Source organism: Miscanthus floridulus, chromosome 3, assembly GCF_019320115.1.
Source record: "Miscanthus floridulus cultivar M001 chromosome 3, ASM1932011v1, whole genome shotgun sequence".
NCBI classification, from domain to species: Eukaryota; Viridiplantae; Streptophyta; class Magnoliopsida; order Poales; family Poaceae; genus Miscanthus; species Miscanthus floridulus.
In genome coordinates, this window is record NC_089582.1 from 124,418,795 (window position 1) to 124,474,323 (window position 55,529).

The 55,529-nt window shown below is 43.5% G+C and overlaps 3 protein-coding genes and 1 long non-coding RNA gene across 6 annotated transcripts; 3 read left to right on the forward strand and 1 right to left on the reverse strand.

Moving 5' to 3' along the window:
- Positions 1 to 12,763: 12,763 nt before the first annotated feature.
- LOC136542328 (peptidyl-prolyl cis-trans isomerase FKBP20-2, chloroplastic-like) lies at positions 12,764 to 18,051 on the forward strand. Of its 2 annotated transcripts, XM_066534711.1 has the most exons (7): positions 12,764 to 13,434; positions 13,566 to 13,635; positions 13,898 to 14,121; positions 14,970 to 15,079; positions 16,105 to 16,210; positions 16,392 to 16,471; positions 17,737 to 18,051. In XM_066534711.1, the coding sequence occupies exons 1-7, from the start codon at positions 12,828 to 12,830 to the stop codon at positions 17,854 to 17,856; spliced, it is 1,317 nt and encodes a 438-aa protein (XP_066390808.1). In that variant the 5' UTR covers positions 12,764 to 12,827; the 3' UTR covers positions 17,857 to 18,051. The 2 variants fall into 2 exon arrangements, 1 of the variants encoding a protein (XP_066390808.1); XR_010780645.1 differs by lacking the exon at positions 17,737 to 18,051 and having other exon boundaries at positions 14,970 to 15,099.
- Positions 18,052 to 19,700: 1,649 nt separating this feature from the next.
- Positions 19,701 to 22,052, forward strand: LOC136546786 (uncharacterized). The gene is made up of 4 exons (XR_010781429.1): positions 19,701 to 20,655; positions 20,914 to 21,014; positions 21,466 to 21,563; positions 21,832 to 22,052. It is a non-coding gene; the product is annotated as an uncharacterized lncRNA (long non-coding RNA).
- A 1,629-nt stretch (positions 22,053 to 23,681) lies between these two features.
- On the forward strand, positions 23,682 to 29,175 carry LOC136542329 (nucleobase-ascorbate transporter 11-like). Its single transcript, XM_066534712.1, has 10 exons — positions 23,682 to 24,619; positions 25,733 to 25,830; positions 25,914 to 26,084; positions 26,944 to 27,044; positions 27,136 to 27,271; positions 27,442 to 27,492; positions 27,573 to 27,860; positions 27,975 to 28,209; positions 28,298 to 28,578; positions 28,663 to 29,175. Exons 1-10 carry the CDS (start codon positions 23,821 to 23,823, stop codon positions 28,882 to 28,884), a joined length of 2,382 nt encoding a protein of 793 aa, XP_066390809.1. The 5' UTR covers positions 23,682 to 23,820; the 3' UTR covers positions 28,885 to 29,175.
- A 102-nt stretch (positions 29,176 to 29,277) lies between these two features.
- Positions 29,278 to 32,810, reverse strand: LOC136542330 (ranBP2-type zinc finger protein At1g67325-like). Of its 2 annotated transcripts, none has more exons than XM_066534714.1 (8): positions 32,666 to 32,810; positions 32,492 to 32,552; positions 31,620 to 31,738; positions 31,029 to 31,242; positions 30,812 to 30,879; positions 30,659 to 30,731; positions 29,986 to 30,098; positions 29,278 to 29,674 (listed from the first exon to the last, which is right to left on the reverse strand). In XM_066534714.1, the coding sequence occupies exons 1-8, from the start codon at positions 32,678 to 32,680 to the stop codon at positions 29,516 to 29,518; spliced, it is 822 nt and encodes a 273-aa protein (XP_066390811.1). In that variant the 5' UTR covers positions 32,681 to 32,810; the 3' UTR covers positions 29,278 to 29,515. The 2 variants fall into 2 exon arrangements, with proteins under 2 accessions (XP_066390811.1, XP_066390812.1); XM_066534715.1 differs by having other exon boundaries at positions 32,492 to 32,534; positions 32,666 to 32,777.
- Between the last annotated feature and the right edge of the window lie 22,719 nt (positions 32,811 to 55,529).

Sequence of the window (55,529 nt, forward strand, 5' to 3'; positions counted from 1 at the left end):
TTCGCATCTATTAGACATATGGTATTTATTTGTATATCCATCTATTCTATCGTGCAGTGAGTCGGTTCCGTTGTGTTTCGTCTGGCAGTTGGCAGTCAACTCGGAGCCAAGCTCGCGAGTAAGGATCGAGGCCAAGCCTCGAAAGCGGCAGTTTGACAGTTGATCTTCATCAGCGTCAGTTCACCATCTTGTCAGTTCAGATGACTTGCACCAAGAATGTTGGTGGTGGCCCAGGTGATGATGATAGGAGGCCCCCGCCTCGCCAGCCAGCCAGATCTAAAGGCAAGTCAACCAAGCAGGTAACATCTAAGAAGCGGAAGTACCCCGACGCAGAGACAGCGAGAGCAGCAGCTGTTGCAGAGGCCACAGAGCGTGCCGAGAGAGGTGGCACCCGCAGCGAAGTTGTCATTGCAGATCAGCCAGTTTCACCCACAGTCAGAGCTGCGATTGAGGAGGTTGAGCGTCGTCATGGTAGTCCAGCTGGGACTGCCATGCTTGCAGGATGACGGGTTGCCATTGAGGAGGGTCCGTTAGCATAGCAGCAGCCCCCACTAGCAGAGCCTCAGCCAGCCTAGGAGACTCAAGAGAGTCAGGAGACCGAGCCGGCACCTCAGCTATGCCGCTCGAGTCGTACCAGTGCTGCAGTTCCACCGAGGCCAGTGACACAGCGCAGGGGCTCACGCCCTCCGCCCAGACCATAGGGTCCGCCTCCAGTGGTTCACCTTGACTTGAGGGCCGCTACAGCCAGGCAGGTTCAGCAGCTGCGGTTTGTTGAGTTTGAGGTTTGGTTTCCTCCGAGGAGGGATGAGAGAGCAGCTGAGGGGTTCTACACGCCACTGCAGAAGGATTTCTACAATGCATATCTTAACAGTGGGGCAGTGTTCAGATCACAGAGGGTCTGTCAGATAGAGTCCATTGTGGCAGCAGCCGGAGAGGGCATTCGGCAATACTTGTCATATTTGCCAGGACTGTCAGATCTGATTGGACGGACAGGGATATATGTACCTTCTTGGGTCCGTCAGTTTTATGCCTCGCTCTACATCAATCCTCATTACAGATTCATTCACTTTGCCTTCAATGGCAAAGACTACAGAGTGACTAGTGGCAGAGCTAGGGAGATACTGAGACTACAGGAGCAGCTTGTAAAGATGCATGAGGTTTGCTATGGACAGCAGGGGCCTCCCAGGCGTCCTCATGGAGGGCAGGTGCCCCCTACAGATTTAGTGCGGCATTGCTTCAAGGAGCCTTTTGGTGAGGGGTCGAGCAGGAATCCCAGTGACTTGACTCCTACAGCGAGGATACTAGAGGCCATCATCAGGAGGACACTGCTTCCCAGGTTGGGATATAGGGAGGGCCTGACTCGCTTACAGCTCTGGCTTCTCAATGCCATCTGCAGATGATAGTGTTTGACATCTGGGACCTCCTTCTTTCAGAGATGGAGGATACTATAGCTGAGGGATTCAAGGGTCGCAGGCAGCTTTCCTATGCTCACTGGGTCATGTTCCTCATCCATAGAGTTGTGATTGATAAGCCCCCTAGCATGATGGATGAGTATACAGGTGCCACTATAGAGTTCCCAGCTTATAACCTGTCACAGAGGATCAGACACGCCACTCCTCCGGCACCCAGATAGCCTAGCCATCGTCCCGACGTGCCAGAGTCCGCAGCTCAGCAGAATGAGATCATCAGAGGGATTGCAGCCACTGAGGAGGAGGAGCTAGAGGCACAGCAGGAGGTGAGTGAGTACAGTGACAGCTCCGACGACGACTACCAGCCTATACCTCAGATGCCTCCACGCAGACACGATGCAGAGGCAGGTAGCTCTAGTTCTGCTCCACCTGCTCCATAGACAGATCCCGCTCTCATTGCTATTCTTGAGCAGATGCAGCAGGATCAGACACGACAGGCACAGGAGACAGCTACAAACTTCGCACAGTTTCAGGCTCGACAGGACGAATTTCAGCGGCAGCAGTAGCTCCTTCAGCACCAGCAGTTACTTATGCAGCAGCAGCTCATGGGATTCATGCAGCATGTAGTGACAGCCATTGGGATCCCACTGCCACAGACTTCGCCCCAGCTTGCACAGCCTCCTACCACTTCGACGACTCCAGCAGTACAGCCCATCGGGCTTCAGAGTCAGGGACAGCCTCCAGCTCAATTTCCGTCACCTCCTGTACAGGTGTCCCAGTGGTTAGCCTCACCTGGTGTAGCCCCACAGTTCACTCCTTATCACACGGGTTTCTCACCAGAGCAGACTTCCTCACTATTCGTGCCTGAGTCGTCAGTCTCTAGGAGTCTTGGAGCATCATTCAGCGAGTTGACCGGCATGCCTACTCCGCCTCACATGCATACTGCCGGTCCGTCTTCAGCAGCTCCAGCTATCATGACTACTCAGAGGCTCCCCTCGTCTGTCGCCTCGTCAGATCCTACGACAGACATACTTGCAGCTTCACAGGCAGCACCAGCCCCAGCTCAGACCCAGACCGCTTCAGCGACACTTCCTACTTCAGAGGGCCAGTCAGTTCAGAGCTCAGGGTCAGATGATGATGGCGCCCAGTTCCATCTTGCTCCACGTACTTCAGCGCCCGACTCGTCCGCTGCAGCCTCGCCGTCCGACCCCTAGGTTTTGGTGTTTGACGCCAAAGGGGGAGAGGGTTTGAGTATGTAGACTTAGGGGGAGCGAGTTTTAGGGGGAGCTAGTTATCTAGTATTAGCTTATTATATACATTTGCATTTGGAGTTTTATTTGTGTGATACACTATTACTTATGCATTCGTGTGTTTACTTTCATGCATACTATTATATATATGTGATAGTGCTATCTATGTGATTGTGATATTTGACATGTGTGATTTCTACTTTGCTTTATCTATATGTCATATCACCTGTGGAATGCTCATTTGCTTTTGCTTCCATGTTTATACTTTGAAGCAAATGAGCTCTGTTATTAGTACTCATGCTTAATTCATATTCTTTGAGTACATTGTGTTGGCTTGGGTCATATAAGCGTGACTAACTCTTTTGTTCTTATTGACAAAAGCTTATATGAACCAAGCCCGTCAAAAACCTCACTCCATAACATACTCGAGGTGGTATTGTCATCAATCACCAAAAAGGGAGAGATTGAAAGCATCTAGGCCCCTAGTTGGATTTTGGTGATTAATGTCAATACAAGATTACTATGACTAACGTGTGTTTTGCAGAGACAATTAAGTTAGGTCATGGTAATGGAGATCGATTGGGCAATCAAGGTTGTCATGCCCTACGATGGAAATTGTTTCGGTTTTCAAAGGATGGACGACAAGGTTAAGGATAACTAGTTCTAAGTGTCAATTGGAGTTGGAGAGACACCTAGAGTAGTTTAGGACTTTGTTTTTTCCTTTGGCCGTACTATGAAGGGGGGTATGAACGGGTAGCTTGACCTAGTTAAGTCTAGTGAGTTAGGTGTGGTGCACACTTGTTAAAACTACCTCTAGGTAGCTCCTATGAATGCCTAAGATCTTTAGGAGTAAACTTCATTCACATATGTTCGGAAGATGGAAGTGAATGGAGGGTCAAACACTGACCGGACGCTGGCTCCGGTGCGACCGGACGCTGGCCGCAGGGTCCGGTCAGTTCATTTGACCAAGGGGATCAAGTCTGGTGTGACCGGACGCTGAGAGGTCATGTGACCGGACGCTGAGGGCCAGTGTCCGGTCGACTCCAGTAAGGGTCCAGACTTGGGAAAGAGTGACCGGACGCGTCCGGTCAGTGTGATCGGACCCTGAGTATCCAGCGTCCGGTCGTTTACAGTAAGCATCCAAGAGCGACCGGACGCGTCCGGTCGGTACTGACCGGACCCTGACAGCGTCCGGTCATCACTTGAAAACTGGTTCGCAGGTTGAACTGACCAGAGCGTCCGGTCATCACGACCGGAGCGTCCGGTCATCCCGCAGAGGCTCATAACGGTTCGTTTTTCAGGCTGGCTTATAAATAGAAGCTCCACTCATGAGTGGAGCATCTTTTGCTCATTCCAACAGCTGAGAAACACGTTTGTGAGTGCCAAGAAGAGCAAGGTCTTAGTGAGGTGTTTGTGATTTGAGAATCCAAGAGAGTAGCCTCACTAGCAAATCAAGAGTAGCAAAGTGTGCATCCATCTTCTCATTAGGCTTCGCGTGGTCAAGTGAGAGTTCGTGCTTGTTACTCTTGGTGATCGCCATCACCTAGACGGCTTGGTGGTGATTGGGAGTTTGGTGTTCACCTGGCGGAGCTTGTGGGTGACCCAACTCAAGTTGTGAGCGGCTTTGGGTGATTCGCCGCGATGGAGTGTCGAAGAATCAACCCGTAGAGAGCACTTGATCCTTGCGCGGATCAAGGGGGAGCTACACCCTTGCGCGGGTGCTCCAACGAGGACTAGTGGGGAGTGGCGACTCTCCGATACCTCGGCAAAACATCGCCGCGTTCCTTTCTCTCTCTATTTACTTTGAGCACTTACTTTGAGCATTTACTTTGAGCAATTCAATACTTGTTTTTACATCCATAAGAATTGCTTGCTAGAGTAAGTTTGGAACTTAGGTTGAGAGGTTGTTGTGCATTAGTTTGATATAAACATCTTTCTAGGCACAAGGGGTTAATTGGGCTATCCGTAGGATTTGATTATTGCAAGAGAATTTAGAATTAGCCCAATTCACCCCCCCCCTCTTGGGCATCTTGATCCTTTCAATGGCGGCAGGGTCCATACGGCTCGACGATGTGCTGCTTGGCCAATTCCTTAGGCTCCTTCAAATGTTCTGCTCCGGCCTTTTCAAAATGCCCCTACTCAGCTATATTCCTTTGCGCAAGTTCCCACCTCTTCACAAAATATTCATTGCACTTATGAAAGGAGAACTCAATAATTCCAGACACATACAACGATCGAACTCTGGTGAATACACGGTTGAAGGACTCCGAGGAGTTAGTGGTCATGATGCCATACCTGAAACCCCCCTCATCATATGCTAACACCCACTGAGCCTCCTGTTCCATCTACGCCTCTAACCAGGCCTTTCCCGCTTTATTTACCATCTTGTCTAATTCTCTCTTTGTCTCCTTGAACTGGTGCTCTGTACGTACACAACATAGAGCCTTTACCTTGTCACAAATCTCCCGCTTCCTCTAACGCCACCAGAAATTAGCGACAAAGTGTCTCATGCACCATCTATGCACTAGAGGCGGAAACCCATCTATATGCTCAGCTGTAGCATTAAGAAGCCCTGGGTGACGGTTCGAGATCAAACATATAGTCCGAGATGGGCCTAGCACTTGTACACGTAGAAGCCGCATGAACTATGACCATGATTTATTGTTCTCTCCCTCTGCCAAAGCAAATGTCATGGGTACTATCTGGTCCTCATGATCAACAGCAGAAGCCATCATCAAGGTGCCCCTGTACTTTTCTGTCAGAAAAGTGCCATCAACAAGTACGACTGGCTGACAAAATTGGAATGCATGTTCTGTTTGCACGAACGATCAGAACACACGATATAGGACATGCCTCACCGGGTCCCGAAAACACATCCCTCCGGTGTCCACAAACCATTTCAAGCCAGGGTTGTAGTAATACATTGCACATAAGATGCGGGGTACCCTGTTGTACGCTTACTCCCAATTACCCCATCGAATCGCCAAGACAATTTGCTTAGCACGCCAAGACAATTTGCTTAGCACGCCAAGCCTTTCCGTACTTCACATCGTACTTAACGAATCAAGATATGGACTGTTGTAAAGAAGACACCGAAATGTCGTTATTGTCATCAACGAGCCCCAATATATGATGGATAAGGTAACGTGCAGTGAGCTGCTGATGATTTTCCTTCCCCCTATTTGTTAGGCAAGTGTGGGGTTCGACAACTTTATTTATCCTCCACTTGCCATCACTCTGTCTCTTTCGTGTATTTAACCTCTATATACAACCATTTTTGCATATCACATGGTACCTCAACTCCTAGTGCGAATGAGTGACGATGTACGGCCTATGATGATACACAACATAGTCCTAAAGGAAGAGCTTCATCTCTGACATTGTATTGAATATCATCCCCTTTCTAATGGTTTTTTTCTCATGGTCATACAATGATTTTCTACACATCTAGAGACCGGTATCACATACTACCATATTCGTCATGCTGACATCCCTATAGTTTGGAACACCCCTAAAAGGTACGTTCATCGATCTTAGTTGCTCAAGCTCAGTCGCAGTGTAAGGTGGTGGTGGAACATACTACTGCGCTTCGCTAATTCTAGCAAATGAATCATAAGGGGTATCATCTGATGCCAAATCTATGACTAGTCTACCCTGAGCCTGGATACCATGCAAAACCTCAGTTGGTACTAGTAATGGCATAGTATAAACCGGTACTGGCATGGCATCAACCGATATTGGCATAGCATCTGTACCTCCTTGGTCATCATCAGAATCGTCTGAATCACTGCTAACTACATTGCCTATCCTATCCTCCTCCTCCTACTTCTCTTCCAGTTCGAACTCGTTCACATCAAAGTTATTGCTTATACAGCCTACTGCAGTTGAATAAAACTGCTCCTGCGTCAACTGACCATCTAAATCCATGTTACCCTGAGTTGCTTTCCCTTCGACCCCTAATTCTTATTCATTGCCTCCAACACCGTCAATGGATGGGTCATCCTGGACACCCTGCATCCTGTACTCATTCTCCACCACCACCTCAGCCATGGGCACATTGAAACCTTGGAGCACCCTAGTGTAGCGGGACCAGTGAGCAGGGTCGCGCAAGGGCATGAGGACATAGTGTGCCCTAGTCTTCTCAGTATCAAACCTCCTCTTCAGTATGAAATCATCGTCAAATTTTTGCATTCAAACAGACACAAAGGTCGTTGAAGGTAGGAGGTTTATCAAACCATTCCAATTCTTCTTCCATATCCTCAAACATTCTTCTCTCCTAACACTTCCTCCGTATAAAACTCTAACACAACAATTCATCTACAAAAGCATTTCAAAAAACTTCATCAATTCGTCGAAATTGTCGTACGTAATGTCCATAGTAATATTAATACATATTCTAACTATAACTATACTAACTAATCTAATATTAACGTCTATACAAGGCTAACTACAACAACTAATGTATAACTAGACTCACTAGGGGAGTACCTCACGGCAGCGGCGCTCGTCATCGCGGCGGTGGCAGTCGCGGGCGCTGCAGTGAGGGCGGTGGCCGGAGGCCGCGGCGGGCAGCCGCCGTGCGTGGCCGGAGGGGGTGGCGCGCCGACGTGCGGGCGCGGCGGGAGCGGCGGGCGGCGTGCGGCCGCGGCCGGCGGCAGGAGTGGCGGGCAGGCGCGACGGGCGCCAAGGCACGGCGAGCAGGCGGCTGGAAGTGGCGGGCGCGGTAGGCGGGACTGGGCCGCGGACCTTTTATCCGGCAGCCCCTGCCACGTCAGCTGTCAACATCGCCCGATCTTCGCCACGTCACCCTCCCGCCGCGCCACCACGCATCGCCGCGTCATGATAATAGACGCGGCCAAAAGTATTAGTTTTGAAAGAAAAAAATAATGTAAGATTTAAAATTAGTTTACCAGAAGTGTTAAAAATAAAAAAAAATTCCACGCAGACACCGCTAAGTTTTCTCTCTCGTGGCTCTTGTTCGCTGAACGTGCAGGCTGTGCATCATGGTCTGCACTGAGAGAGCCCGGAGAATCTACTACATTGTTCATCTGAGAAGAAACCTGACCGGCCAGAGTCAGAGTCATTCCGTGTCGGTACAGCAGAGCCAACGGTTCGTGTGTCATCTGCTGAATTGCGCAGGATGGCCATGCGACTGTCTTTGTAAACTACTTGTGTTGTACCGTACTCACCTGTAACAGCATCGGGAGAGCACTTGACTTGGACATCCTTCCAGTGTGCAGTGCTCGTCCTAATTCAGATGCACCTGATTGTTCAGCTGGAGGAGTTTCTTTGTGACGAATAAATTTGAATAACTGTCAGATCTGACAGCATCCGAATATTGGACTATTTTGTGTATATAACGGGTTTTGGATCTTGTTTTGGTACTGAACCTTGTTATGCCAATCTGACAGATTTTTTTTTTGTAATGATCTGTCAGTTTTTCCTGACCTATGTGTCATCTTTTAATTTGTCTAAATTTGACATATTTGTTGCTGCTAAATCAGTCGACAGATATATAGACACCATATTTATAATATCAAATAAGTATTATTAGATGTCATGACATATATTTTCATAGCATATATATTTGGTCCTATAAACATTAATCTTATATATTTTTTATATTTGATTAAACTTTAGACACGTTAACTAAAAAATACATTTAGAATTTTAATATTTCTTATTTATATATTTAGTTAAACTTTAGACACGTTAAACTTCTTTCTTCGACATGTGCTCCTAAGATGACAACGATCTTGCATAGGGTTCACATCATGCGGTTGTCGCCATTCATGTCAGCATCGTAAGCACTAGAATTTTTTTTATAGTATAGATGTAGTATGACTCGTAATAGAAAGTACTCCGGGAAAAAAAAGTACCAGGTGACACTTTCAAATAAAGGTGACTGCATCTGCATTCTTCCCCAAACCACCCAGCTATGACTTCCAAGCAATAGTACATATTTAGACAATGCATTTGTATGGTTACTTCTCTATCACTTCCCATTGGCACGATGTCCAGAGTCCAAATCAGCCAAAGGAAAAAGATTACCATAAAAAAGAGACAAAAATGCTCCATTCAAGTGGGTGGCCTACTAGAGCAAATACTAGTAAGATTAACAAAATAAACTTCCTATCTAGAACCAAGTATATCCATCAAAAGGGTTTGAATCGTGAGGACCCCAGAATAAACTGCTGGAAGAAGCCTGTTATTTGTATTGCTGAGAGAATGATAGATATCCACTGATCCTGCTGTTTTCAAATCTTCATATGAAATGTGGATGTACCAAGGCAGTTCATCGCACAGGCTTCTTTGGGCTGGGACTGGGAGTTGCCGGCAGCAGGGTTGTGAATTTGAAGTTTCCAGAGAACATAGAATCTTTGTCTGTAGTTAGAATATATACCAGACAAGAAGTATCTAGTGAGTTCAACTTATTCAAGAAGAAAATGTTTTAAGAGTTGCAGAAATCTAACCAGTCAATGATAGACAAGTTGCCTCCCTTCGTGTGTATCTTGCCAATGCCTGAAAATTAACAGAACAAGTAGCTTTTAGGTTGTGAAAGCTGAAAGATGACTCCATGTTTTGATAGGTTAGTTGTCTCCATCATGAAAAGGAGTTTACCTGGACAGCAGGGGCAGCAGCCGCATCCATAGCCTCTGAACCTTCCTCAGCATAAATATTTCTAGCATTCAATACATGTACCCATCACACATTAATGCCAGAAGACTTCTATTGTGAAAGAAAGACAGCAACACATCTATCACATTCTCGATCAGTTTCAAATTATAGTGCACTGTAGCTTTGTCCCAGGTCAAATTATAGTGTACATTCAGATAAGTTTCATTAAATTCTCCGTAAAATTTGTCATGATAGTGCATTGATTTGAACTTATAGATAGATGTTAATATATTGTTCTCAAAACTTGGTCAAAGTTAGAGAAGTTTGACACAAAGGACAAAGCTAAGTGAACTATAATTTGGAAGGAGCGATAACTACCATGGTGGGTCTAACAGCATAACAGCAAAGAAATTGATTTTCTACTTTTTAAAAGAAAGTCACTACATTCACAAATTCAATCAAATTCATTAAGAATGCAAAGCAAAGAAATTTCACATTTGACTAGTCTCCTTGTATAAGTTGCTTAGCATAGAATCTGTAAAACTGTTGGAATGATCAACAGAAGCACCAAAACAGTTTGCTATTTCATTCACTTAGTAGGGACAATATATGGAGCGAACTCCATGAAGCAGGGCAGTTTGGAAGTACTTGTCCACACAGCCTGATACGTACAGCATCAGTGTCACCAACAGAGTCAATGATATATACATGTGTGGAACAAAACTGAAGGAAATCAGCTCGAATTGCAAGGTATGTCCAGGCAAAACATTCCTTCTGTATTGAACCTAGCCCTTGAAGTAATTTTTTACTTGGGTTGTTAGGTAGAAGCTTGGCATAGTTACCTCCAGATGACATTTACAAGATCATCTTGACGAGCCTCTGGGCTTATCGCAGCATCATACTTCACAATGTTTCCATAGAATATTTTCTCTAGCTCCTTCATCCATTTTATCAGGAGCAAGTTAACCTAGAATGCATTAGCATGTTATATAAACCAGTTTTCGCTAGAGGTAGAACACATAAAAAGTAAGAATCCTCTGATCATTCAAGAGGAACTGAAGATATGATTGAATACCACTCCCTCCATTTTTAAATATACGATGTTTAGGATTACTTATTTTTGAACTAATTTGCTCGTTCTAAATGTCATATCACCCTTGATCAGAAGGGAACAGGCAGTGCTAAAACATACGAGAAGTTCTGCACTTCAGCTCTTGGTTTTGCACATGAAAATCATTTACATGATGCAGGACTAATGTTAACAAGTTGCTCATTTGAGGAATGAGCGTAACCTGTAGGTGATTACTGTCCCGGTCTCCCAATGTGATAGTATCCCAATGCAAAATCGAGGGCAGCATACATTGAAATCAGAAAAAGAACTGCAGGACTACTTCACAGTACAACATAAAAAATATGGTGTCCAACTGTATGAACACTACTGATGTGACACAAACCAATATTCAAGAAAGCTTCAAAATTGCAATAACAAGTTACGTCAGCGGTGTAGGATGGTAAAGCATATTACCAATCAACAGATAGTTCTTAAAGGCAAACAATGAGGATTACCTCCACGAATCAAGATGATAGCAATGCATATAGTAACCATATACAAATTTATATAAAACAGGCAAACAGCTTACCCCAGCTTTTGAAACTCTGAGCTCTACATCGTGGTTGTACATTTCGTAGATGTACTGTCCGAACTTAACACCATCCTTCCCTTCTTCCTTCAAGCGGCGTAGAACAAGCCACATATGGAGAACAAGCAATGAAAATGTTGTCTTAAATGTTTTCTCCAACTGAAAAACTGCAAAGGTACATGTAACTATGTAAGATATTTCTGTCTCAATATATCATGATCATAAAAAGATAAAAGATAAAAGTTCAAATAAATCATTTAACAAAAACTCAATCATCCTACCATGATACTGATTTCTGCCTGAACAAAAATCACTCAATCCTTTGGTTTTGCACAACAAGCTACGAATTAATTCTTCACTACACCTAACAGCAACTTGTAGCACATACAGCGCAGTAGGGATAAACATTCCCTATGAGAAAATAAAACGTGTACCAGTAGCAATTACATATCTTTGGCAGGTGCCCTCCACTGAAGCTACTAGTTTTACAGGGGGGCAGCCAGTAAACTTATGCCATACAAGCTCAGAATGAGCAATATGCATCAGCATATCAGGAATTTATCATCAAGCTCTTGTTGCTAAAACTAATGTATATCAACTATTTAGATATTGATGGCCACCACCAACATATTCTTCTTAACAAACTGTTAACCAACTATGCAACTTATAAAAAAAAATGACTGCATATTTTAGCATTAGAACAGAGCAAAATGAAAGACTGGCAAACAAACATCAAATGAAAAAAAAATCAAACAGATCCTGTAATAAGCAGGAAGTTTACCATCATAAATAGCAGGTGCATCAACTTGAGAAGTGATTCGATCATAAACAACATTTGCTCCTCTGATGGACTTGCTTTGCTTACTGTAGAACAACAACAGCGTGAGCAGGAATCGCTTGATGCCTTCATATTGTGGATCCACTGCTCTATGAGGGGAGTCAGGTGGCAATGCTAATGAACAGGGCTTCGATAAGAACATAGAATTCAGTCTGATCTGTGAAATAGAAAAGCAATCTGTTAAGCTGCAAGTATAGGAGTTAAAAATAAATCATGGCTAAATGGTAATCAAAGCATCAGATCCTTGTCAAAATGTGAGATACTCAGATCCACAGAAAGTGAAGCATTGAGCAGCATTGATCAGCATTGACAAATGACAAATGCAATGATGTACAAAGGAGAAATAACTTGTTTGACTCCATATCCTCTTATTGCATCTCCAAGCAAATACACATCTTGTAAGCCATAAGCTTAAAAAATGTGTCACCTGTCTACACCTATTTCATTATGTCATACAATAATCTAATGGTGGCAAGGTGGAAATGTGGAATACGGTCGCAAAAATATATAAACAACCAGAGCCACAACAATGCAGAACCAAAGTATTTGCCATTTTGTGCAATTACTAATTTGACCCGGTAAATAGATCACAAGCAACAACAAGGAGGCCTGAAGGATGTAAAATTTGAATGCCACACAGTCCTCTGGATAAACAGAACACAGCTAATTTGAGCTACTAATACTAACCAAGTTCCACAAAAACAAGCACAAGTCGCATATTAACACTGGAGGAATTTGCACAATCTGAGGCAGAGCAGACTACTCCTACATGCATGAAAAAACCAACCTTTCCCACATGAGCAGCCCTATAGGTGATCCGGTTGCTACTAACGTGGATACGCAACAACTGCGGCCTAAAATGCGCGATCTCAAATGACTTCCATCGCCAAATCCCAGTAGCTACTCAGAACAACCACTCAACCAGCTCACCCTAACAATCGAGATCACACGGTGCAAACAGAGAACCCAAGTGGCGTGCGCGAGTTGGAAGAGCGGCGGTACCTCGGGCCTCGGTCCGGCGGACGGGGAGGAGGCGCCAGGGCCGGGCGACGTGGCCGTGGCGGCGGCGGACATGGCGAAGGTTCTCGAGAGGGTTTGGAGAGGAAGCGGAAGCGGCGAGGGAGCCTTCGCCAAGGCCCTTGAGAGGACGCGGGCCTCCGCCGCAGAGTTGCGGGAGGCGACGGCGGCGGCGGCGGAGATGCTGGACGCGGCGGCGCGCCACCGTGACATGGTCTCCTCCCGCTCGCGCTTCGCGTCTCGGCGGCTGCGGGAGGAACGGAGGAGATGCCTATGGCTCCCCGCCCTGGACCTGGAGAGCGTGATCACGAGGCGCGGGGTCCACCAGCAGATGCGACGCGGCGCGCTTGGCTCACTGACGCGTAGGCCCTCCCGGCATCTCGTCCGCAGCCTCAGCCTGCGGCTGGGCGCGGTCCACCTCGGCCCGTGCGCCGAGCGCCCGCAGTCGGAACGGAACGGAACGGACTGGATGCCGTCCAGTTCGCTCTTCGCAATGGAAGCGAACCCAAAACCCAAAATCCAAACCCGCCGATCAGCTTATCCCCTTCGCAGGAACTGCGTGCACAGGCAAGAGGAGACACAGAGGCGAGGCGCGCCATTTGGGGGAGGAGAGGAAATGGAGCTGACGCCCTCCTCCCGCTCCGTGCTCTCCTCCTGCAATCGTGAGGCCTCCTCCTCCTCCTTGCTGGCGAGATTGCTTGCCTAGACGCGCAGGGTCGTGTTCGTTCCTCAGTTTTCTCGCACCGCCCCAATTTTGATTGTGGGGTCCTGCTTGTGCTTGCGACTATTGCAGGGCTGGCCGCTCGAGCTCTGTGCATGACGGCATCCGCTGGTGCAAGGAGGAAGGAGAAGGGAGTAGTATGGTAAGCCCTTGTTCAGCCATTGGAAATGCTTGCTAACGCCATTTGTGTCGCTGTTGCGCAGTTATTTCGTTGATAGTACTTGATAGTCTTCTTGTTTGGTGAAGTGTTGTTCTTGGCACACGCCATCGTAGAGTGCTCATTTTTTACATTTTCAGAGACTTGCACTGCACACTCCTGTCTTTTTTTTATATCAATAATTACAGTGCTGTTAGTGCATACAATGGTATCGTGAATAGAGACTCCTGCTGTGCAAAAACTGCAGTATCTTGAGCGGCAGTGAGGAGGAAGACGTGGTAAGGAGAAGGATCCGGAGGCGAGCTGCCTTTTCTTTGCTGCTGGCTTCGCCGGCGCTGTCAGTGGCGTTCTCTGCCTATGGGAAGAGTAAAACCATGAACCCTTACGACGAAAGGCGGCTGCTTCAGCAGAATAAGAAGATTCAGGAAGCCAACCGTGCCCCTGAGGATTTCCCGAACTTCATCAGAGAAGGTGAATAATCATATTACTGATCTTGTCTTACACGTTATGGGCCATAGAATATGTCATATTCTTCATAATCTGTTGTTATCATCTCAGTTTCTATCAGATGTCATTTACAACTCACTTTTCTTGATTGAATGTGATTATATATTTTCTAGATAGATTGGGTGTAATTCTAGGGAAAACTAAAAGTATGCAAACAAATAAGCATCATATTGTCTATTACCAAAACAAAGTTTGCAATCATTTGGTGTAGAAGTTATTTCTCATACATGTGACGTCTTGGATGTTGCTTATATCAATTTATGAGTCCCAAGGGAATTTGGGAATACCGGATTGCCCAAGATTATATGGTTTTGTAATTTACGGTGTCACTGTCACCTTTGATATTCCCTAGTTTTATCTTTCAGTTTATGAACAATGTGGAAAATGACACGGACATAGTATCTGTACCACTGTAAATTGACAAGAGTGCTATATTGCTGTCTGAATATTGAAAGAAAAAATAAAAGTACAACTATTTTTGTCGAGGGCAACACTGCAACATAGTTTTTGTTAGCAAGTGCATTGTTCTTTGAAAAAAAATAAAGAATTGTAAGTACAGATCAAATTTTCTGTAGCAGCACAGGACATTTGATTCTGGAAAACTTTATGAGTGTATTATTTTCTCTCTTAAGTACCACATAATGTTTGCTTGAAGGAATGGTAGTGCAATACAGTGCCTTTAGTGACTTAGTTGATACATTTATTTGTCTGAGAGTAACCTTCATCAATGAGATCTCCTGGGAACAATTCCTTCTAGCTTCAAACTTGCTAGAACTGTAAAGTTTAACCATGCGGCATTTAATGCATTTCAGGTTTCCAGGTCAAAGTAGTGACAACGGACAACTACATTACACGGGACTCTGGACTAATGTATGAGGACATTAAAGTTGGTACAGGTGACTCTCCAAAGGATGGTCAGCAGGTTCTTCCTCCAAAGCAACGGTTTTATTTTCTTCTGCTCATTTACTATTTATTCATGTGTACCTGATCAATACAATCTTGGTGGTATTGGATATGAATAAAATCATTTATTTGTCTATTATCTAATATGGTTTGTTTGAAGATGTGTGTCAAAAAGATCGATTTGGTCCACTTTCACCGTCATTAGTTACTACTTGTTATGTTTGGCCTAGTTGGCTATTTATCTAGTGTGTTGCTTAAGGATGGTCTAAGTATCCTGTTTGGTGTTTGCTTTTTTTTTCGAAAACTTGGCAGGAGCTCTGCCTCTCAATTAAGGAAGGAAATAAGTTATATGTACAGGAAAGCCCAGAAGTCCGGCTAGCCCCACCGGGCACACACAGAAAAATAGGAAACACCCAGCTCCTACTCCCCTTGGGGGGTTACACAGTGGAGGCTAAGTCGAGTTGTTAAGCACCCTAAAGCGTGTCCTCCTTGGCTTTCAAGGCCACTTGTCGAGCATCCATGGCCACGTCTTGGAAAATCCTTCTGTTTCTTTCCTTCCAAATGTTCCACATCGTGTATATCACCACCCCGTTGAAGTGTCATCGTCGTTCCCTTGGGACTTTGTTTGCCGCTTGTTCCCACCATGTTCTTATCTCTGTTGGTTGGGTCTGATGCCGGATTAAATCCGTGTCAAAGTGCTCCCATGCCAACACAATACACCAAACCTCTTTAGCTACAGGGCATAGCGGGCACAGGTGAAGGCCGGTTTCCAATGGCCCATTGCACATTTTTCTCGAACACGCAGGAGAATGGCCCATTGCACATGACACAGTGATCCTGATGAGGCCAATTCCTTAGTTGCAAATTATCCACCGTGAGGATTTTGTTCTGGATAAGGATCCATGTAAAGAACTCGGTTTTAGAACTAAGAAATCGGTCTACATTGCTGCAAAATATGTTTCTGATATGTTTCAGTTCTTTCCGGTTATGTTTGTAGCATGCTTACTTTTTGCATGATACTGACTTTCTTCAGTTCATCTACAGATTATATTCCATTATGTGGGCTACAATGAAGCAGGACGAAGAATAGATAGCACCTATATTCAGGGTTCCCCTGCAAAAATTCGGTTAGGGAATGGAACTCTAGTTCCAGGAAAGTATTCACTGTCTCAATAGTTTTTTTCCTGGGCCCCTGATGCAACTACCAGTATTCTTAGTGCTTGCTGGAGCTGCTTTTGTAAATCCAACTTGAAAATTGAAATGTTCCTCTTATGAATTTGGTTTGATGTGAAGTTGTAATAGATCACATCTCATTTTAGACATTGATACTTCAGGTTTTGAAGAAGGCATACGGGACATGAAACCAGGTGGTAAGAGAAGAATTATAATACCTCCAGAGCTTGGTCCTCCTGTAAGTTACTGTCTTCTTTTGCGTAGTAGACTTGAACTTATGTACTCCTTCCGATCCCAACTATAAGTCCGTTAAAACATCAACGCGGTCTCCAATATCACACTTTGACTAACAATATCTCCAAAATATATAGTTCAAATAAAAAGAGGTACATATCATGAAAGCATGCTTCATGATGCATCTAGTAACTTCCACACGATGTTGTCAATTTATGTGATTTTTTAGTAATTGATGGTCAAGTCTAGGTAGGTTTGACTTAGGACAAAGCTAAATTGACTTATATTTATGGGATCAGAGGTAGTACTTCCTTAGTACAAGTGTAGCTACTTTTTCCATTCCTCCATGTACTTTATATTGCGATAAAAGTAAGATGCACCAGCAGTCCTTAAACTTGTCGAGTGGTGTCATCTAGGTCTCTGAACTATTAAAATGCACACCTAGGCCCATAAACTAAGTATATCACATGAGGTCTATATCACCCTAATTAACAATTAACTATGTATGTGGCACTCTTGCATGGAGTACGAGATGTCCTGTGCTCTACTACATGCTCATGACCATCACTGCTATCATGTATAGTGCATACTACGTGCTGTGTTTGTGTGCGACTAAGCTTTTACTGATCAGACTGATTTGTATCTCAAGTGGCACACTTAACAAGTTGGGGGACCTAGATGACACCACAGAACAAATTTATGGAGTGCTTGTGTATTTTGCTCTTGCAATAATAGTCTATCCTTTTCCTGACATAATATCCATTTAACAATACATAAAAATTCATGTGTGATAAGATCTGAGGCCTTAACTTCTTATGTAGAGACCAGAAACAAGAGGGATTTTGTTCATGAATAAATACATGAGTTTCCTGCATGCATGGATCGTTTTGGCATTTTTCTAGTCTTACTGTTTTTTTTTCCATTTAAAACATTATGGAAAGAACCTTACTGAAATGGTAAGAAAAATGACACTTGTTAAAAGGTTTCTAACGCAAAAGAAAAAGGAAAAGTAGAAACATCAAATAATGTGAAAATTACCCAAACCAGTGTGGCATGTGAGCCTCAACAAACAAGAGGAGATTGTAGACATTAAAACAAGAATATTGTCCCCACCTAAAACTATTTGAAAATGTGCGAGTGTAGACCTACTGCGTGCTAAATATTATCTCCAGAAGTACAAATAGTACTAGCCTAGTCATTATTAACTATCAGCCTATCATCAATCGTCATGGCACACCGTTTCTGACATCTCCATTGCATCTGCTCAAGGTTGGTCCTTCGACGTTCTTCAGTGCGAAGCAGTTCGAAGTGTTCGATGTGGAGCTACTGGCAGTGCAGGACTGCCAGCGGAGGACGATAGCATTTTATTCCGATGTTGTGTGCAGCTAAGCTTGGGGTCATCTAGACATCTAGTGTCCGCCTAGAGCATATCGCAGCAGTATCCTGCACTTTTGGCTGCTGACAGAATTTTGCTGCTGGTCTGAGTTGCCGTGCAATTGTATTGTGTATATATAGCCGGCTGTTGTTACTGCGACAATAAAGGTTACTGATGATTGGCAATGGTAGTGTATTATCAGTTCTTCATTTTTGTCTTGAATCTCCTGATGGCGGGATATGTGCATTTGGTGTGTCTTTTTTGGAAGTTGGCAGGTTGGCATGTGTACCTTATGTTGTGGTTACTCCTACTTCTTGATGTTGAGGCTACTCCTGCCTCTACCAAGGTCCACACCATCTCTGCTTCTTTATTCAGTACTAATTCTAGTGAGTTTGGTGCTGATTTTTGTAAACGTATCTTGAAGGGCTCTGTTCGCTTCTCTTATAATCCGTTTTTTCAGCTTGTTTTTTTTTAGCTAGAACAGTGTTTTTCTCTCATAACAAATCAGCCGGAACAATGTTTCGGCTTGTTTTTCAACGAAACGAGTGGGGCCCTAGTGATGGTATGAAAATTGTTGAATTGAGTTGCTTGGATTATGGAGGAAAATATACCGAAAATAATTTCCGAATAGTTTTTGAGTGTGTGACCTTTGGCGTACGACCTCATAGTTGAATTCCTTGAACATTCCTATGCAAGTTCCAGGATCCAATTTCACCGGACACTGGACGGCGTACTCCAGGGACGAGAGCTCCTGTGCGCCACTCAAGTAGGCATACTATTCACTGAGATAATAGTAATCTATCTATTCGAAAAAGCATCAGATCCAGCGCAGTTCTTTACAAAAGGCAGCACGCAAGTCAGCACGAGCAGCTTTCCAAAGGGACGGACCATGGTCCATGGGCGATTGGGCGTGAAAAGTGAACAAGAAGGCCCTTGTCTCGTAGCGACCTGCCGTCGGCCGAGGCGCCGGGCACACGACGCAGCTGTCTGGGTCCGGGGTCCAGGCCCACGTGCCAGATAGAGGGACAGAAGCGTCGCATCAGCAATACGGTTTCACCGAATATCTTGGACCGGCGGGTGTTTGATCCGGCTAAGTGTATCGGAGAATGTTTTATGCGAGGTTCGGATACTCATAAAAAAAAATAAATTATATAATTTGTTAGTACTCTACGAGATAATTTTTTTAAGCCTAACTAATCCATCATTAGCACATGTTACTGTAGTAAAACATTGTCAAATCATAGAGTAATTAGGCTTAAAAGATTCGTCTCGCAAATTAATCGCAAACTATGCAATTAGTTTCGTAATTAGTTTATATTTAATACTCCATGCATGCGTCTAAACATTCGGTGGGACAGCGACTAAAATTTAGGAGGAGCAACCAAACACCCTATTTCATTCGTGTGTGACGTTAGTACTAGTCACAGATAGAATACAACTATAGGTTGCGTGTCACGTAAAGTGATTCACGATTAAGTTTTTAGAAAATAGTATTCATATTTATAACTCTAAATTAATTTATTATAAAAATATATTTTATAATTAATCTAATGATATTTATTTGATATTATAAATCTATATTATAAAGGATTTTATACCCACCAATCTCCCGTCTGATCGGACAAGTGGACCTAAACGAAAACATTGACAGCATGCTTCTCTCTCGCCGACGTCTTGCGTTGGATTTTTTTCTCACCGTACTCCACGCCTACCCGCCTGCGTACCCACGCATACCCGCCCGCTGCCCACCCTCCCTTCCTTTCTCGGCGTTGTCGTCCCCGTCGCCTCAAATCAAATAAAAAAAACCGTCGTCCACTACCCCTCCTCTTCCGGACGCAAAACCGCCGCCTCCCTTCATGGCTTTCTTTCTGCTGTACTTAAGATCATCCTGCTAGACAGTTAGAAAATTATAAGGCAATATGTGAAGGTCATTATATGACTACTTTTATAGATACAAATTTACACAATATGCTTATAGATACAAATTTTCACTTCACTTGTCATTTGTTTGTAGATCATGAGGATAAGCATGAAAAACATGTGAGCAACAAAAAATGCCGTTTCAAGCAATGTCCCATTTTTAGTGGAAAGAAAAATTATGGCTAGGTGGCGTCCACCACATGCCAAGCCTCCATTTGTGGATTTGTAGGTATGGTTATTGGGGAATTCACTGAGGGAATCCACTGTTCCGTTTCTTGCTTATTATGCCGTGCTCCTAGGACATATTCGAATGACCCTTTGTAATCAGAACCCAAATTTGCTATGGATTCTCTTGTTGAATTAGAAAGTAAGATATGCATTTATCTATGTGCGGTAATCAGTCTGAGAATGTTGCATAGTAGATGAGGTCAAATACTGCACTTACGTACCTCTGTTTTTTTCTTCGGTGTCTGGATTTACCAAGCACCTATCTTCAGTGTTCAGATCATAATTATCTTTAGTGGATTAATTGTGCATGCTTATTCTTGCACTACTAAACAGTTGTCTTTATGATTTATTATTTTCTTATACTTATATTATCATGGCATTATGGCTTTATGCACCCACATGACTTTTCTAATACTTCTACATGCTACTAACCAGAATCAAGTTATAATTGAGATTTTCTTATTAAAATAAATTCAGACGGCACAAATGAGGGGCATAGAGATTAGTTCCTATGTCCAAATATTGACACTGACTGTATTGCAGGTTTTGTATGGCCATAATAGTGATCAGCAGCACCCGGCACTACAAATGGTTTCTAATCTCTGAATTCAGTAACACTTGCCCTAGAAAGAGCAGGGGAAGAAAAATATACGCTTTTAAACAAGGTATTGGTGTTTCTGACCTGCATGGTCACGAATTTACTTGAAGGCAACATGAACTCGAAATAAAGATCTGGAATTGGGAGAAATGTTCCTATTATCTAGAATTCTCTGTAGTAGTTCATATTTTTCCTGCAATAACTAAAGGTAACCTGTCTGATTTTGTTACCTAGGTTTGTGACTTAAATGAGTTTAGAATTCTCTGTAGTAGTTCATACTTTTCCTGCAATAACTAAAGCTAACCTGTCTGATTTTGTTACCTAGGTTTGTGACTTAAATGAGCTGTCCAGACTCCAGAAAGGAGGTTGATGAGATACTAAAAGTATGCATGAGGCAAGATTGCATCTCTCCCAATGATAACATCTGTAAGAAGTAAAGCTCTTATTTTGGTCTCAGATTCATTTGCAATATTTTTTTTGGTTTTGACGCTGGCTGATTTTGTGTACCTAATCCTTCAACAATATGGTTTGTATCATGTTTTTAATTTGCTGGAGGTGCATTGCAATCACAGATGGCAACTGAGACATCTTATAACCCTTCTACTCCAAATAGCGGAATGTGCCATTACCATTCAGCTTATTCATTTTTAGGACGAGTGAGAATGCTTATCAGTTTAACTAAAGGTTATATAGCTCACTATTCTGTTCCTACATTAGAAAGTCCCATTCCACATTGCATAATAGTTATATGATAGGATCCTCAGCAGTGCTCTTTTTCTTGTATAAGTTGGTGATTTTCACCTTGCAAAGGAAGGGCCATGCTATTTTGTTTTATGAAAAATAACGCCTGCTACTTATGCTTTTGCCCCTCATGCAGCTCTGCATTGATACTGTCCCAGTGCTTCTGCAAAAGGTCTTTCCTCATTTCCTGATGAACTCCTTCCTGTGCTGGAGAGACTAGAGCATTTGAAAAAGGTAAAGGTCATTTATGTACTATATTAGTATATACTAGGGCTTTAGGAGGCTGCCATGGCGTTCTCAATCTGCTTTCATTCTCTTGGCACCTAGAAATTAGATGTGTAATGCTGGGATATGCTGCTACACTATCAACAACAAATTGAATTATCTGCATTTGGCTCAATAACTAAACATAAATTTAAAAGGAGCAAAGATGCTTTCACATAGATTATGCTAATTTATTTGGTCTGGAGAATTAAAACCTTCTATTTTATTGGACCTGCAGAACAAAGTTGACAGCGAGTGGTTGAAGTGGAGAAGCACGAGCAGTGGATACTCCATTGATCTCTTGTGTGATTTTGGTGTTTGTGTGGATCTTGGCTTGTGAATTATTATTACTATATCGATTGAATGACTTCATCAGAGACATGTCCATTTTGAAAGAGTTTTGTGAATTAATCTTATTTGTTATTGTTTACCTTCCAACTTGAAGAATTCATTGAAAAGCATCCAACTGCATATTTTACATGAACCCTTTATCTTGATTTTTGCAAATACTAGGATAAGATGAACAAATGTTTTGTTTTGTAGACACGTGCGGCACGCAGGTGCATGTTCACTAGTATTTAACAAAACTTGGTCCTTTGTAAAACAAGGGTGTATACTTAACAAAGTGATATATGGGATCGTTTTTTAAAACCTGCCTTTTTACATCTTTTGCCGACAAAAGTCATTTGTGTGTGCAGGATAGCAAGCTCTGCTCTGAATTGACGGATCATACGATCAGATAGGGAGCGCACAAACTGACCCGGAAGAACTATCCATGTAAACTGCGTGTAAAGAGAATCACCATAAAAAAATGATTGATGCATGGACACTCAGAAAAGGAGAAGAAAAGGATAGATGCAATGGAGCACTAGTATATGTTCCAATGAACCAAAAGTATCTAGCAATTTTTTTCACATGATTCCACGTTCCCATGCTCCAACCATGCAAATAACATTAAAAAAGAGTACATACATGCCTTAACTGCTAAAACAGTAAGCATCACACACTTTTAACCATGGGCGGAGCTATATTCAAAGTACTGGGTGCGGCCCACTGAAAACACAGTATAAAGGTATATTTTCACTATATTTACGCCCATACGTCCGGTTCGTTTACGTTTGTTTGACTTATAAGCCATATTTTTTCAGTACGAACAGTATTTTTCTCTCGCACCAAATCAACCAACAGTACTTTCAGCCATATTTTATCAGCCAAGCCCAAACGAACAGGACGATATATCATAGATCATTGGATCCATAGAGCAAGATGCACCCGCTCGTATTTACTCTAGCTCCGCACCTTCTTTTAACAACCTATCCCACCAACGGTTACGTATATCTCAATATATACACACCTACCATATCAAACAGGCTGTAGTTGCCTGAGTTGAGCAGATACGTATACGCGTACGGTCTACGGTGCAAGTGCAACGACGACATCCGTCGCCCTCGCCCAACCCAACCGACAGGCTGGTGACGCAGCTCCGCGTACGTGCAGACAGCGACCACATGGCCGCCGCCGCATCCGCATCCCCACGCTGATCGGTGGCTCATGACAGCCGTCACTGACGGGTGACGCTTCGTCGGAAAGAAAATCACTCACCACTCCACCTGCCCGCAGGCCGCTGACACCTGGCTAGCAGCAGGGGTTGGTTCTGGGCCCTTTGTCTTTGTCCTCCGATAAACTTGATTAACCAGCCCTAGGAAAGTGATTAGTGAACCAAACTCTATTAATTAATCTCATGCCAGTGATTAGTGCTGATTAGAACCTCGCTGTTTTTATTAACCTGGAATATCTTTTTTTTTCCCACAGTTTCGGTTAATCTATGCTGCTTGGAAATCTCCGCAACCGCAACGTCTCTCTGCTTTCCGTTCACCGCCATCCAAGCTACAATTGCCACGACGCCACACCCCACGCCCGCACCCACCCCGGAATAAACCAGCACGCGCCCGCACCAACTGCCACCACTCCCTGCCGCTGGGCCCAGCATATGCCGTACCGGTGGGGGCCACACGTCCGTGACAGGTTCAACATTCGCCCCCCAACAGCTTCTGCCGCTTTGTAAAAGCGACGTGGTACCTCTCACTCTCTCTCCTCTCACTCTCACTCTCACTCTCACTCGTTGTACGGGTAGCTAGCTGCCTTCGCTCGCGTCGCGTCGCTTCCACTCCGCTCCTCCGCTTCGCTCGCTCAGCCCCCTCCCCCTCGAGCTCGCAGCGCGGCGGCGATGCCGAGCTCGCGGCGGACCACGGGCCGCGCCAGCGCAGGCGGAGGCGGCGCGGGGGCGGGTGATGCAGGAGGCGGCGGCGACGGCGACCGGGTGCCGCCGTTCATGGGCAACAACCGCGACCGCAACCCGCGGGAGCTGCGCTCCTGGGCGCGCCGCACGGGGTTCCACCCCTCGGCCTTCTTCTCGGGGGAGTCCAACTCCTCCTTCGCCTCCTCCGCCGCCGCGCCGCAGCCCCCGCCGCCGCCGCCTCCCCTGGCCGCCTCGCGCCGCCCGCCGCTCCCGCCGCCGGAGCGGGAGCGGGACCCGGACACGGAGGACGACCTCGATCCCGCGCCGCCGCTGGACCTGGAGCGCGGGCCCGCGCCTGGCCGCGGACGCGGCGGCCGGGGCGGGCGCCCGCGCCGACGCATCGACCTCCGCGGCGAGCTCGAGATCCCGCCGGGCTTCGGCCGCGAGGAGGCGGTGCCGAGGTCGGCGGAGCCGGACGCGGGGAGGGACGCCAGGAGGAGGAACGGCGGCGTCGAGAGGGATCCGACGCCGGCCAATGCGGGCGGGAACGGGAACGCAGCGGTCGCGGTCGCGGTCGCGGACGCGGAGGCGAAGCGGAAGGCGGAGGAGGCCGAGGCGAGGAGGAAGAAGGAGGAGGAGGAGAGGGACGCCGAGCTGGCTGCGTACTACCAGGAACAGTGGGCGAACGAGGATGAGGGGGCTGCCGACGCTGCCGCGGCCGAGACGGCCCCGCTGTATGAGGCGTCGGGAGGACTCCGGTGCGGTGTAACCGAGAACCCCGGGTGGGGTGAGTTCGCTGCTCTCAAGCTTGTATTGCTTCATACGTATTCCATTCAGATGTACTAACATAATGGCGAATTGCAACCTGCATTTTGTGCAGACGATTTTTTGTTGGTCGAGCCTTGATGATAGTGATGTTCTAGGAGTAATTAATAGTCCCCCTGATAGTGATAGTCGTCATACTTATACTTCAGTTCGTGTCCAATTATTTGCTACTAGTCGAAGTCAGTTTTGGTCGAATAATTGTCAATGTCGCTGGTTTCCATTGGTGAGTAATGAAGAAAAGGGTTGAAAATGGAACGAGATCTGTAGTGTGAATTGACTAAACTGGTCATTTCTTAAACCAGTAATAGTTGAAAAGCATTTTTTAGTATAAAAAACTTGGGAAATCAATCAGCCTGTTCGTTTGGCTGTGGCTTGTCGTAAACGATCGTAAATTTCCAGCCGAAACAATATTTTTCTCTCACACAAACCAGCCAGCAGTACTTCTTCACGAACCAGCAACGATACGAACCAGCAAACCGAACAGGCTGAATAATTTTAGATGTGCATTCTGTGCATAACGTATCAATTCTTTATCTTTTAGATTGCATCATGGATGCATATCAAAAGTCTAGTAAACAATCTCCCATCCTGGTGTTATCATAGAGATATTAACAGGATTTATATCTCATTCCCATAACATAATCTGCCATCTTTTGAGTCCTACTAGTAGGAAATAAAAGAACTAAGGCTGGAGGTGTGGAGTCCTTTTAGCTGTCATCCCATCCCTTCCTGATTTAAGTGAAATAATTAGGGTCTAGGATTTAAAAACACATCTTAGGTTTGCTGATAACTTTGCATCACTTTATTTGGCAAAGGATGAAATAGACAATCACACTTTTGTAGGAGCAGCATGCGTTAGATCATTTGTTAATGTATTGGTTGAGAGAATCCATTCCATGTTGTAAGGATCCCTTTTATGAGGGAAAATATTGGTAGAAAGGCTTCCATAATTTACCAACTAAAGGAAAATAGCTATACATATTTGTGATTCTTTCACTGTTTGATAAATTTTTATGTCAATTCAATTATAACTGCTATGATAACTATTGACATAATTTCCTTTTTCCAATTGCAGCGCCCCTCATATTTTATGGCATACAACATTACCTGTCAATGGCTGGTTCACTTGTCTTTGTTCCTTTGATACTGGTACCTGCAATGGGTGGTTCTGATGTATGAAGCTTTCCTTCCTTTCTTGATTGCACTTATTTACGTTGAAAACCACCTTCAAATAATAAATTCCTTTAATGTGGCAGGAGGATACTGCAACAGTCATCTCCACCATGTTATTAGTCTCTGGTCTTACTACAATACTACATACCTTTTTGGGTTCTCGTCTTCCATTGATTCAAGGAAGCTCCTTTGTATATTTGGCTCCGGCGTTGGTAATTGCGAACTCTGAGGAGTTCAGAAATCTTAGTGATAATGTATGATTCAATCCTAGAGCCCCATTTACTTTACCTGCACTTTATGTCCTGCATCATCTGAGATTTCTGAGAGACTCAAATGGGGTGACATCATGTAGTGTGTCAAGCTCAACTAACTGTTGGATATAAAGCCAGTGCATTTAGGATCCAAATTGGGGGCTGTTTGGAAAGGGGAGGTCCATCGTAGCTAAATCGCTAGGAGGATTCCTGGGGAATCTCTTCTTTTCGTGTACCAGGTGTTCAGATAATGGTGCAGAGTGCAGACAATGGAACTTAAGATGCTTTGGTGTCTGGCCTTAGAAGTTGATAGTAATTTTGCTTATGAACTATGCAAATTGACATGATATCTCCGGAGTAAGTAGACAAAAGAGCTCTTTCACAAAGTATATGTGCTGTGAGCTAAATTAGTAAATTTTGACACTTGTTCCAAGCTTTTTGTACCAGTGAACTGAGTCAATTGGCGGCTAAATTTGCCTGTACTTATCTATTGTCAGGGTGACACTCACCTCATGTGTATCCAGACCACCAAATACCCATGAAAGTCTCTCACAGTAGGGCAGCAGTTTAGTGTTCATGCTTCCTGCACCTTTTCCATCTTTACTCCCTACTGACCTACAGAGCAGCCAAGATCTTCATGTAATAATGTGTCGATGTCAATCCAATTCCCGTTGATATTTCCTTCGTAGTATATAAGAGGTTATGTTGTGGAATGGCCTGTGCTTGCACTGAACTATGCACATTCATCACTAGGTCAAACCTATCATCAGGATTTAGCTTTGTAGGTTGTGGGAAAAGCTTTTCACTTTTTAAAAAAAAAACGGGCCTCAGATAATTTAAATGTGTTTTATATGATATGCAGAAATTCAAGCACATAATGAGGGAGCTACAGGGAGCTATACTTGTTGGTTCAGTATTCCAGATAATATTAGGATACACTGGTCTTATGTCACTGTTTCTGAGGTATGTCAAGAAACACACATGCTTAACTTTACAATCTAGAATACACCTCACAGAAATGGAATATGTTTAATGCCTAACTATGGCTTTACAGGTTAATAAATCCGGTAGTGGTGGCACCAACAATTGCTGCAGTGGGTTTGGCATTTTTTAGTTATGGTTTCCCTCAGGCTGGCAGCTGTGTAGAAATCAGCTTGCCCCTCATTCTGTTGGTTCTTCTGTGCACTCTGGTATAACCTTGCAGCTTTCTTTTGATGAACAAAAATCTTACCATTTTTGTTTCCTTGCCTGCTCTTTCTTAATACCTGTTTGTGTTTTAATCATGGTCACTGGACATGTTTTTTCCCCTTTGACTTGTATTGCTCCATATCTTACTGATTAATGTACTTATTCATTTCAGTACATGAGAAAAATATCCCTGTTTGGCAACCATATCTTCCTTGTCTATGCGGTACTTTTCTAATCCTCTCCCTTTACACCCTTTGTGCGGGTAGTTGGTTGTGTGCTGACTGCACTGGGATGTATTGGCAGGTGCCCCTCAGTGTTGCAATTGTATGGGCATATGCATTCTTCCTAACTGCTGGTGGAGCATATAACTTCAAAGGCTGCAGCTCAAATATACCCAGTTCAAACATATTATTGGATTCATGCAGAAGGCATTTAGAAACCATGAGACGCTGTCGTACTGATGTTTCCACTGCATGGAAAACTGCTGCCTGGGTGAGGGTTCCCTATCCATTCCAATGGGGCCCTCCAACATTTCATTTTAAGACGGGTATCATCATGATAATAGTTTCACTGGTTGCTTCAGTTGATTCGGTGAGTAGTTTCTATCAGCAGAACAGACACTCATCAGCAACCGTAAAAAAAAAATACTTCGGAAGTTTGGATGCTTGATTGCTAGCATGCATTGACATGTTGGTGCATATGCAGCTTTCATCGTACCATGCTGCATCGCTGCTGGTAAATTTAAGCGCACCAACACGGGGAGTTGTCAGCAGAGGAATTGGGCTTGAAGGGATTTCAACTTTTATTGCTGGAGTGTGGGGTACAGCTACAGGATCGACAACATTAACAGAGAACATACACACCCTTGAAACAACCAAAATGGGCAGCAGGAGGGCTTTGCAGCTTGGGGCAGCCGTGTTAGTCATCTTCTCCTTCTTTGGTACGATGTGACACTTCTGTATTGCAATTATATCTCATTATTTATTTATGAAGTGTGGACTTCCTAAAGCTGAGTTCCTTGGCTGTAGGTAAAATCGGAGCTCTCCTAGCCTCTATACCTCTTGCCTTGGCCGCCTCTGTTCTGTGCTTCACCTGGGCGCTAATTATTGCACTCGGCTTGTCCACATTGCGATACACCCAAGCAGCAAGCTCCAGGAACATGATAATAGTTGGATTTACACTATTCATTTCCCTGTCAATCCCTGCATACTTTCAACAGTATGAACCCAGCTCCAACCTTATCTTGCCAAGCTATCTTCTTCCATATGCCGCAGCGTCAAGTGGACCAGTTCGCACAGCCAGCAGTGGGGTGAGCTCTCTCTCCCTTCATCACCCGTGCAGCTAGAATATCTTTCCATCAACCAAATTACTAACGGTCTAAAATGTCCTGCAGCTGAATTATGCAGTGAATGCACTCCTATCCATCAACGTTGTGGTGGCTCTCCTTGTCGCGTTGATCCTTGACAACACGGTGCCAGGCAGCAGACAGGAGCGTGGTGTGTACATTTGGACAGATCCCAAATCCCTCGAGGTGGATCCTGCGACATTGGAACCCTACCGGTTGCCGGAAAAGATTTCATGCTGGTTCAAGTGGGCAAAGTGTATCGGCATTTAAAGGCTCTGAGGAGTGGCGGTGAAGATTCTCTCTCTCTCTCTCTATATATATATATATATGTATACAGATGCTACATAGTTAGGGGCCTCTCTTGCTGCTGTTAGCTTCGAGGCCCTGTTTTCGTCGTTATTAGGTTAGGAAGAGGCCGAAGAGCCCATGTAAAGTTATGGTCATGTTAGAGGAGACACGTTTTGCCCATGTAAAGTTATGGTCATGTTAGAGGGGACACGTTCTGCGAGCTATGTTATGTTTGTAGAAATGCTACGTTCAAATGACCATTTACGAATTTCAGATGAGACGAATTCTACCACACGTCTGTGTTGACGCTTGAGTTTGAGAACACATTGCATGATTTAAGGATGTATATATATCATCAGTAGAGAGCAGCAACAATTGACGTCAATTGCTGTGTATAACAGATCAACAGTTTATAGATATAGCTCTTCCCTTGTTTTCAGCATTTAAAAGGTATAATAAGTAAATTAAACACAACGAATAGAATCTCTCGTCTCCAGGCACAAACATTTTTGTGCAGTTCAAAGATTACACACGACTAGGATACAATCTAAGGGTACAACAATAGTTCAGTTATGCCTCTCAACAATATGGTACGCTGTGCGCGAGGTTGGGTTCAGTTATTCGTCGGGGCTGGCTTGCTGTACGAGCATCCTTTCCTGTTGCATACCGTGCGGAATGGGTAGTTCAGGTTGTTGCACTCTGGGCAGGTCCAGCTTCCTTCAGGGGCTTCCTTATTGCTATTGTCCTTGCGAGACAAGCTCGTGTTACCTCCCTACGAGAGTAGAGCAGTTGATTACATCGAAACACAAAATTTTAGAAGGAAGCAATTTGCATACACTATTTTTCTTCAAACGTCTTGCTAATTTGCACAGTGGTTAAGACAGGAAGGCATATCATTTCATCCGAAAAACTGTCCATGAAGGTTTGTGCACTTTATTTATACTGTGCATATATACGAAAATACAAAAAGGAAACATAGAGAACCATCTTATAATATAAACACATTAAAAGATCTATCATTCACAAAATAAAAGTAGTATTGTTGTATTGACAGCAGTCCAAGAAAGGGGTAATCATGCTTACAGGAGTTGGCCTCGGGGCTCCACATTTCTTCATGTTGCAAGTGGTTCTGAAGGAAAAGTTAATGTTGTCACATTTGGGGCAGGTCCAGTCACCCTCAGAAAGTCCATCAGGGCCTACAGATAAGAATTTTCATAACAGCTGAGAAATCAGAAATGGGAACAAGAAAACTGGCGAAGGGAGAAGTGAACTGAAACAACTAAATATGAAAGAGCTATGATAAACATGGTTCTACGGTTCTACCGCAAAAGAACAGGCTGATCAACATTATTTACTTCATGCAATTCTCAACATAATGGCCTGTGTACTGAATCGATTAACTATAAACCTACTTCTGGGCTTGAAGGATAATATGTTTCAGTTTCACCAAACTGTTAAACTATTATCCACTCTCATTAGCTGACAATGTAAGTATAATCATACATATGATCTATAAATATGCCAAGAAATGCTGCCAGTTCTAGACTGAACTAATCTAATGATAGAAAAGACACAAAACTAACACTTTTTAAGACAGTTAACTATCATACCATGAGTTCATCAAAATAATTATTTTACATCAGGGCCAAACATAGCAAATCAGTAATTGATGAAGCCATTAAACTAAAATGAGTCTGGAGAAACAAAATACATGCAATCAAAAGTATAATGATGTGAAAAGGATATTATCACTTACCTCCACGGCGCTTTCTTGAAGCAATGTTGTCATTGTTTTCAGCTAATGCTCCACCAGACCATGGGCTCGAAACCTATTTTAGACATAAAAACATGAGCGCAACCCCCCCAATAAAAAGGCCAATAGACGTTTATGGTTTTACTGAAGACAAACCGGCATTGGAGAACCTCTAAACCCATAGCTATATTGGCCCAGCTCAGGTCCTGGGCCATATCCCATACCTGCAACAATTACCCAAAAAAAAAGGCAATCAATTAAATGTTGAATAACCACAATTATCAGGTGTGGAAGAAACAAAAAAAAAACAACCATAAGCCAATCAATTAAATGTTGAATAACCACAATTATCAGGTGTGGAAGAAACACAGACCACTCATTGGCCCAAGTTGACCATATGACGAGAAAAGGCCATATGAACCAGGAGCTCCTACTGGTGGACCATAACCATATCGCATCCCAAGGTGTGGATATGGAGCACCATAGCTACCAGATCCAAGCGGAATTGGAGGTGGGGCGCCACCACCTCCTCCGTAAAATAGAGGTGACCGGTCATATCCAGCAGCAGGAGGTGCTGGCATCATTCTCTATAAAACAAACAGAAGTTATTAAAAAGACATCTCAAACAGTTGAATAGTTGATAACCCAGACATGATGCATAAACCTATTCCCTTTCGTATGGCTACCATGAAACACATCAAATTTTAAGCAATAAGTGTCATAAGTATTCATCGTAACTCCTTAACTAGCAGATGGTAGCGGGTGCTCATATAACATATATATACTAGAAAATCTCTAGAAACTGTGAATGAATATAAAATATATGCACGCGTAATCTCCCAGGATGAAAAAAAGGAAGGGGGAACAACCAAACAAAGCTGACCTCCGGTGTTTAACATATGTTCCACTTGACACTACAGATCATTAATGGCATTACTTAGGAAGAAAATCTATGACAACTTACAGGACTTGGACTCGGTGATGGACGGGGTGCACCACAGGCTCCACGGTTGCAAACATTTCTAAAACTGAAGTTGACATTACCACACTGAGGACAATTCCAGTCCCCCTCCCTTACAGACACTGAAAATAGTAGAACCTTCTCTTAACCAACAAGACTCAAGTAAAACAAGACATTGTAATTAGTTTCCTTTCCAAAAAGGGGTGGGGTGGGAAAAGAAGAGAGTATAATACATTTAGCCCAGGGAGTTCTCTCAACAATGCTAAGTAAACCATGAAATTGACTATCAATAAACACATCCATGAACTCTTGCGCACAGAAAGCAACCACAGCAAGCTACATTTTATTGTGTCATAGCTTTACAAACTCATTCTTCCGTCTTCAGGTGACGGACTCTCAAACTCCAGCAACTACTTTACACAGGCATAAGATTAACCACGAGTGGAATCCACACGGCACCAATCAGAACCAAATTAGATAAAAGGCTATCCCCTTATAGAACTAGAAATTGTTCTCCATGAGGACTCCATACAATACACATATAGGATAGACTAAAATGGTGAAGTGCCTAAAACTAACCAAAACAAACCAGTAGTCGAGTGAAACATAGTCGAAATTCCCCAAACTCCTTACAAAAGATTCTGGTGAACCTAGGTCAATTCTAGCACATATTCTCCTAATTTCATCTATTAGAGCCGCTCGTGTCGCTCAAATATGGCTCAGCTGTTCTTGCGATTGATCAATCCCTAATTCCCAAACAAAAAAAAAAAAAAAACAAATCCTGCCCGATAAGATATCAGTTTGCAACTCGACTAAACCCTAACTCCGGCCTGACAAGAGAGCGAAAAACAGATCAGAGTGGGGAAGTGCCTCACCGTCGTTGCGTGACCTTTTCGACAGCGCGCCTCGGTTCTCCACCTGCGCGACAGCACCGAACTTACCCAAACAAATAGATCACAAACAAAAGAAAAAAAAAACGTCAGAAACCAAACCCTAAGCCGACGCCAGCGCCATAATCGAATTGAACCGTATACAATGGGAAAAGGTACCTTGGCGGAAGCCATCGGCGACGAGACGGAACACGGCGGCGGCGGCGGCGGCGGCGCCGAGAGAAGGGAAAGGCCGCTGCGCGAGAAATCGAGGCGAGAGAGAGAGAGAGAGAGAGAGGAGGGTAAGTAGAATTATTCTTTACTTATTTATATTTATTTATTTATTATGAGGATGGGATTGGATTCGCTGCGCTGGCCACGCGCCGCGGTGCGGTGGCCGTGTCCAAGGGCCCCGAGCACCGAGCACCGAGCTGCGATTGCGAGCGGGCCTGCAATAGCCCTGTGCCCCCTGTTCATGGGTGGGTCCAAACCGGTGAGCCCATGGGCCATGGAATCTGTAGTGTCCATTTGCCACGCGTTGGATTGCAGCATCGCCAGAAGATTAGCTAAACTGTTTTGTAAAGCTAAATTTAGCTATTATTAGACTTAAAACGTCTCCAACAGGCTAGCTAAGTGCCTCTCCAAATTTACATCCTCTCCAATCCTCCCTATTCGCTAGCTATAGATGGAGTCGCTCCCTGGCTCGCCATCTCTCGTCTTCGCCGCGCGGGGCGGCCTCTTTCCGCGCATCCGCGGCTACCCGTGCTCAGTCTTCTGTTTCCTCATATTGCTTCTTGGTCCTCGTGCTTACTGCCGCCGGAATCCATGTCCGTGCCGCCGTGTCCCCATCCTGCGGCACCTGCGCTGTTGGCCTCTCAAGCCTGGTGGCCGACTAGCTAGCAGGCTGCAATTTGGCGAAGGTGACTTCCAGGCAACGTAGGAGACGAACGACGAGGTCTACGCCATCTGAAAAAGACCCGAGCTCGGATGACGTGGTAGGTTTTTGAATATAGAGAGTTTCAATTTAGATAGTTTGTTGGGTAGTCTAGTATTTTTAAGTAAGATTTATTTTTAGAAAATAGCTAAATTACTAAATTTAGATATTTATTTTGGTTAATCTCTTCGAGATGCTCTTAGATTGCGAATATAAAAATTTACGACCTGATCGCTGGTTGGTTTCTGGGCTGATAAGTTCGACTGGTGCTGGTTTATTGTAAAAGGAAAAACACTGTTAGTTGGCTGATAAGCCCTGGTTGAAACCAGCAAGCGAACAGGCTGCTAAAGCGAACAGGCTGCTAAAGTTCCATCCGTTGTGAGAGAAAAAACGACGAGATGATGGTACCGACAGTGGCTTCGTGTAGAATCTCTGGTTGGTCTAGAGGGAGGTGAATACGCCTATCAAAACAAACACTCAAACTTTTATCAAATTCACCCTGCGGTACTACCGCTCTGGAGGACGGCACTGTCGGACTGCGGCACTACCGGATTAGAACAGCGGCACTGCCGCACCTGCTGACAACTTCAAGTCACAGTTCAAAATCAATGAACGAAAACTTAGATCAAAGAAATTTCTCAGCTTACTGCAGGTATTATAGTAACAGATCAAGAGCTAGAATGAGTAAAAACACCACACACAAGTAGATCGACTAGAAACCCTAAAAATCACCTCAACCAACAATATGAAATGCAAGTAATGTAAATCAAGTACAAGTGATACAATAATTTATCCCGTAGTTTGGCTCGCCACCAAAGCTTGTCTACCTCCACGTTGTTGAGGTTAGCTACTAAGGTTTAGGACTTTCCAACCCTTCCTCGTTCTCAAGTCAAGAGACTTAACTTTTGAGATGAGAAATAAGTATACTAGCTTCAAGAGATGGTTATAAATCTCCTAGGACTGCCACACAAGTTGGCAAGCTACACGGGCGACGCTCTAACCGGCTAGGAGCCAAGCTCCAAGAGTAACGAACACAACCGCCGGCCAAAACGTGAAGTGCTCTTTTGAGTTGGGAAATCAATAGAGTTGTTCTCTAATCGAGTTTTGGATCATTTTTCCTCAAGGATTGATGAGGAAATTAATGAATTTTCTTAGGGGCTTGAGTTCAACAATGGAGAGAGAGATAGCTCATTTTCTGTTTATTAGTGTTGGAATCAGTTGAGGAGGAAGAGAGACGTTAGGGAGGAAGAGGATGGATATAAATATCCCTTCAACCCCAACGATCACTTAAGTCGCGGTAGTGCCGCGGCTTAAGTGCGGCAGTGTCGCGCCACACAATACAGCAAGGGTAAAAGTGAAGTATATACTGTCTTGGCTATGAATCTGAGGATACATGTGTATGTTTGAGCACTTGGTAGCACATATTAGCTTAAGCATTGTGTCTCCCTTTATAGTATAGCTTTTTCTATACTCAAATTCAAAATATAAAAGAATTTAAACCTCCTTTGAGTTTGAAGCCATCTACATTTATAATTAGAGGCTCCTTTATTTCGTGTAGCATCCTCGAACATGAATTCCCTGCTTGTCATCTCGATAAATCTTATTAGTTCTCTAATTACGTGATTATTATCACCAAAACCTATAATTAGGGCTTGATTGCACTTTCAATCTTTTCTTTTTGGTGATCGATGACAACCCAATTAGAGCTTACAAAAGTTATGAAATAAATACTAAGATTTTTGAACCATAGGTGTAGAGCCTCCCCCTAAGTATGTGAATAGATAATTGAATTCTTAAATTAGCATAAGAAGCAAAGATTCACATTTTAGTGAAAGTGATTGTGCTCCCCCTACATCCATGCTCCTGTGGGGTGCTGCATACTGTGTCAGGTATGTAAACCATGATGCAAATAACAGTTTATGCACAATCATGGTTTACTGTTGTAGTTGGGTGCGGCACTGTCGTACTTACTGTAACAGCACAGATCACGAGCAACGGCATAGATTAATATATGTCCATATCCCACACATATAAAAAGTACTTAATTAGCATTATTATATAAATAGAGTTTTTAAAGGACTCTCAAACTCTCACCTAACGAAGACTACTATAAACGGATACGAACATGACTTCTAGCTGCGACAACCTCCATGGCGTCGAAAAAGTTGTTGCTCTCTCTAATTTTCTCCCCTTTGGCATAAAGCGTCAAAAAGAGAAGAAAACAAGAAAAACCAACACTCACTCCTCGTCCTCTTAGATGGTGTCCCAATCGACATCATCCCCACCAGCAGCTCCACTAGCACCTGCAACATCCTCCTCTCCACCATCATCATCGTCGGGGGAGGAGGAGGAAGAAGAAGACACCATCGCCCTATCTTAGCGATGAGTGGTCGAAGTGTGTCGCTCACGCCTGGTGACTCATGTGAGGATCAAGCTCTAGTTGCTCCTGCTCCTCCTCCTCCTCCTTATCCTCTAAATCTATCTCAGAAAGGCTAGGGATGTCATCAAACCTCGACAATGACTAAACTAGAGAAAGAGGTGGCAGCCCTACACGCTCTCTAGCCTCCCGGTTGGCTTCACGATTCTCCAACTGGTCCTAATATGCGGTCCTCACTATATAAGTGCAAGTTATGAAAATGACCTTAATCCATCTCCCAAACTTCTCCATCTTCTTTTCCCTGGGAGGCCTAGATCGGGACGACTCAGGCACATCCTCAACTAATGGAGAGCGTCTCACTGCCCTGCTAGCACCTGCTCCTTGGGTCTTCTCAATTTTGTAGATAGTGTGAAGACCATCTGTCGGGTTCATAAACTTGGGGTCCCTCATGGACCTGCTTCCTAGCAAAAGCTCGGCCCAGCAGACGATGTTACGAACGACGCGCAACTCCTAGGCCAGCCCAAAAATCTAATGACGGGCCAAAAGGGCGATCTCTGATTGGAAGGCCTGGCCAGCTCACCTCTGACTCTGGCCCATCTCTCCGACTGGAAGGTCTAGCCAGCTCGCCTCCGACTCTGGCCCGCCTCTCCGATTGGAAGACCTAGCCAAGGAGGAACGCGCTCACCTCCGACTCTAACTCACCTCTCCAACCAAGAATACACCAAACCTCTGCTTACAACTCTTCTCCGACTAGGAGGCCGGATCCGACTGGGGAACAACCGATCGGGGATACTCACTCGATGAAGACCCAGGAAATGGACAGGGCAAGTAAGGCAGGGCGCTTCAGTCAGCCGCAATATCAAGGACTATACACTGCACTCCTATAGGACAGTACTGTTAAGTCATGTCAGAAGGGTACTTTATATCCTTCTAGACATGTCAGAACACCAATAGTGTTATGGGCGCTGACATTTATCCTATAGTATGGTAGGCGCTGACATCAGCCATACCAAAAGATCACGATAGAGCTTATCACATGTATCCGAACATTAACAGTGTTGTGGGCACCGATGAACCGCCTTGTACCTGACGGCATGGGCAACAAAACTAGGTAGCACACACACTCTCTTTCTTTCACACTCTTTCTCTTGTAAATCCATCCCCTTCATCTATAAAAGGGTATACGCTCTCTCCGAATATGGACGATTCGATGGATCAACTCTCCATCGATTCATAGACGATTTGAACAACCTACGATTCGAACGATTCCAACAGAGCACACGCTCAAACACTTAGCTCATGTAGGAGCACCCATCTCTCTCAGCCCTTTGGTTTAGAGTCCGACTGGACCTCTTGCACCCCCTATCTTACTCCCTCTCGTTTGTAACCCCACAGCAAACTTTAAGCACCTAGGCTCAGGAATAAAGTCTCTGACCGACTTAGATTGGACATAGGGCACGTTGCTTGAACCAGTATAAACCCTATGTCATTGAGTGCTAGGTCACATCCAATCACAACGTACGATAAAACTATAAATATTTACGTGTTGGTCACTTTCTGCACCGACACCATCTTTCTCAAATATGTAGCCAGTGACCCTCTCAATCAAAAATATGAGATAGGGGCATAGGGTATCCTATTTGTCCCATTCTCCATGGAGTTCCTTAGCTCATGCTACATGAAGTGAGGGACATTAAACCTATCACCTCTAGGATCAAATCTAGCAAACACATTCCTCACATATCTATTAAGATCAGAAGCTGCTCCATCCTTGGAATTGATAGTGTGCCTGATCAAAATTATTTAGAATGTAATAATAGCTCTTCATGCCACTAACCTTCCCATCTGCACTTCTCCTGTGAATCCACATATATGCAATGTCACGGATCTCAACTCTAGTCGTATCATGAATGTAAGTGAAGCCCCGCTCCTTCTCTCCAAAACCAAGGATCTGGCTAAAAGTCACAAAATCAACTCTATAATGTCGTCCCTCAATCATCTAATGAATCTCATCAGTATAGATACTATAGAAGAAAGTGGCATGGAACTGGGCTAGCACTTCCTCATTCCAATTATATATGAAGCTCATAATATCAGTGAGGCCAAACAACTCACAAGCCTTAATCATCTTATTCAATTCTGACTCATTCTTTGTCTTAATCTCCTCCGAATCAACATACTGCATCTTCACAACCTTGATTTCTTAGAGTTGAAGTTCACAGATGCATAGAAGTTGGAATGAAACTCATTTCAAAACATGTAGTCAATCTCCAAATCCTTGGGTTGCTCATAGGGATTATTCTCACGTGCTTCCTCCACCATCTTTAGCTTTCCCGCAAAGTTGAGCACGGGATGAGCACATGTGTCAATAGGATGCCTCATGACTACTACCTCAAAATATTATCTGATGTAGCTCCTATCAAACTCCTCAAGATGAGGTGGAGTATCTAGGGAAGCACCTGGAGGAATGGTGTGGCCAGCCCTCTCTAGGTTCTCCTCCTCCTAGATTATCTGATCTCTCCTCCCCCTATCTCTAGCAATATCTCTACCTACTGCACTGCTGCTGCCCCCTGTGGTCCTGCCATGACCATGACGAGGCATCTACTTATCTTGAGGCTCTGTCATCTTCCTCTTCCCCCTCCGGTCATCATCACCTCCAGAGGACATCTATGCAAACAAATATATGTCCAAATAAGAAATTGTACATAGGGGGTATAAAAGAACACTTGAAAAATACTCTGGATAGATAAGATGATTCAAATCTCGAGTTAAGAAAGCACTCTAAACTAATTAGGTCAGAGGGTGCGGCAGTGCTTCCCTCTCCCATGATTCAATTCTTCTCTACTATTTAGACTATTTCTCAAACATTCTCCTAAACCACTAGATAATCTCAGAATGAGTAGACTTAAATAAATACATGGAGTTGTCTACAATGTAGGTAAAGTGGCTACATATTTAAGATAGAAACAAATCTGGTGCACAAATCCAACCAAAACATAGAGTCATCGATGGAACAACATCTGCATTTATAGGTTCAATCTATTGAGTGTGGCACTACTTCACCCAACATGTGGCGCTGCCGCGGGTACAGATGAGGCTCAACCAATGAATTATTGTTTTGATTCAATTCATCCATTGTGGCAGAACCACCCAAAATAGCATGCTTCTGGAGGCGCTCGTCTTCCACCAGACACTAAGTACCCCGAAAGCTGGCTACATCGGACGGTTCCATCAAGCACACCTCAAGGGAGAACTTGAACAATCCACATTTTCACCTAGGATCTAATAATGAGAATGAGTTTACAATACTTAGTCCATTTTATACAACAAGAGTTCTTAAAAATATATTATTATAATACCAAGTTCAAAGTGCGAAATTTAAACAGTGAAATTAAAATAAACATCTAATGATAAAATACAAAGATCCATCTATGCCCACCAGAAGAATCCTCCACACAACAGCCATTTCTCAAGCTGCACCTACAACAGAGGTAAATAAACCCTGAGTACACAATATACTCATAAGACTTACCCAACTAGTGGGAATAATTTCCTGACTCTAAAGGATATGATAAGCTTTATGGTTTGCTGGGTTTTCTTTTTGTGTAAAGCATTACTAATAGTGAATCCTTATGTATGTTTCTTATTAGTAGTCATGATTAGTTCATTATCTAACCATTCTATGTAAGAACCTGTTCTACTTTCAAGTAAGAGTTGAGCAATCAGATCCATTTCACCATCTTTCATGTTTCAGTTCTTACTATGGTGCTAGATTGTATATAATCTGTACCGTATTACAAGATGATTCATGAACCAATGTATCCTAGCTGGGTACCCCAAAACACGTGCCCTACTTATACCCTAGGCACAAGAAAGACCAACCCACCACTCTCCTATCAAGGGGTCTAGGTCCCCATCCAAACTTGGACTCCAAGCCCCCACTCTTGAGTCCTAGACTCAGTGTGGTGCTTAGACGTCCACCATCCCCACCTCCAATCAGTCAGTCCAAAAAGAGCCAAAACCCATGATAAGAGAGCAACGAGCCTTCCCTCTCCCATAAGTAAGTATGTGCTTAGGATAATAAGTCTATGACCTGACTAGAATCCAATGCAACGGCCGAACATTAACCAACACGATAGAGAAAATAGTGTAATCAAGCTATGTCTCGTTGGCCGTAGGACACAACCTATTACTCTCACCAATACCCGTACCATATCTTTGTCCGGTCTTCATTTCCTTTTTATCATTTTATCATGAGAGTGATAATAATAATCACCTATTATGAGTAACGACAAGTTACTCACGCTATAGATAGCCTAAGCATAGCAGTTACTCGACCTATGCTAGTAGGACTCATAGGTAGGTTCATCTATGCATGTAGTTTCAATATAAATCCTGTAACGTAAATGCACATCACACACATATATATATCCAGTGATCATTCAAAATAAGGATTATGCACTGGGGCTTGCCTTGGGCAGGCGAGGTGTCAGCTCAGTCAGTCAATGGCGGCTCTGGGACCTCCTCCTACATGAGGATCTCCTCCTTATATGTAACACCTCTGGTGTTTTGACCTAGCACTAAAACTTGACATGTCATCATATGCATTGTAAAGCATTCATAAAGTAGAAAATTTTGAATGCATTCACTAAATAAGCTTTATTTCATAAGTTGTTATTTTATGTGATGTAATGTGATCCAAAACTCTAAATAAAGATCATGACCACAAGGGTCAAATTTCATATGATCATGTGAGACCATGTGTCAATTGACTCAAATAACCCTAATGGGCCATGTGAATGGTCAAAAATCATAGTTAAGTAAAAAGGTAAACAAATCAAATGTGAATTCAAATTTAAATTATAAAAGTCCTTTTTGCCCCTTTTGTCTATTTCAAAATCCATTTGGAATTTGGGGGTGTGACAAAAAGCAAAGTTGAAGATTATTTTATAAGGATGAACTTTGGTATTCAAAGTTTTTAAAGTTTACATATAAAATTTGGAGTAATTTTGAAATGATTCAAATGCTCAAATGCACCCCAAATTCAAATTTCAAAATGGAGGCAGAATTTCAAAATGTTCATTTAAGCAAAGTTGTAGAACTTGAAATGTTGAGCAACTTTTATTTTTGGAGATTTTCAACTTCTTTAGAAATTTTGGGAGTAATTTGTAAAATGAACTCAGTGGCAATTCTGTAAATTTTCAAAAATCAAGTTGACAGCAGGGCGCCACCGCCTGCCCGCCACCGAGCTACTGCCGCTAATCGTCTTCACCGCTTCCTCGTGTGGTGACATGTCTTTGTCTCCGTGGCGACCTCGTTCGGGAGCTGGCGAAGCTGGACTCACCTTCTCCTTCGTTAAATAGGAGCACCCGACGCCGTCATTCTTCTTTTCCTCCCGTCTGCTCGCCACCGGTGACCTTGCCGCGCTCGCAAAATTCATCCTCACCGTAGCACCTCATGCCGATTGCGCTTACCAATACCTCCGCCTCGCCCTGCCACTCCTTCTAGGCCTGCTTGCCTCGCCTCTAGCAGTCCAGCGCCACCGCACGACGTCTTCTTCCTCGGAGCCAGCCGAAGCACCGCCACTATCGACCTCACCATGGCCAGGACGCTCTAGTCTATCTCCGCCTTCACCAAGCACACCGTTGTGTTCGCGGTGAGCTCCTGAGCGTGATGCTCTCTCCGCTTTAGTCTCTACCGCGTTGTAGTCAGAGTTATGCCGTGTGTCGCCGTGTCTGCGCCACTATGGCCGCCATGGCCGGTGTAGAGCTTCCTCCGGTGCGCCTGCTGCTGTTCTGAGGGTCGGGATAGGTTCGCGGGGTGTTGTTGGTCATGCTGGTGCTGTCCACCTCGCCGAAGTCTCGCCGTCGGCGCGTTTTGGCCGACCAGAGCCGGCAGCGCCGCCGTGTCCTATTTTGTGTCACTGACAAGCAGGTCCTGGCTGTCAGTGAGAGAAGAGGGAGAGAACAATGAGGTTTTGTATTTTCTGGATTTTGAATAGTGCAAAAATTTTGGAAATTCATAGGAAAATAATTACAACTCCAAAAATTCTGAAAATTTGTGTGTAGCTTCTGTACATGTTCTATTATGGTTTAAAAATATGAAACTTGAAACTTGAATAAATTTTTAATGTTGAAAAATTTAGTCAATTAATTGATAAATGTAATTTCCATGATTTTTGTAGGCCACTGTATAACTCCAATAATTATGAAATTTGTTTTGGTACACTAATTTGTCATGAGGAAGCTTATATAAAAGTTTGAGGTCATTTGGAAGAAGTTCATTTTGGGCTTATTTCCAAATTAATTCAAAAACGAATAAAAGCAAACCCTAAGTGTTAGGTTAGAGTTTGATTTTTGTTTTGGTCATGTTTTGTGACTAGTAGGGTTTCAAGGTCAATTTGGTCAAGTCACTTGTGTGGTCCTTGATGGTAGAATTGCAAGTTGGTTTTGTTGGCTTGCAACTGTACCGTGAAGGAAAGTTGTACTCAAGGTGTTATTATATTTCATGCACCATGGAAGCATCATGTTTACATTATCATCATGTTGAAGCATATGTTATTATTTCATGTAGAATCCGAGAGTGAACCGATCCTAGTTGAGCAAGTTGTGGAAGAATCCCCGGTTGTCTTAGGATTCGATATTTGTGGTACTGATCCGGAACCTGAGATCGTCAACAAAGGCAAGCCCTGGTTTATACATTAAACCATTACCTTATTTACTTTGAAAAGTTTATCACCTATGTTACCTATTGCATTAAGTTGATTATATCAAATGTTCCCTACTTGATGCATTGCCTACCTTGTTAATTGTTTACGATCCTTGAAGATGATTTCATTTACAAAGGCGTAGAATGCTTAGTATGCTTTATGGTAGGCTTTCAAAGTAAAAGTTTTGATACAATCAAAGATGGCATCCTAGCCAAAGAAAGAAAGAAGGTAGAATGAACTAGAGACTAGTCGGGTGACTTATCTTGAATTTTGGGTAATGTTGCCGACTATGTCGCTTAAAGGCCACTTATTGTGGATCTTCTGAATGAGGCACTTTGTAGTACTGGTCACATACTCCGGTAAGCCTACTTCGGCTAATATGATACTAAGACGAATGCCCACGCACTAGGAGTGGAGAGATGGTGGGAGTAGCGTGTACCCTCATGGCTGGAATGTGGCCGGATTGGAGGTGTGCTGTGCTCTCAGGTGGTGTGGAGACGGCTTAGTATAGGAGGATCCGGTAGCGAGGTTGATGTATGCAAGATTAAGTTCTACATATGTCGTGTGATAAAGAATCCCCAGCTAGGACTTGAATCAATTCAAATTGCCAGTGCTCTACGGATATGGAGACTCATTTCATTACAGAAGCAATGCAGGACTGGTGAATTACTAAAATTTGAGAAAAGGAATGGAATGAGAAGGATTGGAACATGGGATATGAACACTTAGTTTGAGATGATGAACCAAGAAGACTTAGGGGTAAAACTTGAAAAATAGGATAAAAAATAGTAACCTTTTGGCAAAGAACTTTTGGAATCTTGCTACATCCTTACCTTGCCCCAACTCCTACATCTCTAAAGTCTTTCACCCCCTTTTACGTCGGGTCAGTCTTGTTGAGTACTTTTGTACTCAGGGGTTGTTAACCCTTGTTGCAGGTGAGTTGCATGTGCAGGCTTGTTTTGGTCCCTGCTGCATGTTAGTGTTTGAAGTCGATGACGATGAGGAATGATGAATGGCCTTTGGACAAGGCACTAGTTTATATGAAAAATAATGTTAATGTAATATTATCCCACTACTATGGTTGTATGACACTTATGGTTATGTAAGTTTGAAACAACTGGTTTGTAATATTAAAACTTAAATCTTCTACTTTATAATATCTGATATGTATATTGAAAACTGTTGTAATCTGCAATGTCTATGATTGGGATCCTATTCAGAAAAGATTCATGGATGATTCGGGTTTCCCGAGGACACCCGACAGACCTATTAAGTTGTTGGGAACTTGTGTACGCTATCAGAGGTCTATTGAGACAACGATAGATGCACGTGGGCCCAATTTCTTAGGAGGTTCGGCCACATTGTACTCCTCGATCATCTCCTCGAACTCGTGATCTCCGATGGTCACGATCTCCACCAACTCGTTCTCTACATGCATACGATGATGATGCAACACGTTAATATTAAAGAAACAATAATTCTTAAAATAAGAATATATCTACTAAGCCACTAAGGTAGCTCTAATGGTTAAGATACTAACTACTTATCATTTCCACAAAAACAGGTATGGATTCATCTAACAGATATTAACTTAGCAACTAAAATGTAATCTTACTCTTATTAGCGATTTAACTTATATTACAACAAGGAGCACCTAACTACCCTAGTACTTAGCCTATTCTAAGGCTACAAAAATTGCAGTGAACACATAATAATACCATGAAGCTACTGTAAATTTTTCAAAGCTAAATCTATCACCAATTTACCACAAAAATTCCTACAATATTTGACCTACTAATATTAAGCACTCTCAAATGATTTAATAGCCCCTGGCATCAACATGTATATATGAACTAAATACACTAATAGATAGAGCATAATTTTAGGAACCTAACAAAACTTGTTTCATAATTTTTGGATACCTATACGATTTTATATGATTTACCAAAGATCAACTCAAAATTTATATTAGAAAACTAGTTCTAATTCCTTATGAAAAAGAAAAATGTATTTTCTCATGCGGCCCACACGATGCAGTGCACGCGCGCGTGAGCGCACGGTAGGCCACAGTGCGGCCCATGTGGCATCGGCCCACACATGCGAGGCGACCCACGATGAGGAAGCCCACGCACGCTAGCACTCTTGCAAAAATGCCCTCGCGTTATCAAACAATAGCGTGAACACTACACATACTGTTTCTATAGACAGTGACTTTGCAACAGAACCCTCGGATCCTTCTCTTTAAAACAACAAGGTCCTTGGCCTCCCCCGCATGCTTTGACACGGTGAGCGGTGGCACTAGCACTTGCGCCAACGACACAGGAGCCACGCTGACCTATCTACGAGGCGGACGCTCACCTAGGGTTTGATGCAAAACAATGGGTGGTGGTGGCATGAATGGGGGTGACGCAAAGCGGGCTCTCCCTGGTGGTGGGCGACCTACGACGGCGGCAACTACGTTTTGGTAAGCCACAGCGCTAATAGGACGGTAGAGATAGGGGATAAGCACTAGGGGCACACTATGAACTAGACCGAAGTGGTGGTTTGGTCGGCGACTACCTGAGTAGTGTTGGCCACATGCGCACGACGAGCATGGCGATGAGCCGTGGCGGACATGGCCGTGTCAGCGATAACGGGGAGGCGGTAGCACTCCCACTGGCATGCGCACAGTGGAGAGGGAGCCAAGGTGAGCTGGTCGTGTAGAGGAATTTGCACAAGGTGAAGTGGTGAAGACTGGCCATGACATAGGCGGTGACCTTACATAACGACATGGTGGCGGGCAAAGCTCCAAAAATTGGAGCTTGGCCTGGCTGTAATCAAGGCAGGGTGGGGTCGGCTAGAGAGGGGGCATGAAGGCAGAGATGTGAGCACAAGGAATTGATGAGAGGTGCTCATTCTTTGGCTCATCGTGACACAACTGGATGGTAGTGGAAATAGAGGGAGAAAGAGGGAAAGAGAGAGACGTCACAACCAGTGGGCTTGGCTTGTCCATGCCTTGGCGGGATGAGGCCGACCGGACCTAAGGCTGTGTTAGCGCATTCGCTACACAATAATGCAGCCAACCACATGTGCGTGGAGGCAGGTGGGGGTGTGGCATGCGTGGCCACAACGTCATTAAGGCGAGGCGATGGCGCGGGGCAGCCGAGATAGCCCACGTGCATGCTAGGACAAGGTGAGCGGAAGCGCAACACAGCGTTGTAGTGGCATCGGTAGTGGCAGCGTCGCGACACGAGGAGGGTCGGCAGTGCGGACGCGACGGTAGTGCAGCACGACCGCGGCGGCACCCAAGACGGCAGCACGAGGTAGAGTAGGAGGGCGTGGGGCCAACAGCCGGCCTCGACCAAGCCCGACTAACCCAGCACAATGGCATAGAGTGATCGTGCGAGGCGTGACCATGTGTGCGGCATGAGGAGGCCACACGGTGACAGCGCACTCGGCGCCAACCAACCTAAGATAGTAACACGCACAAATTTTAAAGTGCTAAACTCGACCAAACTGTTGCTTTAGGACCTAAACCATCTTCACCATGCTCAAGATAGCACATGAGACTACCAAATCAAGCTACAACACTACACCACCCCTTAACCCAATCTCTCACAATAAATTGATAAACATAGCAATGTCTAGCTGTTGACAGACTTGAAAATTCCTAAGTTTTTGAGCTGAATTTGATTTCCATTTGTGATTTCTAAGCTAGTGGAAATATTAGCTAGTAATATCATTTTTGGACCATAAGTATTTCACTGTCATTGATAAAGTTTGTACTTCCAACTTTATTAAGGTGATACATATATGTTCTATAGCATTTTTGCTTAATAAAAACTGGTTTCCAACCTTAAGTGATATAACATGACAATTGAATCAACTTTCGTTTCGCATTTTTGTTGATCGTTTTTAGTTGCAATGCATTATCTACTCACTTCACAACATGAAGTAACACAAAAGTATGATGCTCATGATATGTTTTAGCAAGTGATTTATGGTGTAACACCGAGGGTGTTACATCCATCAAACTAGTTTCTACCCTAATCATACAGTCACTAGAAACCATCTTCCAACAAATATAGAACTTTATGGCATAGATCAGGATTAGGTTAGGGTTTCTCCTTGGTTTTCATGGATTGAGGAGGAGAGAGATGAAATGGCTCTGTGCATGATCTACAATGGCTGCTGGCAATGAGGAGGAAGACCAGCTGCACGGCGCGACACTGTCGGAAGTGGCAGCGCGGCAGCAGAGAGGCAACGGCAGCGGTTATGCTGTGCGGCATGAGGGAGAGAGGTGGCATTTGGGTGAGGTGAGGGAAGAGAGGGTTACCTAGAGGCCAGGTGAAATAGATAGAAGCGATGGGCCCCCATAGTAACTTGCCATTTTGGGCTGAATTCCTGTTGGAATTCAAAGTGCCGCACTGCCGTAGGACAGGTGCGGCACTGCCGCACTCCCCAGTACAGCAAATTTAGCTGCTAACTGAATACCTCTATATAGGATATGGACGCATATCTCAAACATTCTATAATCAACAACAAATAATCAATACAAACAATGATCATAATGCACTTGTTTCTTATGATAAAACATTTTAACCATAATATTTATACTTTTGCAATTCCTTTCTCCTATCCATGCTAGTTCATCAATCAAGGTGTGCTATAGTTCAAACCACATTACAAGAATCAAGTATATTTAGCTCACTACACAAAGCACAAAACCTTGACTCATCAAGAGGCTTGGTGAAGATATCGGTTAGTTGCTTTTCGGTGCTCACATGGTGAATTTTGATATCTCCTTTGGCTTTATGGTCTCTCAGGAAATGATGTTGAATGTCTATGTGCTTGGTTCTTAAGTGGCTTACAGGATTGTTGGCTAACTTTATGGCACTTTTGTTATCACACAAGAGTGGGATTTTAGTGAAGTGACATCCAAAATCTTGAAGGATTTGCCTCATCCAAAGTAGTTGAGCACAACATGCACCGTATGCAACATACTCGGCCTCGGCGGTGGAAAGGGCTACATAATTTTGTTTTTTAGAATTCCAAGACACTATGGACCATCCAAGGAATTGACATGTCCCCGAAGTAGTTTTTCAATCTACTTTGCAACCGGCGTAATCGAAATCCAAATACCCAAGTAGATCAAACCTAGAGCCCTTAGGATACCACAAGCCAAGGTTAGGAGTGTGTACTAAATATCTCAAGATTCTCTTAACAGCCACTAAGGGACACTCTTTTGGGTTAGCTAAAATCTTGCATACATGCACACACTAAGCATAATATTAGGCTAGATGCGCACAAATAAAGTAGAGAGTCGATCTTGGAGCGATATACCTTAGTATCCACGGCTTTCCCTTCATCATTGAGATCTAGATGTCCATTGATTGGCATGGGAGTTTTGATAGGCTTGGCATTCACCATGTCAAAGTTCTTGAGCATATCATGGGTGTACTTTGTTTGGCTAATAAAAGTTCCATTCTTCACATGCTTGATTTGAAATCTAAGGAAGAACTTTAATTCACCCATCATGGACATCTCAAATCTCTTGGTCATGATCCTACTAAATTCCTCACAAAAAGAATGATTAGTACTATCAAATATTATGTCATCGACATATATTAGGCACACAAATATATCTTTGCCAACTTTGTTAGTGAAAATGGTAGGATTTGCCTATTTCAAAGCCTTATTTAAGCAAGAATTCTTTAAGACATTTATACCATGCTCTTGGTGCTTGCTTAAGCCCATAGAGTGCCTTTTAGAGTTTGTAGACATGGTTGGGAAACTTGTGATCTTCAAAGCCTGGTGGTTGCTCAACATAGACATGTTCTTGAATAGAGCCATTGAGAAATGCACTCTTCATATCTATTTGATATAGCTTCAAGTTGTGATGAGCGACATAGGCTAGAAGCATTTGAATTGCTTCAAGCCTTACCACCAGTGCATATGTTTCTTCAAAGTCCAAGCCCTCTACTTGAGTGAAACCTTGAGCAACCAACCTTGCCTTGTTTCTTGTCACAAATCCATTCTCATCTTGCTTGTTGCGGAAGACCCACTTGGTGCCAATGACATTGGTATTGGGCCATTCCACCAAAGTCCACACTTGGTTTCTTTCAAAGTTGTTTAGCTCTTCTTGCATGGCCATCACCTAATCCAGGTCTCCAAGTGCTTGTTCTACTTTAAGAGGCTCCAAAAGTGGAAACAAACGAGTAAAATTGGCAAAAGTTTGCTAAATGTGAACAAGTTGTTACCTCCTTTTGAAGACTTCCAAGGATGTTGTTAACGGGATAATCCTGTTGAATTGTTTGCCTTAGCCTTGGATGCTCAATGGCCACTTGTTCATCTTTTGGATCTTCATCATCATCTTGCTCAAATATGGGTTGTAGGTTTTGTCCTCAAGCTAGAGTCGAATCAGCTGCTGCTGACTATGTGGGTGCGGCACTGCCACCCTCAAGTGCGGCACTGCCATGCTCTGGAGTTGCAGCAGATGCTTGCTGTAGTGTAGCATCAGGTACGTCAGCAGAAATAGGTGTAGCAGCAACTTGAGGAACCTCCACTTTAGGGACTTCTTCTTCTTGTGGTCTAATATCACCAATAGCAAATTATTTGATTGCTTCATATGGCGGATTCTCCTTTTCTACAACAGTTGAATCAACTTACTCCACTTGAGAGCCATTAGATTTATCAAATGTCACATCTACCGCAATCTCAACTCTCCTAGAGGTTTTGTTGAAGACACGGTAGGCATGCTCATTTGATCCATAACCAAGAAGAAAATCTTCATCAACTTTAGGAGCAAACTTAAAGATTTTGGGTTTCTTGTTAAGTATAAAACACTTACACCCAAACACTCTAAAGTAAAACACCTTAGGCTTTTTACTGGTTAGAATCTCATATGGTGTTTTCTTCAACTTCTTGTGTAGGTAGAGGCGGTTGATGGCATGGCAAGCGGTGTTGACGGCATCACACCAAAAGATGTTCAGCGCCTTGTACTCATCTAGTATTGTCCTTGCCATGTCAATGAGTATACGGTTCTTCCTGTCTACTACACCATTTTGTTGAGGGGTGTATGAAGTTGAAAACTCATGCTTGATGCCCTCTTCGTTAAAAAACTGTTCAACTAGAGTATTCTTGAATTTAGTCCCATTGTCGCTTCTTACTTTCTTAATGGGAAGACCAAACTCCTTTTGAGCTCTTCTAACAAATATCTTCACCTTCTCTTGAACTTGGCACTTGTCGTGCAAGAAAAATACCCAAGTGAAACGGGAATAGTCATCAACAATAACAAGACCATATTTGTTACCCTTGATACTTAGGTAGGTGACCAGTCCAAATAGATCCATATGTATTAGCTCCAATGGTTGCTTGGTGGTCATGATACTCTTTGGTGGGTGAGGTGCTCCAACTTATTTTCTAGCTTGACAAGCGCTACAAATCCTATCTTTCTCAAAGTGAACATTTGTCACTCCAAGAATGTGTTCATCTTTTAGAAGTTTAGCCAAGTTCCTCATCCCAACATGGGCTAGTCGGCGATGCCAAAGCCAACACATGCTAGATTTTGCCACTAAACAAGTCTCAAGCTTAGCTTTACTTTTGTTGAAATCAACTAAGTAAAGCGTGTTCTTTAATTGACCCATAAAGACAATAGAGCAATCCTCCTTTTTAAAGACTTCCACACCCTTATCCAAAAAGAGACAATTGTAGCCCATCTCACACAATTGAGAAACGGACAATAAATTGTAACTCAACGAATCAACATGTAATACATTTGTAATTGAATGCTCAAGGGTTATAACAACTTTACCAAGATCAATCACATCCACTTTTAAATTGTCTCCAAAGACAATATTTTCATTTGAGTGTGTCATTGGGGAATATGATGAGAACATACTCCTTTCTCTGGTCATATGATTTATACATCCACTATCAAGCACCTAACTTGATCCACCGGAGGAGTATGCCTACAAAACAAGTTTTGTTGCTAGATTTAGGTCCCCCATTTAACCTGGGGCCTTGCATGTTAGTCACAAGAATCATAGGAACCCAAATAAAAGTATTCCTATATATGTTGGTTTCCTTTCCAACATATTTTGCAACCACTTTTCTACTGATGTTGTTCCTCAAAAGAAAGCATGATGTCAAGTTTTTGTCGAGGTGCATAAGTCTTCGATTGATAGGCATACTTATTTTAGGTGACCCACACTGATTCCTTAGGCTTCTAGAAAACATGTTTCTCTTGGTACACCTTCTTCTTGGGCTTAGTTTGATCAGGAGCAGAATTGGTAGCCTTCCCATTTTTGCAGGGTGTGGCACTGCCGCTCGGGGATGCTACACTACTATGGTTTGTGTAGGCTGATCTATACTAATGTTGCCCTTCCTTCTGGCACACACTCATAGCCATTCACTATCCTTCTTCTATTTGTTTTAGCTCCTTTTGTGTGTCCAAACTCATGCTTGATTGAAGGATGTCTTCCTTGCTTGAATTGTGACCCTTTTGATTCATCATTCTTCTTATTATTGGATTGAGTCTTACCTATCCACCCTTTTTCAATGACTTTATTGAGCCTAGCAATTTCCTCTCTCATAGCCTCCATGTTTTCAAAGTTAGTGGAATGGACATTCAAATTAAGATTAAAACATTTTCCACAACCTTGATTAATGGAGGGAGTAGAAGTTTCCTTTGTCTTAGGGAGATGTGAGCTACTATCCCAAAGAATGACATATTGCATCTCAAGTTCTTTGTGCTTTTCATCCAAGTCACAATACTTTTTCTTGAGAGCTTTATTTGCTTTCTTTATAATTGCATGGTCCTCTTGCTCTTTGACCAAAGCCTTGCGCAAGGATTCCACCTCACTTCTCTCTAATGTAAGAGCTTCTTTGCTAGCAATGTAGAGATCCTCTTGTTAGATAAGAGTGTCTTCTCTAGATTCTAGCTTGGCTTAGACACTCTCTAAATCCTCCATTAGCTTAGTGATGAATAATTTAGTCTTACCATTCAAATTTTTAGTTATCATGTTTATTTCTTTATCACTAGGGCTATCACTAATATCATGTAACACCTCTGGTGTTATGAGCTCGTTTAGCACCAAGATCTAGGCCTAAGAAAATTTTTCGAAACGAGTTTCTCAGATTTTTTTATTTAAAACGTACTTAATGTGATAAGTGAATCCTGTGTGACTTAGTTTTTGTGGACTCAAATAAATGTCCAGGTTAAATTACTCAGTGCGTAAAGATATTTAGGAATGTCGGGCAACAATTCTAGTAAATAAGTTGCGGATGGTTTGTTTATTTGATTAAGCATGAAAAATGAATTTTATAAACAAAAATATGATACGACTGATATATAGTACTTAAGTAAAATTCGAAGCATGATTTTTGGTTGCATTTAAAATATCAAGTAACAAACTTTAGTGCTTTAGCCATGTTTGAAAATATATATAGTCGTCTTGGAAAATGAATAATTGAGGGCTAAAATGATATATAATGTGGGTAGAAAATTATGCCATTAGCAGGGTAAGAATGCCGTGAGTGTGTTAGTATGTTTGTTTCAAGTATTGTTGTGTGATTTGTTAGTTTCAAAATTAGTTTGAAAAGGAACAAAAAATGGACAACCCATTCGTAGTTTGTGTCGATAAATCATAGTCAATTTGAAAAGTGATTGTTATAGAGCGACAACAATATAGAACGCGTTGGGACATGTCGTTGGCGCTCTGTTCAAGAACCAACAACTGCAGTGAACGATCTCAGCAACTCACCATAGCTACCTTGCTCGCTCTCGGCCGTTTCTTCCATCTACCCTAGCTACTGAAGCCACCAGTGCACAGCGCAAATATGCATCCAAGTAGCAAATATGCATGCATCACTAGCAACGCTCAGTGAGAGCAAGCCTCAGTTGCTGCCGCCCCTGCTAAGTGCCACCATCCAACTCGTTGTATCACCCTGCAGCACCATCAATGCCTCTTGTCTTGTCTCTGTTGCTTGTCTTGACTGCCTCTACCGAACCAAGTACCATCATGGCAGTGCCCATGTTGCCTTGGCCTACTCCTCGTGCCCCTCCTTTTTCCTCCTGCGCCACCATCGCGCGCTCGTGCCCACAGCGCCGCTTTCCCCTTCCCTGCCCTCGCCAGTTGCCCAGCCTCCCCCATGAGAGTGCATGTGTACCCCGCGGTCCACACTGGAGCTATAGCCATAGTGCTGCCTAGCCCGTGTTTCCTTCACCGCTCCACCTCCGCTGCTGTGGCCCCGCAGCGTCCCTGCCATCGACTGTGCCTTGTCCGTCGGTGCCAAGAAGCCTACCACTGTCGCAGCCGCCATCGCAGAGCGCGCACGCCCGCATTGCCCACGTAGCTTCGCCTCGCCAGCCACCACGCCCTCGAACTATAGTCTACCGCCTTCCCCATGTTGTGCGCCACTCCTTCTGTGTCCGCGTGTCGGCCAGCTTGCTGCCTGGAGCCGACGAAGCGCCCCCACCGCTGAGCCACTTTGATGAGGATATGACACCATCGGATACGACCATTGTTTATAAGGTGAGCTCGTTCCTACATTTGCATAGTGATTTTTGGTACAATTCACTTGGTTCCACATGTACATGTCGTTATTTGAATGTAGAGACAAATATGTCTCAACGTGCAAGTTCATCAAAGTTGAATTTTTGGTTCATCGGCAGCTCGACAGTGCTTCATTGGAAAGGCCATAACTCAGCCATCTGGAGTGTGATCGAGGTCAATGAGCACTTGATGGAAAGCTTGTTTGATAATATTTCAAATAGATCTGGTCTCATCTCAATATCATATCAGCAAGGCCTCCAAACCATCAGGATATTCTGTCACTATTTCTACTGGGAGCTACACTGTCGTTATGGGCTTGTTATTCATCCTTGGGACCCTGGCCTAAACGGAGCACATCCCAAGGACTTGGAGGACCCACCAAGAAAGCCCTTGGACGTCCTACTCCTTGGCCACCACCTTAGGAGGCCAGCAAGGACGTCCAAGCCAAGCCGGAGGCCCAGTCCAACTTGAGTTCGGGTCCATCTCGGGCTCCAGGACCAGTGTGTAGTAAAACGGACATCCAGGTCACATATAAACTCTGTTTTTTATGATCCACATATGGATGGAAAGATAATTTCATAAGGAAACCAATGGAAGTGACCCCACATCAAAATTCCATCAGAATCAATGGAAATCGTCAGAACAAGTTGACATCCAGAATCTATCATGGTGCTGCGTCGTCGTCTTTTGGGCCGTTGGGCCTTGTAACGTGTTTGGACACCTTTAGGACATGAAGAGGGATCCTTGGATATCCCTTAGGCTATATAATCAGTGGCCACCACCTACTTTAGGTTTTGGGTTTTGCTTAGATTATTCTGTCAAGAACAGTTTCGCCATTCATCGGTTTATGAGACCCCAACTCGTGAGATTAATCATTCATCTGCAATTTGGTTGCGTTCTTTCTTATTTTTGCTTGTGTTCTTCATTGCGTAGGTAGGGATTAACCTTCTTGGCGAGGTCAACCTGGTCTGTGACTTGGTTGATAACCAGAGGAGCTATGGTACTAAGATTGCAGGGTTCGATCTTTTGATCTGAAGCCATATCAGTGTGTCATTCTCCACCACAACGATAGTTACCATCACCTGACGGAAGATCGGGATCCTCGTCTCCATTAAGTGGTATCAGAGCTTCAGGTATACCGTCAAGTTCGCATCTTACCCTTAGTTCGAGTGTTTTTTCTTTTAACCTATAGTCCAATGCCATATTTATTTCCTATCCTATAACCATCCGCGCCATAGCCTTTGCATGATTCAGTTTCAGAGTCCGCTTTGTTGAGTTTGTGTCCTAGGTCAAAGTCTTGTTGCTAGTTTCGATTGTGTTCTTTTCTAGTTTGTGTTGATCCCTTCACCCACCGCTATTCCGTATCACCATCGGTTTGCATCTTGTGTGCATTAAAACCCTGATTCGAGCAGCTTCCTTAAAACAGTCATAACTTTTGCATCCGAACTCGAAATGGGGAAAATTTTATATCAACGGAGAATGCCAGAAAATTTTAGATCTATTTCATCCTAGTGCCACTAGATTTGCAAAAATTAGATTTATGAAATTCGATTAGGAAAATTGAGGTTCTGAGCCCACAAGTTTTGGTATGCTTTTTAGAGCATAGTCCTAATTTTCTATAGACCACATCTTTTATTCAATTGAGCTCAAATTTTTTGTGGTTTATTCTTGTGTGCTCCTTGCTGAGAAAAAATATCAAAAGAGCAAAAGCAAGAAAAAAAAAGATTAAAAAAAATAAAAGAAAAAAATAGTAAAAAGAATAGAAGATATCGAAAAGGAGCACATAAGGAATACTCAATAGCTCTATTATTTGTGGTATCTTTTGCCTTGTTCATATCCGTTGCTACCTTTAATACTTGTTTCCTTTTATCCTTGTTTCCTCTCTTGTTTACCACAACTGGTGATAGAAACACGTATAAGCTAGCAACTAGGACAAGTGCTCTGGACATTTATTCAATATTGTTGTCTGTTACTGACTTGTGTGCCACATATATATATTTATTCTTTTTCATGCCTCCCAAGCTCCACATATACTTCAGATCGGTACAGAAAAAGACCCTTGCAATCTTGGTGTCACACCCTCACAGGTATCACGAACCAGCCATCGGTTGTACCGTCCACTACTTTGCGTTGGTAAGAACCTTGTAAGAACTTGGTAAGACGTGTGAGAGTGTGATTCCACTTACCTATAAATAGTTGATTGGGGATTTATATTAATTTCTAATAATATCAAACAATGAGTTTCTGTTTAAGAGTGAATTGCAGGAAATCATGGACCAGAAGTTTGCAAGGATGGACCGAATAAAGAACAATGAGCCCTCACATATAGACTATAATCATCAAGGTATGAGAGGTAAATTGACCATACCATCCTTTTCGGGTCACTATGATGCTGAAGGATACCTTAATTGGGAGATAATGGTAGAACAAAAGTTTAGTGCCTACCTTGTACCTTAGCAATATAGAGTTCGACAAGCTACTAGTGAGTT

Bases quoted from the DNA above. Each gene is read 5' to 3' on its own strand.
- LOC136542330 (XM_066534714.1), bottom strand. The intron at 30,880-31,028 runs GTCTGTGTTTCT...TAATTGTTGCAG, and splicing joins TCAACTTGGGCCAATGAGTG to GTATGGGATATGGCCCAGGA. The intron at 29,675-29,985 runs GTAAGCATGATT...CTACTCTCGTAG, and splicing joins GAGCCCCGAGGCCAACTCCT to GGAGGTAACACGAGCTTGTC.
- LOC136542329 (XM_066534712.1), top strand. From the start codon at position 23,821: ATGCCGAGCTCGCGGCGGACCACGGGCCGCGCCAGCGCAGGCGGAGGC. The intron at 27,272-27,441 runs GTATAACCTTGC...TATTCATTTCAG, and splicing joins TGGTTCTTCTGTGCACTCTG to TACATGAGAAAAATATCCCT. The intron at 27,493-27,572 runs GTACTTTTCTAA...ATGTATTGGCAG, and splicing joins ATATCTTCCTTGTCTATGCG to GTGCCCCTCAGTGTTGCAAT.
- LOC136542328 (XM_066534711.1), top strand. From the start codon at position 12,828: ATGGCGAAGGTTCTCGAGAGGGTTTGGAGAGGAAGCGGAAGCGGCGAG. The intron at 16,211-16,391 runs CAGGAAAGTATT...ACATTGATACTT, and splicing joins AGGGAATGGAACTCTAGTTC to CAGGTTTTGAAGAAGGCATA. The intron at 16,472-17,736 runs GTAAGTTACTGT...CATCTGCTCAAG, and splicing joins CTCCAGAGCTTGGTCCTCCT to GTTGGTCCTTCGACGTTCTT.